Consider the following 61,587-nt stretch of genomic DNA (forward strand, 5'->3'; position numbering starts at 1 on the left):
TTCGCCCATCGACTTAGCTACTGCCTCTCAGGAAGATGAAATACCAATGTTGATGTGATAAGGTCTCCACTCGGCGTAGGTAGCGTCTTCAGTAAGGTCTGGTCTACACTACAGACCTATATCGGTATAACTATGCTGCTCAGGGGTGTGAAAAATCCAGCCCCGAGTGATGTAATTATACTGAGCTAATCTCCTTTGTACACAGCGCAACACCTCTGTGTCTTGGGGAGATGGCTTAACTATTCCAACTTAGAGTATCTTCACTAACAGTGTTTTAAGTGTAGACATTCTCTAAATGCTAGAGCGAAGCATAGACAAGCCCTTAGAGAAGCTGCACTTGCACGGAGAGCCTTTTGGGGCTTTTAAAAATGTGATATGAGCAGCCATTGCCTTAGCCATGGTCCTGCCCCTCCCATTCATCCTCTTAAAGTGCACAGGACCCTTTAGAGCAACTCCCACAACTTTCTGCCATGTGGAGCCAAAGGACCCAATTCCCCCCTTTAGGCACTTTCCTGCTGATTTCTCCCAGATTCTGGTCTCTATCTTGATCAAGTAATGTGGGAGAAAAGAGTTTTTTAAAAATTATTTTATTTAAGAATAAGAAATGTTCATAAACTGTAAAAAAGAAAAGGAATACTTGTGGTACCTTGGAGACTAACAAATTTATTTGAGCATAAGCTTTCGTGAGATACAGCTCACTTCATCGGATGCTCACGAAAGCTTATGCTCAAATAAATTTGTTAGTCTCTAAGGTGCCACAAGTATTCCTTTTCTTTTTTGTGAATACAGACTAGCACGGCTGCTACTCTGAAACCTGTTTTCATAATCTGTGGCGAACAAAACAAAAACATGCCAACTGCACCTATTGTAATACTCCTCCTGTTACACACAGCCCTCCTGCTGGAGGGAGGTTTTTAAACACTTAGATTTAAAGCAAAATAATCCCATTCCACAGATTGTCAAGGGCCTGATCCTACTCAGCTGAAGTTAGTGGCAAATATTCCATTGACTTAAATGAGAGATGGATGGGTCCCCAGGATAGCAATGAGCTAATATAATGAAAAAATGATTAATGTACTGATCCATTTTGATTTAAACACATTTTATATTGGATTAAAAAAAACAGTTCAAACAAGTTCACTTGTCTATCGATCTTCCACATTTAACAATAACCTATTGAATTTTGAACAAAACCAGATATTCCAAACAGTTCAAGATTTAACTCTGTACTCAAATCCATTCATGCTATGCAGTGAAGTCATTTCAAAACTCAAGTGAAAGCACTATATTATGTGCTGATTGCTTCAGAGAACAAGAGCGAGAGGGGCATTCTGCACTTTGCATTTCATGTCCTGAGGAAGTCTGCAGTTGCTGCTTCCTGCCTTGCATCGTGACCCAGAGCACCTTCCCTTCCCTGGTGAGTGGGACATCACTGGTAGAATACTGCTGGCCTAGAAAGCACCAGTTTCCCATGGACCTTGTGCTGGACTTGTCCCAACCTTGAAAAAGGGATAAAAATGTGTTCGGAACTACCAGGCTGCATGAAGCCCAGAGTTACTGGGTTTGCTCAACCTGGGCTTTAGTTTTTCACAATATGCAATGTTCCCTAACGTACAACATATTATAGAACACTATTCCCATGTCCCATCCTTCAGCAGGACAGAAGTCAGGCTTCAACGTAATTTACAAGGACCATGCTGGGCATTGGGTAGTGCTGACAATCTAAAGAAGAGCTTATTTCCCAAAGTATATATACCATCGAATATACAAATATAGCCAACCCCCCTTGCCTGGGTTACTAGGGGAAGTCAGCTCAGATTTCTCCCTTAGGCTTTTGTCAAGTGTCCAGCCCCACACACCACTGCTCTGAGTTCACAAAGCACTAGCAATGCCTGTATTAAGCATTAGTGCTAGGAATTTATCTTCAAAATTTATCATGTAAATTGGAAACAGAATTGAGTTTTGTTTCAATAGAAACCCCCTGCTCCAGAAAATACAGCACTATTTAAATTATTTTTTGTTTGACCTACATAGAAAGAAGTTTGCCCTTCATAAACAGAGCAAAATTAAAAGAATCTATGAACTTTATAAAAAGATCTTTACCTTTTAGAAAATAAACTAGTCACATTTTAACAGCTGACATCAGAAATTAGCGTTAATAGATCGGAGGCATACTCACCCCTTTCTCTGAAAAAAGCCAAATGACCACGACGTAATTCTCTTTCAGCATGGTCAATCTCTCCTGCACCTTCAGCTAGTTCTGCCTCAAGGATTTCTTCCTTTCGCGGCCCATGACCAAATTCTGTCAAGAACTTCAAATACCTATTTGGAATTGTTGTTATCAGCTGACCCCACAGTAATGTTCCTATCCCTAGGAAGAGTGACCATAGCCACTGTTCTACTATAAGCTCAATAAAACTAAAGCAGTTCCCACCAACCTCTAGTATAACTGTACAAGTAATGCATCCGATGAACTGAGCTGTAGGTCACGAAAGCTTATGCTCTAATAAATTTGTTAGTCTCTAAAGTGCCACAAGTACTCCTTTTCTTTGTACAAGTAATGTACAACCAGTTATAACACAAAAGATGGCATTACTAAATACTCACTCAAAGACATTCCTTTCACTATGAACCTTTGATTCATTGATTTTCATTACAAATCGACACCAACACAAAAGTATTGATGCTTGGAGGGTGGGAAATGCAGAGGCGCATTTCTTCCACTGTCAGTATCAAAAAGCTTTTCACCAGTGAAAACAAGTGTAACGATGACCACGAGCTGACAGAATGCCTGACCCAAAATGTTTTTCATCATTGTGTGGGAGAAGAGGGGTTTATTCCTTCCCTAATGCTTCTGTAGCAAGAGAGACTGTTGGTTTTTCGGTAGCTAAAGCAAGAGTAGCAAATGTGTCCATAATGAGGCTCAGACACTGCATCTGCACAATTTTCAGTGGTGAATCTTTTGTAATACATGCTCCCACAAATGCAATAATTACTGCTACTTCATTGACGGTAAGCTGGAACTGCAACAATTTGGAGATACTGTCATATACATTTCTGCCCCACATAACTGCTTTAACGATGTTTGTGAAGTTGTCATCTGTGAGAATAATAGCCGATGCTTCTTTAGCTACATCTGTTCCAGTAATGCCCATAGCAAAACCAACATCTGCTTCCTTCAATGCTAGTGCATCATTAGTACCATCGCCAGTTACTGCTACAACTTGTCTCTGTTCTGAAATGGTGCTATAAATTATACCTTTTACCAATGTTTGTTTGTCAGTGGGGGAGGATCTTGCAAGCTCCTGAAGTTTTGGCCAAATCTTGTCTAGGCGGTCTTGCTTAATCTCTCCTTTTTCATTAAGTATTATTCTGTTCAAGACTTTCCCCTCTAAGCAAAGGAAGGTCTCCCCAGGATGCAAAATACCACGTTTCAAAGCAACTGTACGTGCAGTGTTAATGTAAGTGGGAGACCCTGTAGTATGGCCAACACCAAGACTGTAACTCCAATACTGAAGAACTTCACAAAATATTTCATATAAACTGTGGTGCACTGAGCAGTCCAAATATGCTCCTGAATCAATAATATTTTAAAAAATAAACTTTAAGGACAACCACTGTGCTTGTAGACATTGCCAACCCTGCTGTGCCAATCTGAACTTCTAATCTGGTAAATTTGGACAAGCATGGGCAAATAAGGAGTAGATTTATGTAAGACTTCACTATATAGGAGTATAGGATATAGGAGTGTAATTGTCATTTAATAATTTTAAGAAAAATGTTTAAGAAAAGGGACCAGGAGGTGTGGGAGTGAGTTGCCTTGCTAAATGGTTAGTGGGACAAAGCCTGTGCCCATGGGAAGGGAAGGTTCGGTGAGGAAACGAGGATCAGGCTCAGACAAGCAGATAGGCAACAGATAAAGAGACTGGAAAACAGGTTGGGAGTCCTGAGGGTCATAGTGGCAGGAGTAGGAAAGGAGTAAGTACAGGCATGAGGAATTCAGATTTCTGGTAGACTATTGGAATGGTGATAGCTGAATTGATGAGGGTGTCATTTTGGGAGATAAACAAGTGATTTAAGGAAAGAGAGTGAGAAGTTAACTCTGGAGGGGCTGGGAGGGTATTAAGAAGTTAAACTTTGTGAAAATGTTAAAAAGGTAAAAGTGTTACAGGGAAATAATTCTTGGTTTCTTAGCAGCCAGTAATTCTGAAGGAAAAATGGGCCTTTTTCCAAAGAAATGTTTGTAAATAATCCAGGCAAAGAGACAATCTCATTTAAATAATTTGACTACGGACAATTTAGTCAAATTTGCTAACAGAACATAATGGGTTTCTATTGGAACTTAACTGTCCCCAAATGTATATAAATAATCTGTGTAAAAATTAAAGCAGTGTATAGGATGTTTAGAAAAAAAAAGTATGTTGGTTTAGGTCCTCAACACTTCACATATTTGCACAATATACTTATACACAATATTTTCTACCACACATACAGATGTGTGTGCGTGTTGAGGCCCTACATCAACACTCCTGGTTTGTAAAACTCTGTTTTGTAGGTTTTTTTGTTTTCTTTTTAAATAATACTACTAAAATGCATTTGAATCTTTCATGCAGAGTTGCAAAACTGACAGACACTTTTTGCCAGACATAGATAGCTAGTTTTGATTGGCTTTGATATTTAACATTTAACCCTGAGGTTTACCTCAGTGCTTTATAAAGTTCAATAGCTTTTTAAAAACAAAGCCATGGTTGCTGCAGGGCAGTCAAAACCAGAAGAGTTTTGGGAAGAGATTCTAGATTTGTTTTTTGGTAACAAAACAGCAGATAAGAGCTGTAGTAAAAGAACACAATTTTTTTTAAAACCCTCTGGACCATCAGCGGGGTTGAGGTGCACAATGAATTAATGTTAGAAACACTAAACCTTAAGGTCTGTCACTTTGATAAGGGTACATAAAAACTCAGTGAGCACAAAAGAAACAGTTACACCTTAGGTAAAAATTGATATGGCTAGTATAATGTTATTAAAGTTAAACTCTGAAAGGAATGTGCATTTTTCCCAGGACGAGTGCGGTATATATTGTAAAACAAATGCAAACAAAACATGCTATTTAATTAAAATCATATTAGGACCCCAAAAGGAGCCACAATAGGTTGGATTTTGTTTTTCAGATCGCTGTGTGTTTTGGAAACAGGAGTTAAAAGTAAAAAGAACTCTGGTGACAGTTGATGGTGGCTGATATGGGGCAACGACTCACCACTGCGGCACATCCTGCTGGTTGTCCAGGGAAATAGGTCTTTTCAGCCAGGAGTGCCCTCTGCCAGTCAGTCTCGTCTGCCACTGTCCCCGTCCCCTTCTAGGTTAAGGTTCTGCCCCCTGGCAATACCCCCTCACTCTGGGCCTCCCCTCTCCAGGGGAACTGCCAACCCCCATCCCTCCCTTGCCTCAGTGGTAACTGTACATCTAGCGCCCCCCCCCCCCGCTCCCTGGGGCAGAATGCAGTCTGTATCACTCACCGTCGACAAGGAGTGGGGGGGGGTTAGACCCGCTACCTCTGTCTAGAACTGGGCAGCTCCTCTGCAGCCTTAGTACCCTTTGGTGGGCCTTTACCTCAGCCTGGGGCTCTGCTAGGATCCCTGTGCCCTTCCCCAGCACTGCTCTGCACTAGGTATCCTCCTCAGCTTCCCAGGGAGCCAGGTCCTCCACCCTGCATGTAGCTAGAGAGAGTCTCCCTCCTTCTGGCCCACTGCTCTCTTATAAGGGTCAGCTGGACCCTAATTACACAGGCTACAGCTGTGACTGTTTTCCCAAAACAGCCCTCTCCCAGGATTGTTTTAAGCCGTTCGAGGCATGGGGGGGACAATGTGCCATAGTGGCCTTTTTAAGACAAAAAGAAAAGGAGTACTTCTGGCACCTTAGAGACTAACAAATTTATTTGACCATCAGCTTTCGTGAGCTACTGCTCACTTCATCGGATGCATTACTAACAAATTTATTTGAGCATAAGCTTTCGTGACCAAATCTCACTTCATCGGATGCTGTAGCTCACGAAAGCTTATGCTCAAATAAATGTGTTAGTCTCTAAGGTGCCAGAAGTACTCCTTTTCTTTTTGCGAATACAGACTAACACGGCTGCTACTCTGAAACCTTTTTTAGATAGAGTTTCTGAGCTGCTGATGGCTTTGGATCCAAAAGGAAGCGAGAAAGCATCTGTATTGATGCAAAGTACCCAAATGATAGAGAAAGGAGAAAATTGCTTATAAATGACATCACAAAGGAGCTGCAAATAAAGGACATTTCTGGTCGGCAAACAAACTACCTGAAACTAAAATGTTCAAATTATGATCCTCCAGAGGAAAGGGGAAAAAGACTCAAACCTCAGAATAAGAGAGGGACAGGTTAACGCTAAGTAGAAAAATGCAGTATGCAGTGATGAAATCTGAAAACAGGTAAAAAACAGGACTGGTGATATGCATGACACTCCTACCTTTTAATTCATCAAAACCTCAATGATATAATTCATGGTATAACAGAATTCCTTTAATAAAATTTGACGTTAATGTTATTGTTAATATTAAACACTGGGATATATTTAATGTTAATAAGTGCCCGTGTAACAATGTATAGTGTGTATGATTTTTTTAAAAAAAACCTCTAAGTTCAAATGGTAATGATGCGTCTCAGCTATTAGCTGTAAATAAAATTCAAGTTTAGCAGAACAGGAAAAAACATTACAAATCTGGTCTGCTGTAGAAAAAAGGGAAAATGAGGTACACCACCTGCACCTTACATCACGTCATGAATTTAATAATTCTATACTAGGGATTAGGTCAGCATTTCTACATCTCTCAGGAATATGGATTTACAGCCCCTAGAGACGTAGCTATGCTGATGTAAGGGGTTTGTGTGTGTTATGCTTATAAGAAGGACATGGGATCTTTTTCAGGGGAAATGGCAATATGCCACGTTTTAGAAAATACAACAATTAGCATATGCTTTCAATCATAGCACAGACTGTCCCACCAGTCAATGTTATAGTTACCAGTCCAGAGTCTGGATCAATCTAGTGTCCAGCTAGGTTGATCACGGCTGGGTAGAAGCCGGGTTTTGTCTGCAGGACGAACCCAAAGTTTCATGAAAAGGCACCCTTTTTATATAGTTATTTTTCTTCATTGGGACAAATGAGTTTTGCACCATCATGCTGCAATCAATTGCTGTTTGACGAGTGCTTGTTTTCTTAAATTATTTTTCTCATACTTTATCTTATTTCATCAAGTCTCTCTGGGAGTTATCCCATGCTGGTTTTGAACACAGATCTCTTGTCCCCATTTATAAATGCCTGTCTCATGTTTAGAGTTGTCAGTCTGCCCTCCTCTGACATTTCAATAGGGATCTGTTGCAGCCTTCTGGCGCCCTTGCATCTGTCTCTGGTTCCTCCCTACAACATCTGGTTCAGTGATAGTGTTTACAGTTATCTCTTAACACCCATTCCTCATTCACACACAAAACAGAATTAATTTAAATTTTGAATAGGAACATCAAATTGCATGCAGAAGAAAAACAATCATGGCATTCTTTTACTTATTTTAAAATACTAAGCCTACAACAAAGCATTGACCGTCAAAGGTCTGTTACTGCCTTACAATCAGTCGAGACACAAAGAAATTCTGGCTGATGCATCTCGACTCATAGCATATTAGGCCATTTCTTTCTGCTATTCAAAAAAGGATGGCTGGTAGCATATGGTGAAATCATACATCGATACGTTTAATACATGCTACATTATTATCTTATTATTCTTTAGCCTTTATTCTAATTTATACAAAATAGAGACATAAACTCCTACTATTACATATCCCCTTTTTGACCTGCTTCAAGGACAATTCTTCAATGGGTCATATTTTATGCAATTGTTTAATAGCAATATACTGAGATACAATTTGAGCTTGTGGTTGTAATTTAACAAACATTCTTTTTGTCCAACAGCACATACAACACATTCCTAGCAAGTAAACATAGGACAATATTAACGGAACTAGTAATGGGTGAAACAATATGCCCTTAGAGGTCAGAGACCAGTGTGTAAAAACACTTTACCAATGATAGTCCATCAGTTCTCTTTCAGACTTAGCAATTTTTAGCATGTCTCCATTTGTATATAATATTTGAATGACGTGTCATAACCATAGGGGTAGCCTAAATTCCTCCTTACCTGTAAGGGGTTAAGAATCTCAGGTAACCTCGTTGGCACCTGACCAAAGGAACCAATGGGGACAAGAAATACTTTTAAATCTGGTCGGGGGAAGGTTTGATATTGGGTTCTTTGTGTCTGTGGCCATTCGCTCTTGGGACTAAGAGGGACCAGACATCATTCCATGTTCTCCAAATCTTTCTGAACAAATCTCTCATATTTCAAACGTGTAAGTAACAGCCAGGCAAGGCATATTACTTTATCTTTGTTTTCTCAACTTGTGAATATTCCCTTTGCTAGAGGGAGGTTTAATCCCTGTTTTGTTGTAACTTTGAAACTAAGGCTAGAGGGGCTTCCTCTGTGCTCTTTGAATTTTCTGCTACTCTGTAAGGTTAACTACCAGCCTATGTTTACAGAAGTGATTCTTTTACCTTTTCCTCTTTAAATAAAATCCTTCTTTTAAGAACCTGATTTTTCCATCATTCTAAGACCTCAGGGTTTGGGTCTGTAGTCCCTTTGTAACCAATTGGTGAGGATATATGGTCAACCCTTCCCTAGGAAAGGAGATGTAGGCTTGGGGGATTATTTTGGGGGAACAGGACTCCAAGTGTTCCTTTCCCTAATTGTTTGTTAAATCACTCGGTTGTGGCAGCAAACCCAAGACAAGAAAGGAATCTGTGCCTTCGGGAAGTTTTACCCTAAACTGGAAAAAACTCTCCACAACTCTAGTGTCAGCTGGTGTCCTTATAGATAATTGGTGCAACCAAGATTATGATTTGCTGTTTATGATTTTCTATCTCTATGCATGTATCATTATGTATTTAAAGCTATAAGTGTTGGCTCTGTCTTGTCTGTACTTCTTATATGTGCCATGCTTCTTCCGCAATATGGCATCAATACTGTCTAGCCTGCTTGATGACTCATTAAGGACCATAAAGTATACAGTTGACCCAGTCTGCGAAGACAGTTGCATCTTGTGACTCAGGAAGGCCTACAGGCTCTCGCATATGGACAGAACTCTAAGGTTTTTTTCCCTTGCCATGTGTGGCTTGTGGAACAAAGAAAGCATAAGGCATATTAGAACAAGACTATAAAAGGCAACATCATCAGCTCCCTTTTGTCTTCAATCTTTCTTCTTACTTCTGGCGTATAAAGGAAGAGTTAAAATACAGTTAGCAGCTGAAACATGTAACGAAGAAGAAACACCTGAAGCCCAAGGACACTGACAAACTGTAAATAATAGATAAATGTATATGGTCAAATGTGCTCCCGGTAACTGAGGTCTTATACTAGAACAAAGCCTCCCTTTACAGCCCTCCGGGTATCTGTAAATACGCACCGGCATCCCACCTCTTCGCCTAAAGGGTAGTTATAGATAATCGATGTAATCAAAATAGTTTTGATGTTTGTGTTGTGTTCCATTCACTGTCACGTTAAGTGCCTTCTCTGTTTCTGAAACAATGTTCGTCTCTGTAAGAACAAGAAAAATGCAAATGTAGTGATAAGAAAAAAGTATATAATTGGTGATTTTGACTCCTATTCAGTCTTCCCGGAACCATGAATAAAGCACCGTCACTATATTCTGTGCCTGCCTTATTTTGGGGAAAGAAGTCCCTTGTTTCATAGTTGGAATCTAGCTAGAAAATGAAGCTCTGAAACTGATGAAAGCTGTGGATGTACTCCAGAGACTTGATTTGAACCTGCAATTTATTCCAGCACTGCTATAAACCTGAACCAAGAACTTTGCCATTACTGTACATAATTTATTTCATTTAACCAATTTTTAAGTCTCATCTATATTTTTCTTTTATGAATAACCCTTTAGATTTTAGATTCTAAAGGTTGGGTAACAGTGTGATTTGTAGGTAAGAGCTGATTTGTATGTTGACCTGGCTCTGAGGGTTCGTCCTTTATAATTGGGAGAACCTTTTATTATTTTTAATGGTTTTCATGACTATTTCGAAGCCATTCGTCCCCAGAACGAGTGGCACTGGTTGTGATAATGGGAACCTGGAGTGTCTAAGGGAATTGCGTGTATGACTTCTTGTTAGACCGAAGTTGAGAAGTTGAGACCGAAATCCTCTCTGTTTTGCTTTTTAGACTCTAATTGCCCTAAGCAATTTTTCATGAATTGATATCTCAGTTGTGTTCCGCCAGTTGTGCTAGTATCCAGTGAATAAGATCAATTAAGCTTTGGATCAGAACCCCACGATATCCAAATCTGAATTTTGGGATTGAGCGTTTTGTTGGTTAAAGAGGAGTGAAATGAGTGAGCAAAGAGCCTTTTTAAGCCCTGGAAGATCTGTGTTCAGAAAAGGGGATGAGCTTTAAAAAGAAAGCTACAAATCAAGAAGAGAAAAACTGTGAATAACCACTGATCAAAACTATGGTACTACATAAACTGGAGAAACAAGTGCACTGCAAAAGGCAGCAAATAAACTGCAACTTAAGCGTGAACGGACTCAAGTAGGTTTTTGATTGCTAGAAAAGCAATGAGATGAAGAAGGAGGCTGATGTGTGAGAGAGTGGGGGGGGAAGGACTCGTGGGGTGGCGTGTATTGAACTGATGGCTGCTGAGGATAGTCCCCAGATGCAACAGGCATCAGCTACGCATGTTGGAAGAGCAGAGATACACCAGTGTATATCATTGTAAATCGGACACATCATTTCTCAATTCGTCTCATGGTGGTAGGTGTTCTACTTCCCCACCACCGTGAGAAGAACTGGGAAAGGATTTGTCCCTTTTACAATGATCAGCGAATACCTCTGCTGATGATCAGACTGACTGGAAAATCCAGGGACGTATTTAATGAATTGGAGGAACGAGAAGATACGGTTTATGAGGGATTCTTTTTTAAGGCAGTTCAAGATTATTCCTGACTCTTACAGCATTAAGTTTAGAAAATTTAGAAAGTCTAATGATTGTACATTTGTGGAAGGTGCCCTTTTCATTTTCCTGGTTATGCCATTTATTTGGAGGTGATAGGTATTATCAGGAGAGGATTGCATTCCTAATTGCCCATAGTACTTTATTTCAGTGTGAGCGGTGAGGATGTGAACGTTCGTGACCTAGCTTATGGCTGCCTCTGCTGCTTAGCCAAAGGCCTTAGCCTGAGAACACAGACGCCCAACTGTGAAAGTAAGAGAACGCCCTTACACCGGCAGAGAGTGATTTTGATTCTTTCTTTTATAGTTCTGCAACTAGCTAAATTATAAGAATACACCTAAATTCTTAAAGTATAGGACTTTGCAGAAAGGCCTGAATATCTATAGCCTAAAAAAACTCAAATCCTACAGAAAATGCCAGCTCCATTATTCTGAGAACCCAAGCCACAACAGCACCACCTTGAATTCAGGTGAAAGCATGGTAGTAGCTGACAACTCCATAATCTCCTGGGTTACGGAAGGAAGTGGTGAGCTCACCATTTATGTTAGGACTGAAGAATGGCAAGGAACTGACAGAATTATTAAGGAGGCAAATGTCACTGTTGTTGAATGCATGTGGTTCTGAGATATTGACTCTTATGTGACTATAATTAAGGTAAGGCAGGGGACATGTTGTCAGGAGAGTATGTGACAGTAGTGGCATTAGCTGAGTATTCTATGAACCTGCCGATGGCTAAAATCAAGCTTGGGTTCAAAGGGGATATGAACACTGATGGCAGGGATTTATTTCTGACTGATGTTTTGGTTGGAAATAACATACTTGAGATGCCTAGGCAAGTTAATGTGGTAAACAGGACACAAAGAGATTTTTGAGTCGGAGGTAGATACCCTGAGGAAGTGAGGAGGACTGCAAACAGACGGAGAGTATCCCAGGCTGGGTCAGGCGAGGACTTGGCTGAGATATCAGAGATGGCTTTGAATTTGAATGTAAAACAAGGAATTCCGGGAGAGCAAAGACTGATGCGCTTATTCAGCTTCCAGCTAATGAAGAGGTAGAGGGAGTTTTTTCGTGCATGATGGGCTGTTGTATAAGGAGCCTCCTAGGGTAGGAACCATTCCAAAGCAGCAGTTGGCAAACAGCTTGTGGTACCTCAGAATTATTGTAATGATGTATTGAAGTTGGTTCATGATGGTCCATTTGCAGGACATATGGCTATAGGCTTAATGTATGAAAGAGACTAGAACAAAATTTCTACAGCCCTCACCTCTTTATGTCAGTGAGAGACTATTGCAGGAGCTGTGAACTGTATCAGAAGCAAAAAGGATTAAGGGGGAACCCAGCAGTATTTTCCCCAGGAATTGAAATTGGGGAAGTGTTCATATCCGTTTTCTTCCGCATTAGTCTCAACATCGCCTCATCGCGGTCACTTAATGCTTCCTTGGCTTATGCCTCTTAATTCCTCCATGAATTAAGATGTGCTCTTTCACTACAGGAGGACTATATGAGCTCAGAAAACATGTAATCGGGAGTGCGGTTTTCCCCCTTCTAAAGTGCGATGACCTCAGGGACGAAGATGAAGGGGGAGCATAGAAACATTTGCACCTGCGGGGGGATAAAAAAGGGAGAGTAAAATTTAAGACGATACATTTCTGAGAACAAAAGAGAGACTCTTTCACAGTGAATCAAGCAGATAGCACATGTGTTTTAGGTACAAGATCGCATTTTGCCTTTTATATTGAGCGCCTGCTGGTATGGTGACACATCACACACAGCTGGGCAACAGAATTCAGTCTCTAGGCAGCCATGGTAAGCCAAAGGGTACACGGGGTTGGCTTCTTCTGCCTTCATAACATGTGGGAATTGTTTCAAACTGCAGCGCCCTCCTTTCCCATAGCAAGCAATGCTGGTTGGGTTTGCCATTTAAAAGGAGGGGGCTGTGGTTTTTGGATGGATGTGCAGCACACCCCTTGTCCCATCCTATTCTCTTGGATGATCCCTTTTAGCCAAGTGCAAACAGGCCAGCATGAATGGGGTCCTTTTACTGTTCCCTTACAAAAATTCCCCTATTTCAACCAGGTGACCATGAATTATATCACTCTCCTGAGACTAACACAGAAAAATAAAGACCGAATGTTGTTTGAATGCGACCAAAACCCAGGACCATTCGCTGCCATGCTTTGTGCTGCAACGATTCCAGACTACTTGCTACTGGCTTGGTGTGGTAAAGTGTCCTATCAAGGAGGACGAAATAAGGCAGCCCTCCCCAGAAACTTTCTGCAAAGACTTTCAGAGTACCTCCAGGAGAGCTTCATGGAGATGTCCCTGGAGGATTCCGACTCCATCTCCAGACACATTAACAGACTTTTCCAGTAGCTGTACTGGCCGTGAATGCATCCCAATTCTTCAGGGCAAATCAAACATTAAACACAATTGCTTTTAAACCCTGTACTGTAGTTACAAATGTGCCAGTGCCTTCTCCAGCTTCAAGGTCCGGGAACCTGCCTTGGGAGGGTATTGGCTCCAGGGTGATTAAAAGGTCTGGCTGCTGGGGAGAACAGATTCTCCACTTGCCTGCTGTGCATTCTCCTCTCCCTCCTCCTCCTCCTCTTCCTCCTCCTCTTCTTCCTCATCCACAAAATCCTCTTCCCTGTTGCGTGAGACCCCCGACCCTTGCAGGTGTCCATGGACAGTGGTGGGATAGCGGTAGGATCCTCCCAGAAGGCCATACAGTTGATCATAGAAGCGGCACGTATGGGACTCTGACCTGGAGTGACCATTTGCCTCCTTTGTCTTTTGGTAGGCTTGCCTGAGCTCCTTAACTTTCAGATGGCTCTGCTGTTTGTCCCTGTTGTAGCTTCCCTTCACCATGCCCTGTCCAATTTTGGCATGTCTTCTTTTTGATTGGAGTTCGGCCTGCACAGATTCTTCTCCCCATACAGCAATCAGATCCAGTGTCTCCCATTCACTCCATGCTAGAGCTCGCTTGCAATACTGGGGGGACTGAATAGGCACCTGTGCTGCTGAGCTCGCCATGCTGATCAAACAGGAAATGAAATTCAAAATTTCCTGGGGCTTTTCCTGTGTACCTGGCTAGTGCACTGGAGTTCAAAGTGCTGTTTCGTGCAGTTACATTTGACCACCCTGGCATAGCTCCTGGAGGCCAATACTGTCAAATTAACCTTGCATTACCCTAAATTTGACCCAGCAAGGTTGATTTTAGCTCTACACCCTTCACCGGAGAGAAGTACAGAAGTCAATTTTAAGGTTGATGGAACGGGATTAGTTGTGTAGATGCCTTTATTTTAAAATTGATCTAACACAGCTAAATTAAACCTAACCCCATAGTGTAGAGCAGGGCTTAGTGAATTCCTTTCCGCTGAGGGTTACACCTCAATGAGGACAGGCTCAGCACAGTTCTGCTCCCCGTTATCATACAGTAAAGACAACAACATTTCACTACCTCTGCATTAAGTACTAAAGTGTACCCAACACTAGCCAAAGTTGATCACTTCAAGGAACACAGCTTCTGTCTGCTAGATACCTATGCAGAGTAGGTGTCTTCATGGAAATAGAATTTGCTCCTGAAGTCCTCCCAGGTAGCTGTCAGCAGAGAGCTCATTCAGACCCTGCTTACAATAAATAAGTAAAAAAGTTCACCTAGAAACAGAAGGTGCAGACTGCAGTTGCATTTTGCTTCAGGTGCAGCATGAAACAGCTCGTAAGAGAGGGGAAGTAGGCAAATAAAGATAGAACAAAGGAGAATGGTTCTGCAGTTACTGCCAAAGCTGTTCAAAAAAGCAGGGGAAGGGGGAGGAGCGAGAGAGAGCTTTAGCCTGTAATGAGGGTCTATAACCAGCAGAGGGAGACTGACTAAAGGAAAGGAGTGATTCTGCAGTCTGCAGCAGGCAGAGGGGATTAACTGTAGACAGTGAACAGTAAATAGAAAATATTTTTTCCTGAGTCCAGTGTTTTCAACTAGAATATATATATATGGGGGGGGTTTCGAATTTAGAGGGGGGGAGGCTCAGGGCAGATGGGGGTGAGAATGTGAGGGTGAAGGTGGGTTGTGTGGCACCATAGTAAAAACTAAAAATATTTCATGACCATTTCATTAGATTTTAAAATCATTACACAAATTAAACTTCTCTACTCAAGTCTTTTTTGAAAATCTACATAGACATCCTTCGTGATGCAATGCATTCATCTTTAGCAGCTTCTCGTGTGTCCGGTACTTCCAGTCCTTCAATTGATATGCTCATTAGTTCATTCACATGATCAGGCAGAATGCAACTTCTTTCTAAACACAAAGTTCTGTTCAATGATAAAATGAACGCGCAACTGTAGCTGTTGTGGCTGGGAGTAGCAAGAGATCAATTTCTACTTCTTTCAGCCCAGGAAACATAGCATAAAGATTGGGTCGAGCCACTAGTGATGGTTAAAAGAGCTTGATGTCAAATTTTCATTCATTCGTTGTATGATATTCTACTCTGTGTTCAAATTCTCTAGTCTGTCCTGAGCACATGGCAGCTACATTGCTGATAGTGCCTCACTCCACTCAACTGTCGGTGTTCTGTAAGACAGGGATCCGTAAAAGCTACATAGAGGTTGAGTAGAATCTAGAAGTCACAGTTACAGATTTTTTAAGAATCTAGTCTGTACTTTTTCAATAGTCTTAAAAAAACCTTCTTGTCCTCTTCACTTAAAGATTCAATATAAATGCCTTCATTAGTCAACTTCTGGACGTAAGTGTTTGCTTCTTCCTGTACTTTTTCAATGGATACCTCTCTGATCCAATTGTAGCTTCTATCGCTGCACAAAGATCTACTACTGTTTGTAGTAGATTCCTGGATGCCATTGATTAATGACTCACGCGGTTTCAACAGTAGATTTACAAGAGAGAAAATGGGTATAGACTTCTCTTAACGTAGTAACAAAAGTAATCCACCAGCCTCACTACTTAGATCCATCCCATCTTGGTATATACTTTCCAAAGCCAGTAGTAATAGCTGGAGTAATTTTAAGACAACAATGAGAAAGCCAGAGGGTTTTCCTAGGTGGACTAATTTGATCTTCAATTCCAGTGTATCTTCTATATTTTTCAAGACAGTCAGTCTTTCTGGAGTCTTGCTGAAAAAAGAATATAATGAAGTCATTAAATGTATAGCTCTTTAAATGTCTTTTGAAGAGTTTGCAGCTTGCACTAGCACTAATTGGAGTGGATGGCCTCTGCAGTGTGTATAGGCGAGACTAGGGTTACACTCTTCTTTGAGCATAGCTTATGCACCACCGTGTCCTCCAGAGAGGTGTTCAGCTCCATCTAATGAAGCAGCCCTCTGTTTGGGGAGCCTAATGACAAGCATTTAACTCTTCTAAGATGTGGCTTGACAGAAATGCAGCCAATCTGTCTTCAAAACTTGAACTTCTAGATATCCATCAACTGGCCTACCACTGACAACAAGACAACTTACACAATGACTTTATATTAGATGACCATTTGCATCGGTACATTCCTCAGCTATGTATGCATTTTTTTTCGAATGCGCTGAGAGAGTTCTGCACTTTTTCAACGGTTGTACCAGTCAGTTAGTTGAGTTTCTTACAGAAAGATTGTGAGAATTTGCTGGTCTTGTTCGGAACCAGCGTTCAACTTGAGGATGAACAAGTGACAATGCACTTAACATTGGCCTCCAGTTTGTAGTGTGGTAGCTCTTGCTTAAAGAGAAAGTATGATGTTAGAGCCATGTTTCTTTGCATAAACTGTGTTGTGTCTCCAACAGTCTTAACAACCTCATCAACACTCACAGGTGTTGTCCTTGATCAGTGGAGACAGAGTTCAGAGGTGCTTTCACATGAAGTCACCTCCCAGGTGGGGGCAAGAAAGCACCTTGCTCGTTCCTCCAGTTGCTTACTGTTCACTCTGGCCACTGTTGTTCATTGTGCCACCGTTCACTCCATCGCTCTGTTGCCAATGGCCCTGCGCCGTCACCTTCTGCCGCCACCTGACACTGTGACCTCTGCGAGTTGGTCTCTTGAGGTTCCACCCAGCTCTTAGTGATTTTCTCTGAGCTCTCAGTGGGAAAACCTCGCTGCTACTGCAGACTGGGCAGTCTCTTCCACAGAAACACTGTCCCTCAGCAGTTCTAAGCCCTTAGACCTATTTAACAGTAATTTCAGCTGTAGTGGTCACTTAACAGAACAAAAGACTCTCTATGGAAACTAATCAGCTCTGTCTTTAAACAATGGAGGGGGCAGGTCAAATAGTATTTGTGACTCAGGCAGACCATCAAGAAAAACGTGTCCCCACCCTCTGTCTTGATGACCTCAGTCAGGACGGGCTAAGTACAGTTCTAGTGCCCTTTACTCAGACAATAACAACATTTCATTACCCTATCCCCGCCCCCCGGCATTCTAGGGATTTATAACTCAGCCCCAGCCAAAACCTATCACTTGGGCAACACAGCTCTGTTTGCTGGATACTTAGGTAGATTAGGTGTGAATGGAAATACAATCTGGTCGTGAAGCCTTCCCCTGCAGCCCCAGCTCATCATTAGCTCTCAAGGAGAGCTCATTTAGACTTTGCTTACAAATCATAATTTGAAATTATTATCTTGGGCTACATCATCGAAATGAATGCGATGACATTGTCATAAACAGCTGTACAAGGAAGCTAGTCTATGTCCATACTTTTCAAATCTATTATACTTTTTCAGATGCACGTATTTTGTCATAAACTGTATATGCTTTTAAAATGTGCATTAGTGTTTCAATTTCTATTCAACTTTCCAGTCAATCACTAAATTGGCAACACTGCATGTAACTAGTTTACAAAACTGGGGGGAGGGGTTGGGGAAATTCAGGGAGGGTTTAAACACCTCCATAGCGGGAGTGTAGGGCAATCCCTGGGACCTAGCAATGTGCTCCTCCAGCCTTTTCCCATTATTGGAGTAGTTTTTGCCAGAATGTCTGTGGATATTGTGGGACCACTACAAAAACCTTCAAGGAATGGGAAGAAATACAGCCTTACATTGGTAGATTTCCGCTATCAGATATGCTGAGGCTGCAGCATTGTCTAATATTGATGCAGAGACAATGGCCTTTGTCTCTATTTTTCCTCCCCAAAGAAATATTGTCTGACCATGGGGTCTAATTTTATGTTGTGGTTTTCAAGCAGTTGTGGGAGTTATGTTGGGTGAAGCACCTGAAAGGTCCTCCTTACCACCCCCAGACTAATGGTTTGGTGGAAAGATTCAATGAGACCCTGAGGACTGTGTTGAAAATGTATGTGGATAGATGCCAGTATGACTGGGATGTTATGCTGCCATATATATTGCATGCGCATAGGTGTGTGCCCCAAGAGTCTATAGTGTTTGCTCCCTTTGAACTGCTCTATGGGAGACAGGTCTGGGGGCCTCGAGATTTGGTTTGTGACTCATGGGAAGGTAACTGCATCTGATGAAGTGAGCTGTAGCTCACGAAAGCTTATGCGCTAATAAATTTGTTAGTCTTTACGGTGCCACAAGTACTCCTTTTCTTTTTACGAATACAGACTAACACGGCTGCTACTCTGAAACATGGGAAGGTAATGTTGAGGAGGTATGGCTGAATATGTGGCTCAGTTCAAGGAGAGTTTGCAAGAGATGATGAAGTTGTTCAGCAGAATCTGAAAGAGAGCCAGGGTACTTAGAAAGCATGGCACAACAGAGATGTTCAGGAAAGTGTTTGAAATAGGGGACATGGTGTTAGAACCTGTCAGGAAAAACAAAATGAAAGATTTTTGGACTGGACCCATGGAGGTAGTGGAAAGGATTAATGAGGTTAACTATGATGGGAGGAAAACCCAGGGCGGGGAAGTGTGCAGACAGTGCATGATAACTAAATGAAGGTCTACCATGAAAAGGAGGTAAATGTGAACACTAGACTCTAGAGAAGGGGGTGTCATTTCTCAACTGCTGTCTCAGGAAAAGCCGATAGCTGTCCTTGAACAGTCACCTACAAGAGTAACCAACACAGCTCGGGAGAGAGCTCTGGCTACTATGGGATTCAACTAGGAGAGGAAGTCCTGGGGGTTCTGCAGTTTTGCAGTGTGGAGGAGAGCCAGACAAGTGGGATTGTGTCATGAGTCACAGGTGGCTTTGCCAGTGTGAAGGCGCTAGGTCACATCTTGTGTGTGTGTGTGTGTGTGTGTAACTAGGGACTAAAGGATGTTGGGCTGGTCAAAATAAAACTGCACACAAAAACCTCCCCGTTTGCTCCAGCTAAAGGTCTTACTTTGGCCCCTCTCCCTTTCAGGAAAATATCCATCTCTAACCTGCCTCTCAGAAACCTCCCTCTCTCCCACTGTTTCTTCCTTTTTATCCTGGTCTCATGGAAATGATCAAGTACATTTAAAATGAGGAAACAATCAAACAACACATTTGTATGTCCTTCCCCAGATATAGTATTATGTCTGAATTTTTTTTTTTTTTACATCAGGGCCAGGACTTGCAGCCAGCAGTTCTTGGAGCTGTGAAAAGAACTGAGCTTCACTGGCAGCAGCAAGGGACAAGGGTTGCGACTGAGCTGTCTGTGAAATATTTTAATCCTTTATATTGCATTTATTAATGCTGTCCATTAATCGCAGAAAACTCACGTGATTAACAAAAAAAATCACGATTTAAAAATATTAATCACAATTAATATCACTTATAACAATAGTATACCAACTGAAATTTATTAAATATTTTGGGATTCTTTTCTACATTTTCAATATTCATTTCAATTACAACACAAAATAAGTGCTCAGTGCTCACTTTCTAGTATTATTTTTATTACAAATATATACACTGTAAAAACGATAAACAAAGAAATAGTATTTTTCAATTTACCTCATACAAGTACTGGAGTACAATCTCTTTATTGTGACACTGCAACTTAAAAAAGTTGTTCCCTACTTCCATACAGGTAAAATCTCCCCAACTGCAATTTGAGACTATTACTACTAGTTCTGTCATCAGGTACCACTGAGAACAATCTAGATCCATCGTCTCTAGAACCCCCTTTCAGGTAATGAAAGGAGCTATGAAATCCTGCCTTGTTCTTCTCTTCTTCAGACTAAACAATCCCAGTTTCTTTAGCTACTCCTCCTAAATCATGTGGACTCTTTCCAATTTTTCCACATCCTTCCTGGAGTGTGGGGCCCAAAACTGGACACAGTACTCCAGAGGAGGCCTCACCAATATTGAATAGAGGGGAATGGTCACGTCCCTCGATCTGCTGGCAATGCTCCTACTTACGCAGCCCAAAATGCCGTTAGGCTTCTTGTCAACAAGGGCGCACTGTTGACTCATATCCAGCTTCTCATCCACTGTAACCCCTAGGTCCATTTTTTGCAGAACTGCTGCCTAGCCCCTCGGTCCTTAGTCTGTAGCAGTTCATGGGATTCTTAAGTGCAGGACTCTGCACTTGTCCTTGTTGAAACTCATCAGATTTCTTTTGGCCCAATCCTCTAATTTGTCTAAGTCCCTCTGTATCCTGTCACTACCCTGCAGCATATCTACCTCTCCTCCCAGTTTAGTGTCATCTGCAAACTTGCTGAGGGTGCAGTCCACGCCATCCTCCAGCTGATTAATGAAGCTATTGAACAAAACCGACCCCAGGACCGATCCTTGGGGTACTCCGCTTGGTACCGGCTGGCCACTAAAATGGGTCACTACCCGTTGAGCCCGACAATGTAGCCAGCTTTGTATCCACCTTGTAGTCCATTCATCCAGCCCATACTTCTTTAACTTGCTGGCAAGAATACTGTGGGAGACCGTATCAAAAGCTTTGCTAAAGTCAAGGAATAACACGTCGACTGCTTTCCCCTCATCCACAGACCCAGGTATCTCATAATAGAAGGCAATTAGATCATTCAGGCATGACTTGCCCTTGATGAATCCATGCAGACTGTTCCTGATCACTTTCCTCCCTCATGTGCTTCAAAATGGATTCTTTGATGACCTGCTCCATGATTTTTTTCCAGGGACTGAGCTGAGGCTGACTGGCGTGTAGTTCTCCGCATCCTCCTCCTTCCGTTTTTTAAAGATGGGCACTACATTAACCTTTTTCCAGTCATCTGGGACCTCCCCCAATTGCCATGAGTTTTCAAAGATAATGGCTAATGGCTCTGCAATCACATCAGCCAACTGCTCTAGCATCCTCGGATGCAATGCATCCAGCCCCATGGACTTGTGCTCATTCAGCTTTTCTAAATAATCCCGAACCACTTCTTTCTCCACAGAGGGCTGGTCACCTCCTCCCCATGCTATGCTGCCCAGTGAAGTAGTCTGGGAGCTGACCTTGTTCTTGAAGACAGAGGCAAAAAAAAATTAGTACAGTAGCTTTTTCCACATCTTCTGTCACTAGTTTGCCACCCCCATTCAGGAAGGGTCCCACACTTTCCCTTACCTTCTTGTTGCTAACATACCTGTAGAAACCCTTTTTGTTACTCTTAACATCTCTTGCTAGCTGCAACTCCAAGTGTGATTTGGCGTTCCTGATTTCACTCCTGCATGTCTGATCAGTATTTTTATAACCCTCCATCGTCATTTTTCCAATCTTCCACTTCTTGTAAGCCTCTTTTTTGTGTTTAAGATCAGCAAGGATTTTACTGTTAAGCCAAGCTGGTCGCCTGCCATATTTACTATTCTTTCTACACATCGGGATGGTTTGTCCTTGTAACCTCAATACGGAGTCTTTAAAATAAAGCCAGCTTGCCTGGACTCCTCTTCTCTTCATGTTTTTCTCCCAGTGGATCCTGCCCATCAGTTCCCTGAAGGAGTCAAAGTCTGCTTTTCTGAAATCCAGAGTCCGTTTTCTGCTGCTCATTCATATGCCCGTTCCATGCTTCTGCCACTATTCCAGAGGGCATGCTTCCATGCTGATGATGGTCGTTTAAAAAATAGTGCGTCAATTAAATTTGTGACTGTACTATGTGGGGGCGGGCGGGGGGATTGTATGTCTCCTGCTCTGTTTTACCCGCATTCTGCACTATATTTCATGTTATAGCAGTCTCGGATGATGATCCAACACATGTTCATTTTAAGAACAGTTTCACGGCAGATTTGACAAAACCCCAAAAGGGTACCGATATCAGATTTCTAAAAAATAGCTACAGCACTTGACCCAAGGTTTAAGAATCTCAAGTGCCGTCCAAAATCTGGGAGGGATGAGCTGTGGAGAATGCTGGAAGTCTTAAAAGAGCAACACTCTGGTGTAGAAACTACAGAATCCAAACCACCAAAAAAGAAAATGAACCTTCTTCTAGTCGTATCTGACTCAGATGATGAAAATGAACATGCATCAGTCCACACTGCTTTGGATTATTATCAAGCATCATCATCAGCATGGACGCATGTCCTCTGGAATGGTGGTTGACGCATGAAGGGACATATGAATCTTTAGCACAGCTGGCACGTAAATATCTTGCAACGCCGGCTACAACAGTGCCATGCGAACGCCTCTTCTCACTTTCAGGTGACATTGTAAACTAGAAGCGAGCAGCATTATATGCTGCAAATGTAAACAAACTTGTTTGTCTGAGTGACTGGCTGAACAAGAAGTAGGACTAAATGGATTTGTAGGCTCTACAATTTTACATTGTTTTATTTTTGAAATAGAATTTTTTGCTTTTTATAGTGCAAATATTTGTAGTAAAAATAAAGCAAGAACTATACAGTTTGTATTCTGTGTTGTAATTTAATTAATATATTTGAAAATGGAGTAAACATCCAAAAATATATAAAATAAATGGTAACTATTGTTTTTTAACAGTGCAATTAATTGCACGATTAATCACAATTAATAGCGATTAATTTTTTAATTGCGCAATTAATCATGATACATTTTTTAATCGCTTAACAGCCATCGTGTGCATTCATACCTTCCCACGAATCGCTGAGCATCACCAAGTCATCAGCAAAGGCGAGTGCAGTTACTTTTTGCGCACCAACTGAGAAGCCCTTGCCAGCTGTTTCTAGCGTTGAAATCAAAGCATCAAGTGCTAGGTTAAATAGCAATGGTGACATTGGGTCTCCTTGCTTAACACCAATTTCGATAGCAATGGGCGAGGTGAGCTCCTTCCCTACTTCCATACAGGTATGGACGTTCCTATAGGAGTCACTAATGATGTTGATCATGTGCTGGCCCAGGCCCCTTTCCCACAGCACCCACATGATGTGATCGTGGGATACTGAGTCAAGTGCTTTGGTGTATCTATAAATACGACGCCCAGGGGCTTTTTTTCTTTTTTGGCTTGCTTAGTGATGAGGTGGAGAACCTTTAAGTTCTCAGAGCAGCCAGGTGCCGCAATGAACCCCTTTTGCCTCGCATTCAATGGACACACTTTCTCCAACCTGTTTGTCAGTATTCTTGAAAATAGCCGCAGCATGATAGACCGGATGGTAAGAGGCCTCCAATTCCCTAGTTCCTTCAGAGCCTCTGGGTCCATCATTTTTGGGATCAGTAAGGATCTGCATTCCTTAATATCATCAGGTATGATACCTGTAACCAACCATGCGTTGAATAACCCCGCCAGTGTTTCGCCCTCTGGATCCACGCGGACCAGATCATTCAAGCTGACTTGATCAGGACCCGGAGCCATTTTCTTATTCATCTCCTTGATGCTTTTCAACATTTCCTTAGCACTTATGAACAGATCAAAAGATGAGTTATCAGCTGTAGCATGAGATTTGAATTGGCCAAGCCCTTCAAAGGGGGTTTGAGTCTTCCATTTGTCTTTGTACGCGAGGAAGACCTCTTCTAGTGGAATTTGACACTGGAGGCGTACAGTGCGGTCACGATGGAGGCGAGTTTGCACCTGTCGTTCTCAAAGAGGTGCTGGTACCATTGATAGGTACTTTTCTTAGCCGCCCTTTTTGTCATCCAGGACTTGTTCTTTCCACTTTTAGGGTTTTGGGCTTTTTTGTTCCCTTTTTTCTTTAGGCTCATTCTCAGGTGCTAGGAAGGAAGAGAGAACATCAATGGAAGTTGTTTCGACAGCCGATCTGATATTGGGGTCCCCCGCGACCCATGCGCTAAGGATCTCGGACTCAAACGTAGCAAGGCCCAGATGTTGTGGTCCTTTGCTTTGGTCAGTAGCTTAACTTCGCGCATATACATGTTCTTGAGCCCCGTGATGGTAGGCGGCTCATCAGATCGGACTTCCAGATGGTATGCGTTTGCTCCAAGTCCTGGGTCAGCACTCTCAGATTTGGTCTTACTGCTTAGGTTCAGCAGTCGACGTTTGTCGATGATTTGCTTAGCCATTTTGGTCTTCATGGCTTCAGCAATGAGTTTGTTAATGTACTTTTCGCCCGAGTACATTTTGTCAAAATCGATAAAAAACAACTCTTCCTTAGCTGACCAACAACTCGTGTTTTCCACGCTGCAAGTTTTGTTTAGGTTGACTGGCTTGGATTCTTTCTGCATTTCGTACCACGGGGTGGGTCCGTCTCTTATGTTGAGAGAGACCAGATATATGTATCTGAGGATTAAATCAAGGCAGCTTCTACTCCTTGGACTCTCCCAAGGAAATAATGTTTCTGCACAAGGTACCCAAAACTTTTAACAGTAAGAAATTAAATGAAATGGCCACACGATGGCACCAGAACCTAAGAAATGAGAAGCCATCTGCTTCTTCAATGTGAATTGTGCTGAAAAGGGATGTATTTTCTCTTTGGCTCCCAGCCCCCCCACTCTAACTCACTAATCCTCACTCCCCTCCCCCAACCAGGAATAGAACCCAGGAGGCCTGACTCTCAAGCTACACCCATGGGCTCTAACCATTGGGCCCGACTTGGCAAGGTTAGAACCTACGACTCTTAACTCAGCCCTCACCGCTTTAGCCCACTAGACCCCACTCTCTGTGACAAAGGAAGAGCTCAGAGACTCCTGTGCTATCCACCTCACCTGCCTGCCTGTATTGCACTTGAACTCCAATGGGGTTTCCTTGAGCAAAAAGAAGGATTCTGGGTGGACTCCTCCTGAAGCTCGAAATAACAGAATGGACTTCTACACAGAATGCTTCCACCGACGTGCACGGGCTGAAATTGTGGAAAAGCAGCATCACTTGCCCCATAACCTCAGCCGTGCAGAACACAATGCCATCCACAGCCTCAGAAACAACTCTGACATCATAATCAAAAAGGCTGACAAAGGAGGTGCTGTCATCATGAATAGGTCGGAATATGAACAAGAGGCTGCTAGGCAGCTCTCCAACACCACTTTCTACAAGCCTTTACCCTCTGATCCCATTGAGGATTACCAAAAGAAACTACACCATCTGCTCAAGAAACTCCTTGAAAAAGCACATGAACAAATCCGCACAGACACACCCCTAGAACCCCGCCCTGGGGTATTCTATCTGCTACCCAAGATCCATAAACCTGGAAATCCTGGATGCCCCATCATCTCAGGCATTGGCACCCTGACAGCAGGATTTTCTGGCTATGTAGACTCCCTCCTCAGGCCCTACGCTACCAGCACTCCCAGCTATCTTCGAGACACCACTGATTTCCTGAAGAAACTACAATCCATCGGTGATCTTCTTGAAAACACCATCCTGGCCACTATTGATGTAGAAGCCCTCTACACCAACATTCCACACAAAGATGGACTACAAGCCATCAGGAACAGTATCCCCGATAATGTTTCAGCTAACCTGGTGGCTGAACTTTGTGACTTTGTCCTCACCCATCACTATTTCACATTTGGGGACAATGTATACCTTCAAATCAGTGGCACTGCGATGGGTACCCGCATGGCCCCACAGTATGCCAACATTTTTATGGCTGACTTAAAACAACGCTTCCTGAGCTCTTGTCCCCTAATGCCCCTAATCTACTTGTGCTACATTCATGACATCTTCATCATCTGGACCCAGGGAAAAGAAGCCCTTGAGGAATTCCACCATGATTTCAACAATTTCCATCCCACCATCAACCTCAGCCTGGACCAGTCCACACAAGAGATCCACTTCCTGGACACTACGGTGCTAATAAGCGATGGTCACATAAACACCACCCTATATCGGAAACCTACTGACCGCTATAACTACCTACCTGCCTCTAGCTTTCATCCAGATCACACCACATGATCCATTGTCTACAGCCAAGCTCTGCGATATAACCGCATTTGCTCCAACCCCTCAGACAGAGACAAACACCTACAAGATCTCTATCATGCATTCTTACAACTACAGTACCCACCTGCTGAAGTGAAAGAAACAGATTGACAGAGCCAGAAGAGTACCCAGAAGTCACCTACTACAGAACAGGCCGAACAAAGAAAATAACAGAATGCCACTAGCCATCACCTTCAGCCCCCAACTAAAACCTCCCCAACGCATCATTAAGGATATACAACCTATCCTGAAGGACGACCCATCACTCTCACAGATCTTGGGAGACAGGCCAGTCCTTGCTTATAGACAGCCCTCCCCAACCTGAAGCCAATACTCACCAGCAACCACACACCACACAACAGAACCACTAACCCAGGAACCTAGCCTTGCAACAAAGCCCGTTGCCAACTCTGTCCACATATCTATTCAGGGGACACCATCATAGGGCTTAATCACATCAGCCACACTATCAGAGGCTCGTTCACCTGCGCATCTACCAATGTGATATATGCCATCATGTGCCAGCAATGCCCCTCTGCCATGTACATTGGTCAAACTGGACAGTCTCTATGTAAAAGAATAAATGGACACACATCAGACGTCAAGAATTATAACATTCAAAAACCAGTCGGAGAACACTTCAATCTCTCCGGTCACTCGATTACAGACCTGAGAGTGGCTATCCTTCAACAAAAACACACTTCAATCTCTCCGGTCACACGATTATAGACCTTGGAGTGGCTATCCTTCAACAAAAAAGCTTCAAAAACAGACTCCAACGAGAGACTGCTGAATTGGAATTAATTTGCAAACTGGATACAATTAATTTAGGATTGAACAGAGACTGGGAGTGGATGAGTCATTACATAAAATAAAACTATTTCCCCATGTTATTTCTCCCCCCACCCCACCCCCTACTGTTCCTCAGACGTTCTTGTTAACGGCTGGAAATGGCCCAACTTGATCATCACCACAAAAGGTTTTCCTCCTTGCCCCCCCTCCTTCCTGCTGGTAATAGCTCATCTTAAGTGATCACTCTTCTTACAGTAAGAAAAGGAGTACTTGTGGCACCTTAGAGACTAACAAACTCTAAGGTGCCACAAGTACTCCTTTTCTTTTTGCGAATACAGACTAACACGGCTGCTACTGTGAAACCTCTTCTTACAGTGTGTATTATAAAACCCATTGTTTCATGTTCTCTGTGTGTGTATATAAATCTCCCCACTGTATTTTCCACCGAATGCATCGGATGAAGTGAGCTGTAGCTCACGAAAGCTTATGCTCAAATAAATTTGTTAGTCTGTAAGGTGCCACAAGACTCCTTTTCTTTTTTGCGAATACAGACTAACACGGCTACTACTCTGAAACGGGTAATTTTAGGTGCACGTTCCAAATAGTGCAATGAACCAGACAGAAGGGAGAGCAGGGTAGGAGGCATTGCAATAAGTATAGCAACATAATTAAGGGAAACATTTATTAATGACGTGTCAATAAAAGGTCAGAATCTGATTATGTCAGTGTCTCCTTAGAGGACATTGTGATTGTTTTAAATTTGTCATCCAAACCGAGCCACCATCTACCACATATTTTAACCTCTTCTTCTCTTACCATTGCTGATCATCAGTGAAGGGGGGGGAGAGAGAGTGAGGAAAAGAGAGACCTAGAGACTGAAGCAAACATTTCTTTGCTCCTTGCTTGACTTTGTCAGTTATTTGGGGTACAAACTCACCCACCACCCAATTTCTCTCCTGGCTTCAATGGGATGGAAGACTTCAGCTGTCAGTGGAACTTGGGGTGCTCTGGACATTAGTGTGAGCTGGGACCCGACTCACTCTACCCATCCAGCTCCATCCAGTTCTATGCACTGCTGCAGTTCAAATTCCCTAAGACCATTCCCCCCCCCCACTCCCCTCTCCTACATTCCCCATCTGTACCTTCAGTGCCCCTCACACACTTTCTAAGAACATAAGAAAGGCCATATTGAGTCAGACCAATGGTCCATCTAGCCCACTGTTCTGTCTTCTGACAGTGGCCAATGATAGATGCTTCACAGGAAATGAACAGAACAGGTAATCACCAAGTGATCATCCATCCCCTGTCGCCCATTCCCAGCATGGAACTAGGGACAGACAGGGGCTAGGGACATTTCAGAGCATGGTTTTGCATCCCTGCCCATCCTGGCTAATAGCCACTAATGGACCTATCCTCCATGAATTTATCTAGTTCTTTTTTGAACCCCGTTATAGCCTTGGCCTTCACAACATCCTCTGGCAAAGAGTTCCACAGGGTGACTGCTCGTTGTGTGAAGAAATAGTTCCTTTTGTTTCTCTTAAACCTGTTGCCTATTCATTTAATTTGGTAACTCCTAGTTCTTGTGTTCTGAGAAGGAGTGAATAACAGTTCTTTATTCACTTTCTCCACAGTAGTCATCATTTTATAGACCTCTCGCATAACCCCCTTAGTCATCTCTTTTCCAAGCTGAAAAGTCCCAGTTTTATTAACCTTTCCTCATATGGAAGCTGTTCCTTACACCTCATCATTTTTGTTTCCCTTTTCTGTACCTTTTCCAATTACAATATATCTTCTTTGAGATGAGGCGACAAGAGCTTCATGCTGTATTCAAAATGTAGGCATGAAAAGTGAGGGAGCGTGGCCTATCCTCCAGATGGCTGGAGGGACAGCTGAGCTCCCTCCCAAAGCCTAACAAGCCTCCATCCAAAGCTGCCTATTTTCTTCAGCTGCCTTGCTTCTCAGGTGGCTTCTTCTGTGCAAGTGTCTTCTTCCTTGCAGGTGTCTTCCAGCTGCTTCTATCTTCAAGGTCCCTGATCCCATTACAGGATTTAACTTGTCAACTGTTGATCTTATATACTATTTGATCTCCCAAGTTCAGCCAATCAACTTCCAACTTTTCTTAGCTCCACCCTTGATAGGTAGCTCCTCCCCCTCCATAGACTTCTATAGGGCTATAATGTATATCTATGGGACTTTGCTGATGCAACCTCATTCATCTACTGCATCACCCAGAAATGGTGCAATCCTACCTCCTGATTGCATCATCTCTATACATTCCTGTGGGCTCCTATGTATTCCTATGGATTTTTTCTTAGCTGACCTTTGGATGAACCCTAGCTACTTGCTCTGACCTTTGGATGAACCATAGCCACCCGCTTGTTTGAAAGTCTCATATATTCCTGTGGGCTACAATGTATTTCTACGGAGTTTTGCCGAGTCATTCCTGACAGCATAATCCCTATACATTCTTATGGGCCTTTATGTGTTCCTATGGAGTCTTTCATTGCATCATCCTATAGCTGGATTTTCTCATTTAAACTATTATTAATTTTTCTTTAATTAAGGCTTTATTCTTAAAATTAATCACTACTCCAAGCATCCCAAAGGGACACTATCATCACTCATTTTATGTCCAATTAAACAAGTTATAATTTTGGTTAATTTAAACCCTTTCTGGAGGTTTTTCTGCAATCCTTCAATTTGGGTGCTACAAGGTAATTCCAAACAGCTAAGGAAAAATCTCTCACTACATCAGGTGGTGGTGAGGGACCGCTGCTACTCCGTTTACCACTGGGGGACCAGCCACTGCTCTGGCCACCCCAGTACTGCTGCTGGGAGCCCCCGAGCTGCGGCTGCTCCCTCTGCCCCTAGGACCACTGCTCAAGTGGTCCCCAAGGCCAGCCGCATCAGTCGCTGCTTGGGTGGCCCTAGGGTCAGCCACGCTGGCCACTGTAGAAGTCACAGAGGTCGCAGGAAGTCACAGAACCCCTAATAATGAGGCAAATCCCTCTTTGCTATGACTGCAGTTCCTGGAAGAGAAGAACAGAAAGTGAAGAGAGACGCTCCCTGTCACCTCTCTCCCCAGTTCATAGAAGATTAGGGTGGGAAGAGAGCTCAGGAGGTCATCTAGTCCAATCCCCTGCTCAAAGCAGGACCAAACACCAACTAAATCATCCCAGCTAGGGATTTGTCAAGCTGGGCCTTAAAAACCTCTAAGGATGGAAATTCCACCACCTCCCTAGGTAACCCATTCCAGTGCTTCACCACCCTCCAAGTGAAATAGTGTTTCCTAACATCCAACCTAGACCTCTCCCATTGTAACTTGAGACCATTGCTTCTTGTTCTGTCATCTGCCACCACTGAGAACAGCTGAGCTCCATCCTCTATGGAACCCCTCAATTCAGGTAGTTGAAGGCTGCTATCAAATCCTCCCTCACTCTTCTCTTCTGCAGACTCTATAATCTCATCTCACTGGGTTCCTTGTGCTGGTGTCATGGGGGTGACATTCGAATTCTGAGTTTTTTGGGGGGAGTAGGCAGAAAAGTTTCCCATTTTTGTTCCAGTAACTGGTTATGTCCTGGGTCATATGTCCTCTGACACAGAATCATGTGCAAACTAGATACCATTAACTTGGGTTTGAATAGAGACTGGGAGTGGGACAGGCTGGGTCATTACACATATTGAATCTATTTCCCAATGTTAAGTATCCTCATACCTTTTTGTCCACTGTCTAAATGGACCATCTTGATTATCACTACAAAAGTTTTTTTCTCTGGCTGCTAATAGCTCATCTTAATTTATTAGCCTCTTTCAGTTTGTATAGCAACTTCCACCTTCTCTGTCTGTGTATATATATCTTCTTACTATATGTTCCAGTCTATGCATTCAATGAAGTGGGCTGTAGCCCACAAAAGCTTATGCTCTAATAAATTTGTTAGTCTCTAAGGTGCCACAAGTACTCCTGTTCTTTTTGCGGATACAGACTAACACGGCTGTTACTCTGAGAACTGAAGAAGTGTTCTGGATTAGCCTCAAAGCTTGTCTCTTTCATCAACAGAGGTAGGTACTCTACAATCTCTTACTCTCACATGCCGTGTCTCTCTTGGACTCTGAAAAGTACTTTCTCTCAACTCCCTTTGGAGAGAAGTTAAGTTTTCCTTTTGGGAAACTATCAGGCTGAAGCAACTGCATTGATTATGACTCTAGAATGGAAGAATTATTTTATATTATAAATAAATGAGTCAAAACCTGAGTTTCTTGTTTTCAAATTGGTTTTCCCAACTCAGTTCCAAATTCTCTCCTAGAAAGGCCTCTAGGATGTCTGCCCACCCCAGCAGAAGTGGTGAGGAGAACACCTCTATGCTGCTCTTAGTCCCAGGTGGATTGTTCAGTGGCAGGGGGAGTTGATCTGTTTGTTGCTGAGAAAGCTGCAAGTGCAGGTCTCTGAGCACCAGATCTCCCTGCTTCTTCCAGCAATCCCCTGGCTTCTTCCCTGTGCCAGTCACTGCTGTAGGAGGGTTCTACATGCACTTAACCAAAGACCTTGTAATGCAGGGGTGGGCAAACTTTTTGGCCCAAGGGCCACATTGGGCAATACAAATTGTATGGCAAAATTGGTGTTAGGGTGTGGGAGGGAGTCAGGGCTCTGGGGTGGGGTTGGGGATCAGGGGTTTGGGGTGCAGGAGGGTGATGTGGGCTGGGATTGAGGCTATTGGAGAGCGGGAGGAGGATCAGGGCTGGGGCAGGGGGTTGGAGTGTGGGGAAAGGCTGAGGGGTGCAGAGTCTGAGCGGCGCTTATCTCAAGTGGCTCCTGGAAGCAGTGGCATGTCCCTTCTCCGGCTCCTACACGGAGGGACGGCCAGGTAGTTCTGCACACTGCCCCATCCGCAGGCACCGCCCCTGCAGCTCCCATTGAAGCATGTAGGAGCCGGAGCAGGGCCATGCCATGGCTTCCGAGAGCCACGTTTTGCAGCCCCTGACCCAGCATCTTGGCCAGAGTGGGGCCAAGCTGGGTAGTCTGGCCCCCAACCCAGTGCCCCATCCTGAGCAGGGCTGAGCCATGTGGTGCGGGCCCAACCCAATGCCCCGGCCGGAGTGCCGGAGCTGGGTCGAGATGCATCATGTGGCTTGCGGGCCAGCTTAAAATGGCTCACGAGCCGTATCTGGCCTGCTCACCGTAGTTTGCCCACCTCTGTTGTAATGCCTTCTTTGCCCAATTGGCAGTGCATCAGTCTCATAATTTGAAGGGCCTGAGTTTGAGCCTCACAGAAGACAGGTGGTTTTGCTCCTCGCTTCAGATTTTTCTAAAGAAAATCCCAGAGAAAAGAGAGAGGAGCAAACTAATTTCTAGACACCCTCCCACCATCTAACACACTCTCACATACAGACTTTTCTAAGACATTAACTATTCCTTTTCTTTTCTGACTCTTTAATGCAGCTGGAAATACCAGTTCCTAGAAGCCCCTTTCCACGGAGAACACTAGCACAGTGCAATGAGAAAGCTGGGGGCTTCCAGGTTGCCATGGGCGAGTAGTTAAGGGGACGCACTAAAGATCTAGCAGAGTCATCCCCTTTACTCCACGCCCAAGCAGCTTTGAATCTTGATGACTGTGATGCTGAGATTCCACTACCTCAGCATCCTTGACCCCAACTGGAGGCCAGTGTAGAGTCCTTAGATCCCTGTTCATATTTCAGAACACAGCCAGTGCAGCATCCCTGCCCAGCAACTTACCATCTGCCCCAGGCAGACAGCTTATACCGCTCCTCTCAGAGCAGCGGCAGCTGTTGGCAGCTAATCCCCACCTAAGGCTTTGGGGAAGGAGCTGGAGATCATTTGTTATTTCTTCCATACATTGAGTCTCACTGCGTTTGAACACATTTCTCTATAAAACTGATTTAAATTTACAGCCCTTCCTGCACATTTCTGCTTTGTAAGTGCCTCATTCCTGTACATAAAACATAAGAACATCCATATTGGGTCAGACCAAAGGCCCATCTAGCCTAGTGTTCTGTCTTCCAACAGTGGCCAATGCCAGGTGCCCCAGAGAGAATGAACAGAACAGGTAATTATCAAGTGATCCATCCCGTCACCCATTCCCAGCTTCTGTACAAATGTGAACATACAGAAACATTTGGGGACCACTTGCAGCTACTTCAAATCATAGAAGATTAAGGTTAGAAGAGACCTCAGGACGTCATCTAGTCCAACCCCCTGCTCAAAGCAGGACCAACCCCAACTAAATCATCCCAGCCAGAGCTTTTGTCAGGAGTCCCTCCCTACTTTGAACTCTGGGGTACAGATGTGGGGCCCCAGATAAAAGACCCCCTAAGCTTAATTCTAGCAGCTTAGGTTAAAAATTCCCCAAGGTACAAATCCTTTCCTTGTCCTTGGACAGTATTGCTGCCACCACCAAGTGATTTAGACAAAAATTCAGGAAAAGGGCCACTTGGAGTCCCTATTTTCCCAAAGTATACCCCCAAGCCCCTTCACCCCCTTTCCTGGGGAGGCTTGAGAATACTATACTAACTAATTGGTTACAATGTGAGCACAGACCAAACCCCTTGGTTTTTAGAACACTAAAAATTAATCAGGTTCTTTAAAGAATTTTATCTAAAAAAAAAAAGTAAAAGAATCTCACCTGTAAAATCAGGATGGAAGGTAACTTTACAGTGTAAATAAAATATTTAAAACACATAGGATTCCCCTGACTCTGCTTCCCAGTTACAAAACAGGAATGAAATGACCTCTTAGCATAGGGATAATTCACAAGCTAAAACAAAAGATAATCTAATGCATTTCCTTGCTCTTACCTACATTTTTTGTAATCTACAAGCTCATTTCAGGTATGTTTTCAGGAGATCTTTTTCCTGCCTGTTCTCTCTCTCTGTCCACAGAGGGAACAACAAAGAGAGTGCGCGCGCACGTGCGCGCACGCACACACCCCCACCCACACCCTGCCCAGATTTGAAAGTATCTTCTTTCCTTATTGGTCCTTTTGGTCAGGTTCCAACCAGGTTATCAGAGCTTCTTAACCCCTTACAGGCAAGGATTCAATACAGCTGCTCAAGAGGGATTTTATGCTACTCTTAGCTGTATGTTTATGACACTTTGTCAAGCCGGGCCTTAAAAACCTCTAAGGATGGAGATTCTGCCATCTCCCTAGGTAACCCATTCCAGGGTTTCACCACCCTCCTTGTTTTTCCTAATATCCAACCTAGACCTCCCCCACTGCAACTTGAGACTATTGCTCCTTGTTCTCTTATCTGCGACTCCATCGTCAGGTAGTTGAAGGCTGCTATCAAATCCCCCCTCAGGACTCTTCTCTTCTGCAGAGTAAAGCTTTCCTGAAGCTTTGTTCATTTACTAATTGCTGAATCCTACCCCCATTAAGAACAGCTGATTATATGGACAGGTGCATGGCTAAAGGGAAAATAACTGGCTAAAGTTTGTTACCATGATTCCTGGAGTAGGAATTCACAAAGGCTGGACTACTGCACAAAAGTTCCTTTGATCTAGTTTTTTTTCATTCACGTCACACAAGCTCATTAGTATTTCAGAAATATTAAAATGATCAAATACACAGGTTAAGGAAAGAGTTTCTATATATCTGGGCATATTGATTACATTATCCAAAAGTACAATAGTTGGTTTAAAAGCCATGAAATAAGCTAGTATATAACCTGCAATAGCCTGAATTAAGGTTAATAAATTGAACAATATAGTAAATACATACTAGGGAGGCAGCAGCTAAATGGGAGGGGACACATGACCTCCCCATGTGTCTCCTCCCCACCCCAGGGCTCCTGTGCTCTTCCCTCCCCATGTTACGGGGGGGCTCTGTCCTCCCGTTGTGCTGGCTCCCCCCGGCACCTTTGGCTGTTCCTGCTACTCCCGGTTGCTGCTCTGTTCAGTGTAGCCAGCTGCCTGGGAGAGAGCCTGGCTGGGAAGGGGTGGCAGTGGCAGTCCATTTCATGCCCAGGCTCGGCTTCCAGGGACAGGGGGCTGAGCATGGCGGAGGGATAGTGGGGGCCTCTGGTTTATTTGGCTGCTGTCCCTGGAAGCAGAGTCTGGGTGGGGGCAGCCCACCGTCTCTGCAGCCAGGCACTCTCCCAGGCAGCTGCAGTGCTGCACTGGGCAATGTCCCACCATGGCCAGAAGAGGCTCTAGCCCCACCCCTTCCACTTTGGCTCTGACTCCGTCCTGCCACTCCCTGCCTGGGCCAGCTACTGGGGGCACTTGACCCCACAAGCCCTCCTGATGCATTGCCTCTGCCTGGACCTACCTTAGGAGAGAGGGCTAGACTTGATGACCTGTCCAGGTCTCTTGCAGCCATACATCTCTATAATTCTATGCCATAGCAATACAATATAAAAAACAACAAAAGTGAAAACGCCACAATATAACATCTAACAATTCAGCATCAAATGACATTCCACAGCACAAAGTGACAATATGTCGGAGTGCAAAGTCTTACAATTCAGCACAATGCAAATGACACACTGCAAAAGAGCTCAGCTCAAACCAACACAATACAAAGCAGTGCAAAAACAATACAACATGAAATAATGCATCAGAATAAAAAGTGACACTATGCAAAACAGCTTAACATGGAACGACCAAGCACAAAACCACACAATAGAATCATATAGAAAAGGTATGGCACTGAGGGACGCTGAGCATCAGGACCAAATATCCCTAGGCCATCTCTGACAGGTGTTTGTGTAATGTCTTCTTAAAATCCTCCAATGAAGGAGATTCTGCAACTTCCCATTGAGACATATGCCATGCTGTCATAAATATAAAGGGAAGGGTAAACACCTTTAAAACCCTTCTGGCCAGAGGAAAAACCCTTGCACCTGTAAAGGGTTAAGAAGATAGGATGACCTCGCTGGCACTTGACCAAAATGACCAATGAGGAGACAAGATACTTTCAAAAGCTGCAGGGGGGGAGAAACAAAGGCTCTCTCTGTCTGTGTGATGCTTTAGCTGGGAACAGAACAGGAATGGAGTCATAGAACTTAGTAAGTAATCTAGCTAGATATGCATTAGATTCTGTTTTCTTTAAATGGCTGAGAAAGTAAGCTGTGCTGAATGGAATGTAGATATCTGTTTTTGTAACTTAAGGTTTTGCCTAGAGGGATTCTCTATGTTTTGAATCTAATTACCCTGTAAGGTATTTACCATCCTGATTTTACAGAGGTGATTTTTACTTCTATTAAAATTCTTCTTCTTTTAAGAACCTGATTGCTTTTTCATTGTTCTTAAGATCCAAGGGTTTGGGTCTATGTTCACCTATGCAAATTGATACAGATTTTTATCAAGCCTTCCCCAGGGAAGGGGGTGTAGGGTTTGGGGAGGATTTTGGGGGGAAAGATGTTTCCAAGCGGGCTCTTTCCTGGTTATATATCTGTTAGATGCTTGGTGGTGGCATCAATAAAGTCCAAGGGAAAAAGGAAAATAGTTTGTACCTTGAAGTTTAACCTAAGCTAGTAAAAATAAGCTTAGGAGGTTTTCATGCAGGTCCCCACATCTGTACGCTAGAGTTCAGAGTGGGGAAGGAACCTTGACGCATGCAATTAACAACGCTTGGTTTGTGGTTAAGGGCCAGGCTGATATTCAGAAAATTTGTATTCAGTTCCCCGTTTGCCCCCATTATTCTCTGTGCAAACATGGACAAATTACATCACATCTTCAGGCCTCAGTTTCCCCATCTGTAAAATGGGAACCACACTTCATCTATTTTGCCTGTGAGCTCTTGGCAAGCAAGGACTCTCTCGCTCTCTCACTGAGTTGTACAACACCTTGCAGAATCAGGGCCCCCCACCCTTGGTTGGGGTCTCTGCAGTGCCTGGCACAACGGGGCCCCAATCTGTGAGCCATATGATGATACAAAAATCTCCCCTTTAATTTATTTGTTTAAAAAGTCCATTTTTAACCTTTGAGTTCAGGTAGAAAACATGGCCCACAAATCTCAGAAAAACCAAGAAAGAAATAACATTACCCCCAAACGGTAGCATTTTTAAACATCTCATGATTTTTAAGCTGTCCTCTGATTTTTGAGTCCAGACTCCTAGTTTAGTGTTGGGAGCTGCATAAATCAGGTTTATTGTAGTAAATAACCACCTGCCTGGTTTTTGCAATGGGAGATGTTTCTCACCTGTTCTTTCCTCTAGGGTGGCGGACTGCCCAGGCCAGAAGCTGACAGAGCATGCAGAAAGCTTTGAGAGGCACCTAGGAATGAGACTCTGCTTTGCCCTGCTAAGTAGAGCTGCTTATAGTCTCTGCAACAGGGCTTCAGTCACTCAACCTAACTCCACCACTTAATGCATTGCAAACTCAATTACCCTAGAATGCAACGCTCTCTGCTTCCATTCCTGCCTTCAGGAGCCACTGCAGCCCACCAGGCATGATGGATAGTTCAGGGAGGGACCACTGAAACAGTGGGAGAGGATCTAGTGCATTAGGGTAGGGGGACTGTGTTCTCTCCCTGGCTCTGGGAGGGAAGTGGGGTCTAGTGGGTTACAGCAGCTGGGCTGGGCTTCAGGACTCTTGGGTTCTATCGCTGGCTCTGGGATGGGTGTGGAGGTCAATGAGGTTACAGCAGGAGGTGCAGGGAATTAGGATTACTGGGTTCTATGACCAGCTGGGGAGAGGAATGGGGTTTAGTGTGTTAAAGTTGGGGGAGGGTGGGGCTGGGAGCCAGGGGTTGGTTTGGCACAATGTACCTTTTGTAAAACCATGTTGTATTTTGTCCCATTTACCATTGACCTCAATGTCCTTAACTACTTTCACCTTCAAAAATTTTTCCAAGACCTTGCATGCTACAGATGTCAAACTAACAGGCCTGAAGTTACCTGGATCACTTTCTCCCCCCCCCCCTTCTTAAAAATAGGATCTATGTTAGCAATTCTCCAGTCATACAGTACAACCCCTGAGTTTAGAGTCATTAAAAATTTTTGCTAATGAGCTTGCAATTTCATGTGCCAGTTCCTTTAATGTTCTTGGATGGAAATTATCTGGGCCCCACGATTTAGTCCCATTAAGTTGTTTGAGTTTTGCTTCTACCTCGGATATGAAAATATCTACCTCCATATCCTCATTCCGATTTGTCATGCTACCATTATCCATAAGATCCTCATTAGCTTCATTAAAGACTGAGGCAAAGTATTTGTTTAGATATTGGGCCATGCCTAGATCATCCTTAACCTCCACTCCATCCTCAGTATTTAGTGGTCCCACTTTTCTTTATTTTTTCTTATTTATGTGGCTGTAAAACCTTTTACTATTGGTTTTAATTCCCTTTGCAAGGTCCAACTCTACTTGACTTTTAGCCTTTCTCACTTTATCCCTACATGCTCTAACCTCAATAAGGTAGCTTTCCTTGCTGATCCCTCCCATCTTCTACTTCCTGTATGCTTTCTGCTTTTTCTTAATCGCCTCTCTGAGATGCTTGCTCATCCAGCTTGGTCTAGAACTCCTGGGTTCTATGCCTAGCCCTGGGAAGGGAAACATTTGGGAGGAGAGGTTTCAGAGTAGCAGCCGTGTTAGTCTGTATTCGCAAATAGAAAAGGAGTACTTGTGGCACCTTAGAGACTAACAAATTTATTTGAGCATAAGCTTTCGTGAGCTACAGCTCACTGTGAGCTGTAGCTCACGAAAGCTTATGCTCAAATAAATTTGTTAGTCTCTAAGGTGCCACAAGTACTCCTTTTCTATTTGGGAGGAGAGGGAGTGATGTAGTTATGGCCTTTCTAAGCCCTTATGTTTCTTCCCAGTGCTGAGACTTTGGGCAAATCACTTACTGGTTCCATGCCACAGTTTCCCCATCAGTAACACATAACTTTCCTAACCGTTGGGAGGTGGCAGAAGTCTCTGCCCTGGTGTTTATTCTGGCCTGGTAGAAGGAATATTAAAATCTGCATAGCATAATGAAAATTAAAGGGATGAGCTAACCATCACGCTTCATGTCTCAAACTGCTCTGTGGCTGGGGGTTCATGAGGGACTGTTCCCATGTAATAATGTATGGAAAGGGTCATTGTGCAGTGGGTGGGAAAGGGGTTAAAGTTTCCTTTACTATTTCTGGCATTGGCCACTCTCACAGACTGGATATCTGCTGGGGGAGGGGAAATGGATCCGATCAGAAGAGGCAGCGGGGAGGGGGAATTTAAGCACACGCTCTCCGCCGCAGCGCCCAAATCATAGAACCATACAATTGTAAGGGACCTTGAGAGGTCATCTAGTCCAGCCCTCTGCACTCATAAATATAATCTAGATCATCCCTGACAGATGTTTGTCTAACCTGCTCTTAAAAACCTCCAGTGACAGAGGTTCCACAACCTCCTTGGGAAATTTATTCCAGTGCTTAACCACCCTGACATAGGAAATTTTTCCTAATGTCTAACCTAAATCACCCTTGCTGTAATTTAAGACCATTGCTTCTTGTCCTATCCTCAGATTAAGAATAATTTGTCTCCTTCCTCCTTGTAACAACCTTTTATATACTTGAAAACTGTTATCATGTCCCTGCTCAGTCACCTCTTCTCCAGACTAAACACACCCAATTTTTATCAATCTTCCCTCATAGCTCATGTTTTCTAGACCTTTAGTCATTTTTGTTGCTGTTCTCTGGACTGCCTCCAATTTGTCCACATCTTTACTGAAATGTGGTGCCCAGAACTGGACATAATACTCCAACTGAGGCCTAATAAGCATGGACTCCCTCTCAGGAAAGAAGAGCGGCAATTAAAAAAGCCAGGGAACACCTCAAAATATGAAAGGAATTTAAAAAAAAATCAATATTTGATAATTGAATGGGAAACAGCAAAATCTGAAATTTGATAGCTCTGTTTAATGATTAAAAAGAAAAGGATGCAAATATGAGCAATTTGAGATCCACTGTCACAAATTAGAGGAAAGTGAATATGTATGAGGAATTTTATACCAATAGTTGATATAAGATAAAGGTTAAAAACTTGAGTGGATTTCATATAAATTTTGGTGATCAAAGAGAAAAGAGGCAAAATTTGCAAGGATTTTATAGTAGTGAATTTTTTCAATAATTTGATCAAAGGGCAACATTTGAGGAGATTTGATGGGAATAGCAGATAATTAGATGGGAAAATCTCATGGGATAATAAAATCAAGCATGGATAGCTAGAGAGAAAATGGGGCAATGTTTTCAAGAAATAGATTTCAGAATTGCGGAGACAATGGGGCCAAAAATTAAATATCTGCTAATGTAAAAGCAAAACAACATTTGAGGTGATTTTTACAGTGATATTCAGTAATTCTGGGAAAAGGGGGGAAATTTTGAGATAATTATGCAGCAATAGCCAATAAACAATGGAAAATGATGAGTCCCTCTTGCCTGACCTCAGAGGGGCAGTGCTGCTTTACAGAGGAAAAGATGCGGGGACGGAGGCAGAAGGATTGCTGGCTGTGGGGAGAAGGTGGTGGTGGGGAACTGTGCCTGGCAGCTGATGGCTGGGGCACTGCTGGAGAGGAGGGGGAAGTCTCTGGGATAGGGTAACCTGGGATTCCCTTCCCCTTCTATGCCCCTTCCATGCCTTGTTGCTGGCAGAGAATGTCATAGAAACATTGGTTTAGAAAGGACTGCAAGGGTCATCTGTCCCACCCCAGAAGCAGCCACATCTCAGTTCTCTATACAGCTTTTCCTGCTAACCCCCTTCCCATTTGACAAATGACTCAGGGCACCAATTTCCCACCTAAACAAGGACAATTTGCTGCAGATAATATGGGTGGGTAAACACCCCAAAGCTGAGATTTTAGTGATGTTTGTGAATCAGAGAGACAATGGGGAAAAATCTGAGACTAGATACAGGGTCAATAATTTGAGATAAGTGGTGGTGGGGGAATCTACATGGATTTTACATCCATACTTGATAATTACAGAGAAAAGAAGAAGGAGTTTGAGAGAATTTCTTCAATATTTGAGGGAAGTGGCAAAATCAGAGACTGTCTGCACACATCCACTCCTCTCCCTGCCCTTTTCTCCTTCCCCTGGAATTTCTTGAATGCACAGAGACAGTTCAATCTACCCCATTTCACACTGTCTTTCCCCCCCTCCATTTCTGGCCTTACTTTTCATCCCTCCCCTTCCTGACGCCTCTGGACTTACCAAGGGGAAACCCCAATAGGGTTCCCATCTCTGACCAGAGCTGGAGACAGAGTGAGGACAGGGGCTTCATGCCTCTTCACTCAGCTCCCATCCTTCCTGCAGGTTCATGAACAGCAAGGAAGCAGTTTCCCAGGGGCTGCGAGAGGGGAGGACCCCTGGTGCAGAGAGTTGCTTTCCTGCCCATCCCCAGCACTTTCCCCGAGGTCTCTTTGGATTAAGTGGAGTCTCTGGCTCTGGAGTTGATGTTGGCAGAGGGGTTTCTTCTGCTGGCAGAGGGGTTTCTCCTCCTGAAATTAGCCCCTCAGGCAGCCCTGGGCTTTGTCAACAGACTAAGAGAGACTTGGGGATCCTGTGGGGGAGAGGTAGAAAAGTGACTCTGCACAAATCTCCCTGGGGAGAATCTGATCTGGCAGCTCCTTGGAATCTGCCCCCAGCCTGCAAAAGTGCCTGCAGGAGGTTTCAGAGCATCGGTGCTGGAACTAGGAGTGCAGGGGGTGTGGCTTGAACCCCTGGCTTGAAGTAGTAATAACAACCAAACACATGGGAACAGCTTTCAGCATCCCCGTGGAACCCTTCTGCCAGGCAGAGTTGACAGCAGCAAGGGCAGGGTTCAGTACATAGGGGTTCTGTTTCAAAAAGATGTAAGCAGAGTCAGGATGAGCTCTACTGTGACATCTGGTGGTGAATTATGGTGGGTTGTGGAAAAGAACTTCAGGGGCTGATCTCATTTGCATAGGCACACCCACCCTGCCTAGATGGTCACTTTGTTTGCTGTGGGATCCCCAGTTTCTCTGTTATTGGGGCCGGAAGAATAAAGTGTTATTATCCTGATTATGTGAATCAAGGGCAACGGAACTGTAACTGGCTTTTTGTTATGATGGAGGGACTCGCCATCAACTAAGTAACACTTGCTAGGCAAGGGACATGGGTTCCAAAACTTAGTGAATGGATAGAGGTTGGGGGTAGGCATTTGTACCTTGTGGTATGGGTCCCTTTTCAGGGTCCTAAATGCCAACTGCATTGCCTCTCTCTGTTGTGTAATAACAGAGCTAATTTTGATTCTGCTAGGAGTCTAGTTACAGACTGTAGAGTTGAATTCACTTTGGGCCAATAGTGCACCAGCACTTGGGTTCCCTTACTAAGAGCTGAAATCACTGAGTAGTGTGTTAAGTAGTAGGGGCCCTGAAGATATATTGGTGAGTGACTTGCAGGAGCTGCTGGGAGCCCCAGGCCCTTTAAATTGCCACTTGGGGAAGCCAGTCCGCCCTGGTACGGCGCACTGGCTTGCCGGTATGTTGTACTGGGGCTTGCTTGCACCTCTGTCGGTAACTGCCAGAGAGTCTGGGGACGGGGACCACCCAGGCCTGCAGGATTTGAAGATTCCCTCAGAAAAGACTGTCCGTCTGGAATTCCCACAGGACTGATAGGGCCTCAAGCAGAGGTCACGGTGGGGATTGAAGGGGCGGAGTGTAAAGCAGTGCTTGACACTGGATCTCAGGTGACTATTATATTTCAGTCATTCTACCAACACATGCTTAGGCACCTGCCTATACAGCCACTGACTGGCCTTGGTCTGTGTGGCCTCAGCATGAATGAATACCCCTATCAAGGGCATGTCACAGTGCACCTGGAATTCCCAGAGGAGATTGCTGGACTAAGAGAAGAGGTAGACAGAGCTGTCTTAATATGCCCTGACCCTAAAGGGACTTCTGATGTGTCTGCGCTGATAGGGACCAACTCCAGCCTCTTCAAGGTACTCGCAGACTACTGCAGATGATGGGCTGGGGACCAATGCCTGAATACCCTGATGATCCATACACTTTGTGCTGAAGCCTATAGGAAAACCGAGAGCACTAAAAAGGAGACATCTGAGCTACTGATTGGGACATGACCCCCTTAGTAGTGCATGCAAGAACGGAGCAAGAGGTGCTTGTCACGAGTACCTGGCTGAAAGGCAGTAAAGGGGCATTGGCAATGATAGAGCAGCCGATGGGAGGAGAGCTCCCTGAAGCAGTGCTGGTCCCCAGTGGAGTCATAACCCTACCTGCTGAAACCCAGAAACAATGAAACAAGTCATGATGTTGTTGTGAAGCAAGGACAAAAGATAGCAGACCTCTTTGAGCCTGAGTTGATTGTAAAACTCCAGTGTGAAACTCAAGTTCCGGCAATAGACCCAGCAAAGTTTGACTATGGAGATTCACCATCGTCTGAGGAGTGGAAAGATCGCCTGAGGAAGAAACTTTGTGAAAGATCCAAAGTGTTCTCACTGCATGAGTGGGATGTGGGATGTGCAAAAGGAGTAGAGCACAACATCAGACTACATGACTGTCGACCTTTTAGGGAGAGATCTAGGAGGATTGCCCTTTCTGAGATGGAAGATGTGCGACATCATCATCAAGAGCTGGCTGCGAATGGCATCATTACAGAGTCCCGCAGCCCATACGCCTCACCCGTTGTGGTGGTCCAGAAAAAAAATGGGAAAATCCAGATGTGTATTGACTAAACAGCCGTACTGTGGTTGACCAGTACACTATGCCTCGAGTCCAAGATGCCTTAGATTGCTTGCTGGGAAGCCAGTGGTTCTCTGTGTTGGATCTCTGGAGTGGATACTACCAGATCCCCCTGGGAGAAGAAGATAAGGAAAAGACAGCCTTCATCTGCCCATTAGGATTTTATCTGTTCAAACGAATGTCAGGGGATTTTGGGAGAGCCTGCCACATTTCAACGTCTTATGGAGAAAGTAGTGGGAGACATGAATCTACTGCAAGTGTTAGTTTATTTGGATGACCTGATTGTGTTTGGAAGAACCTTGGAGGAGCATGAGGAAAGACTTCTTAAAGTGCTTGATAGATTGGAGGACTATGGTTTGAAGCTCTCAATAGACAAATGCCAGTTCTGCCGAACCTCAGTGAAGTATGTGGGTCACATTGTGTCCCAAGAGGGTGTGAGTACTGATCCCGATAAAATAGAAGCACTCACTACCTGGCCACATCCAAGTAACTACAGAGAACTCAAGACCTGTCTTGGATTTAGTGGCTACTACCCCAGACTTGTGAAGAACTATCCTATGACTGTAAAGCCGTTGAGTGATCTTACCAGCGGATACCATCCTGGAAAAAATAAATCTAAGATCAAGAACAAGGGGAGGTCTCCAAAGCCTCCTGTGCAGGGACACTATGGCCCCTTTGAACCATTTGGACCATGGTGGGACGAGAGATGTGAGCGGGCATTTCAAGAAATAATTACTTGCCTAACTCATGCTCCAGTCCTAGTCTTTGCTGACCCCAGCAAATGTTTATCCTGCATACTGATGTCAGTTTGGAGGGTCTGGGAGCAGTCCTGTATCAGGAAGTGGAAGGCAAACGTAAACCTGTAGCCTTTGCCAGCCAAGGACTGTCTGATAGTGAAACTCACTATCCCACCCACAAGCTGGAGTTCTTGGCCTTGAAATGGGCCATCACTGAGAAATTTCAAGACTACCTGTATGGTGCTCAGTTCCAGGTTTGGACAGACAACAATCCACTGACTTGCATGTTAACAAGTGCTAAGCTGGATGCTACAGGGCAAAGATGGGTTGCTGCTTTGGCTAGGTATGACTTCAGCATTCAATATCTATCAGGGAGAAGCAATGTAGATGCGGATGCACTGTCCAGGCGTCCTCAGGCACCAGAAGTCTCTGTGATACCATGGATGGAATGAAAGCTATTTGAGTGTGAGTCGTCAAGAGCTGGAGGCCCATTAGAGCCTTCAGGGATGTATTGCAAAAGCTCTGGGCCTGCCCCCCGAATGTGTGCCTTCTGCCTCGGTGAACTTTTTAGCTTTGGACCAATCTCTATTGCCCATGCTCAATGCGGCTGATTGGCAAGAAGCCTAGCTGCAAGATATTGACATTCGTGATACACTACTTGCCAAAAGGGAGGGGCAAAGCCCAGCTGCGGTTGTCTCACCTAACCCAGAGGGTAAATTACTATTGAGAGAATGGACCAAACTAAAACTGCTACACCGAATGACCACCAACCCTTTACAAAAGCAGTGAGCACAGCTAGTGCTGCCAAAAGAGTACAGAGCCCTGGCCATTGGGGCCCTACATGATGACTTTGGACATCTAAGGATGGAGAGGACCCCGGAACTTATTCATAGTAGATCCTATTGGCCCCGGATGGCTGAAGATTATTGCAGGAAATGTGAAACCTGTGCTTGGCAGGCATATTCCACACGTGATCAGAGGGCCACCACAGTTGCTGGAGTATTGTGGGAGAAATATTTCTCAGCTTATGGATGTCAGCTTGGATACACTCTGATCGGGGCGGGATTTTGAGAGTGGCCTTCTGGAGGAGGTGCTGAGGATAGCAGGAATTAAAAAGTCTAGGGGGGGTGTGGGGTGCAGCAGGGGGGACAGAGGTCTCCAAGTGCTGCCCTTTCCTGCAGGCATCGCCCCTCACAGCTCCCATTGGCCAGGAATGGGGAACCACAGCCAATGGGCGCTTTGGAGGAGGTATCCGCAGGCGAGGGCAGCACCCGGAGCTCTCTGCCCCCTCAGGGGCCACAGGGATGTGATCCCAGCCGCTTCTGGAAGTGGCGTGGGGCCAAGGCAGGCAGGGAGTTTGACTTAGCCCCGCTGAGAGCTGCTGCCACCCTGAATCCACTCAAGGTAAGCAGTGCAGAGCTGGAGCCTGCACCCCGAACCCCTCCTGCACCCCAACGCCCTGCCCTGAGCCCCTCCTGCACCCCTCACCCCTCCTGCACCCCAACGCCTTGCCCTGAGCCCCTTCCTGCATACTATACCCCCTCCCACACCCTGAATTCCATCTCGCGCCCCAGCCCTACATTCATGGCCCTGCATGCAATTTCCCCTCTCAGATGTGCCCTCAGGCCAAAAAGTTTGCCCACCTCTGACCTAGAATGTAATTTTAGCTTGTACTAACCTTAGCAGTGCCAGTTTAAAAACCATTAGCTAAACACATAACTTTAGATACTGGGCAGATGAAGGTCACTTATTTTCAAATTGTATTTTTAGTTATATCTGTAAAATAACTTAAAATTTGCATGAAAATGAATGCAATTTCAACTATGATACCTATAGCAACAATGGAGTCAAATATTAGTGAGTCACATACATGATTGTGATTGATAAAGATAAATGCCAAAATAATTAGAAAAATTTCCTTTTTAATAAAAGAGAAACGTTAATCACATAAATTAAAATTATGTTTTTAGTGAAAACAATTTACTAAAATAAAGTAGAAAATGGCAGTAACAAATAGTGTGTCGGTTAGAGAAAGTAAGCAGATTTTTTAAAATTTTATTTATCTCTACTAAAGATAGTGTATGAAATATCAAACGTGTGTTTCTGAAATCGGTGTTTAAAACTCCAGAACTGATACCTCAAGGGTTGGGATTGGGAATATCTTGCTGTATTATCTCCTAATTGTTTTAAATTTACATATAAACTTTAAATGTGGCTTTAATTGGAGTTTGTATATATTTTTTTCTTTCTTTATATAACAATTAGATACAATGCTCCTGTCAGCTAATTCCTAAGTTATTATCTGCAAAAACCCTAGAGTTTTTATGTGTCTAAGTAGTCCCTGGAATCACAGCTAAAATTTCCTCCTGTCCCCCAATCTGAAATGGCACCCTGGGTGAGCCACGAGTGGCCAGAGGGCTGCAGGAGTGCCATAGGCTCTGGCAAGATGCACTCCCTGTGTGACAGTGCGAAGCCTGCCTTGAGCCATATGCTGAGCACCAGGCACCACAAGCAGCAAAGCAGAAGGATGGCAATACACCATATACCATGCCACCCTTACTTTTGCGCTGCTGGTGGTGTTGCCTTCAGAGCAGGGTGCCTGGCCAGTACCCGCCAGTATCAGGCCACCCCTGCCAGTGCTGAATTTCTGCCAGGTCCGAGCTCTGGCATCTCTTTCAATACAAATTAAAGACTGAGGGAGGCAGCGGGGCCCAGAGTTGATGGAACAGGGAGCCTGTGGGGGCCAGGAGTGATGGGGGAATGCCAAAATACAAGTTTGCTCAGGATGCCATTTTCCCTAAGGCTGGCCCTGGTCGTGGAAAGTCACGGAATCCATGACTTCTGTGACCTCTGTGGCAGTCATGCAGCCTTACACATGACCAGACAGCCATAGTTAAACCTGAGTGGTTAGATACAGTGTGTGGGGTTATTCACACAAAAGTTGCAGGTTTAAGCCCCCTCAGTACCTCCATGATAGGCATTATAGATGTTGGAATTGTAGCTTTTCCTTAACTTTATTTTAAGACAGCTGCTTAAAATAGGGCCACTATGGTGTCTTATGGAAACAGAGAGTATAACAAAGCGACTGGTGTTGGTGACACAAAACCTGAAGTGTTTTACCCTAGCTCATTTGGTTTTCTTCAGTCATAATATGCTAGCTGTTAACCATCTTTACCTTAATTTTAAGAATCTCTCTGAATACATTTGCTAGAGAAAGCTGCGGACTGGTGAGGGAAAGGGAAATTTTTAGTCATTGCTATGACAAAACATATTTTGGCAAAACATCTTTTTAGTTCTATTTCGTGAGCAGAACAAAATCTACTCTCTGAGGTGCAAACTCCACACCTTCATATTATGAGTCCGATATATTTTTCCCCTCATGCCTGTCTCTGTGATGTAACAGGCAGCGCTTTGCACTTTGGTTCCCTCCTGCTTCCAGCCTGTGCTCTGCAGCTCTTCCCTCATGGCTGGGCTGGGACTGGAGTTGGGCCAGGCGGCCTGCAGCCCAGGACTCCAGGCGGCTGGGGCTGGTACTCGCATCACTCAGGCTCTGGACTCTGGGGGCCGTGCCTCCGGTGCTCTGGGCACTGGGTCTGTGCTGCCCACCCAGTGCTTTGGGTGTGGGGGCCAGCGCTGGGGTCGCTGGGGACTGTGCTGTCCAACCACCAGGCGCTCTGGTCACTGGGGCTACTGGGGGGCCATGCTACCTATCTGTCTGGCACTTCAGGTGCTGGGGACCACACCGCCCACCTGCACAGTGATCCAGGTGCTGGGGCCACCAGGGGCCACACCACCTGCAGGTATTTGATAGCAACATTTGAGAATTGGGGAGGAAAAGGGAAGCACTAAATGAGAGAAGCCCCAAGATCTGAGTGGATAATTATAGAGAAATGGGAGGGGATTCTTATAGGGGACAGCCTGGCCTATTCTAGATAAGGTTCAGACCAGCCTTCTGTTTAAAGTTCAACTATTTTAAGGGCTTTAGAATAGAAACATTTACTTGAATTGCCTTGAAATTTGGTATGCCTCGTGTGGATTCCAGGTTCGGTTAGTGACTCAGATTTCAGGTCAATAGAGCAAGGGGTTCCCAAAATACACCCCCCCTGAAAACAACAGTATTTCATAAAGTTCACAAATTCTAGCTCTGTTGACATTTGAAAACCCACCCTGGTGGGACATCTGAGGATGAACTGAGCTGGGAAAAAGAAAAGGAGTACTTGTGGCACCTTAGAGACTAACAAATTTATTTGAGCATAAGCTTTAATTATTTGAGCATGAGCTGGGAAAAATCTGCCTCTGTAAAGGCTGTTTTCAGAAATGTAATCTGAGTATAATACATCAATTGGAAGGGTTTCAAGCAAATTTGAAAGTGAATTGTACCTTACTGGGAGGGGGCGATTAGCGGTGCAAGAGTGAGTGGGAATAGGGGGAGAGGAGTTTGTGTCTGCAGGTAGGGATGGGGGGTTCAATGGGGAAGGCAGAGGGCCTGAGGGGTTACATATGGGGTAGCAGAGGAATTTGGGGTGAGGGGTAGGAGGGATGTGTCAGACCTGTATTCTCCCCTTCCACATATATGCGGGGATGTGGAAGGGCCCTACCACTCTCCCTGCCCCCTATATATCCTGAGATCTGGAGAAGAGGGGTCCAAGGTAACACAAATTTAATAATCTGAAATCCAGGAAAGGAATAGTTAAGATGCATAGGTGTGTGGGGACCCAGGCAGAAATGGGAGGGAGGGGCACAGCTCAAGATGCAGTTTGGGCTACATAGTAAACGTAGCATGTGTCCTTCCAATAAGCTGGTAAATTGATAGATGTGTACAGCAGCATAGAGCTGGGGACAGAAAGTGTTAACGTCTTAGTCTTCTGCTGTAAGCACCTTGTGTGGGATCCCATGCAGAAGGTTCCTGGGTTTGACCTTGGTCAGCTCTGAACTGTATCCAAACCAACCATGGCAGATGCGGACATCTAGTGAACAAATGGAAAACGAAGGACTCCCTGGCTTGTGGATGTGGCTCCCCAGGATGTATCGATATTGGAGAGGGAAGTGGCCAAGTCAGAGGGGTTTTCATTTCCCCTTTCTCTCCCCACTGCTCTGGGATCCCTGCAATTTCCCAACTGCCCAGAAATGGTTCCATCTACTACATTTTACCAGGCCTGCTCCTCCCCTGCCCTCCCTCCTTTTCTGGCATCTTTTTCATCCCTTTCCTACCTGACAACCTACCCACCCTGCCCCAGACACACACAAGGGAAACCCCACTGGGGCCTGGTCTCTCTCCCTGCCTGAATTTTTTGCCCCAGGAGAGATCGTGGCCTGGGAGGAGGAGGGTAGCCCTTTCATTACTGTTAAGGCAGCTCTGAACCACAGGTGCCCTTGTAAATGTGATGCCAAGTAAGGGCAGGGAGAAGGGTAGTGGCCTCAACAGATGTTACTGAGCATGCTCAGTACCCCCTAGGTAGCAAATTCAGTCAGAGCATGTTTTCACACTACAGGTTGAACAAATTTTCATAGTGGGGATGCTGAAAGTTGTTCCCATGTGTTTGGTTGTTACCACACCCCCTGTATTCCTAGTTCCAGCTCTGATGCTCTGAGCTCTCCTGCAGGCACTTTCGCAGGCAGGGGGCAGATTCCCAGGGACTGCCAGATCTGATACTCCCAGGGACATTTGTGCAGAGTCACTTTCCTTCCCATCCCAACCAGGGCTCCCCAAGTCTTTCTCAGTCTGTTGGCAAAGTCCAGAGCTGTCCTCGGGGCCAGTTTCAGCAGGAGAAAGTCCCAGTGAGTGCTGCAGCCCAGAGTACTAGTGAAGTGAAGGACACACAGGAACGAACTAGGCCGGAGCAGCTGAAAGCGGTGAGTGCTGGGAGGAGTTGGGGCACAGGAATAGGGATACAGGATGGCACAGATCAGCCTTCACCCAAACCGGGGAAGCCAATGATCCAACCAGTGGACCAAATTCAGTGATGAATCCTGGTCACATGCTACCCGAGGCAGGTTGTGCATATCCTAAGAAGATAGCTGGGTCTAAGGCTCTGTGAAATACACCTGGATGCTGCCTTCATTGTGATCTGGGAGCCTGGGCTGGGCAGCTGCTGCTTCCCCAGCAGGGTCCAGTGCTGGGGAGAGCTCTTCATTAAAAGCCCTTCGGTGCCCAGCCAGGGGTGAGATATTCTCCAGGTGGAATGAGCCTCCTAGGATAGCCCTGGGCTCTGCCAACATCAACTCCAGAGCTGGAGATTCCAGGTAATCCAGAGAGACCTCAGGGAAAGTGCTGGGGATGGGCAGGAAAGTAACTCTGCACCAGGGGTCCTCCCCTCTCGCAGCCCCTGGGAAACTGCTTCCTCGCTGTTCATGAACCTGCAGGAAGGATGGGAGCTGAGTGAAGAGGCATGAAGCCCCTGTCCTCACTCTGTCTCCAGCTCTGGTCAGAGAGGGGACCCTGCGAGGTTTCCCCTTGGTTTGTCTGGAGACATCAGGAAGAAAAGGGATGGAAAAATAAGGCCAGGAATGGAGGGAAGGGAAAGACAGTGTGAAATGGGGCAGATTGAACTGTCTTTGTGCACTCAAAGAATTATAGGGGAAGGAGAGAAGGGCTAGGAGGGGAGGAGGACTGAGTGTGTGCAGACATAATCTCTGATTTTGCCACTTCCCTCTCAAATATTGATGAAATTCTCTCACACGCCTTCTTCTTTTCTCTGTAATTATCAACTATGCATGTAAAATCAATGTAGACTCTTTGCTCTCAACTTATTGACCCTTTGTCTAGTCTCAGATTTTGCCCCACTGTCTCTATGATTCTCAATTACTTTAAAAATTCCTCAAATCTGGGGCATCTGCCCACCTCTTTTAGGTGCAGCAAATTGCCCATGTTTAGGTGGGGAATTGGTGCCCTGAGTCATTTGCCAAATGGGAAGAGGGTTAGCAGGCAGAGCTGTGGAGAGAACTGAGATGCGGCTGCCTTTGGGGTGGGACAGATGACCCTTGTGGTCCCTTCTCTCCCTATGGTTCTATGACATTCACATGGCATGGAAGGGGAAGGGAGTCCCAAGTTACCCTGTCCCAGCAACTTCCCCCTCCTCTCCAGTAGTGCCCCAGCCATCAGCTGCCAGGCACAGTTCCCAGACCCTACTGCCACCTCCTCCCCAAAGTCAGCAATTCTTCTGCCTCCATCCCCCTCATCTCTTCCTCTGTAAAGCAGCACTACCCATCTGAGTATCAGGCAAGGGGGACTCATTTTCCATTGTTTATTGACTGTTGCTGTATAATCCTCTCAAACTTCCCCCTTTTCCCCAGAATTACTGAATATTGCTCTAAACTCACCTCCAATGTTCTTTTTCTTTTACATTAGCAGCTATTTAATTTTTACCCATTTTCTCTTCAATTCTAAAATATATTTCTTGAAAATGTTGCCTCATTTTCTCTCTAGTTATCTATGCTTGATTTTATTATTCTGAGATTTTCCCATCTAATTATCTGCTATTACCATCAAATCTCCTCAAATGTTGCCCTTCGATCAAGTTCTTGAAAAATCAATTGCTATTAAATCCTTGCAAATCTTGCCCCCTTTTTTCTCTTTAATCACCAAAATTTATATGAAATCCGCTCAAGTTTTTAACCTTTACCTTATATCAACTATTGGTGTAAAATTCCGCATACATATCCACTTTCCTCTAATTTGTGACAGTGGATCTCAAATTGCAGTAGAGACTCAGGCATTTAGCTTCAGAAGTCCCAGGTTCACTCCCGCCTACTGATGACCGGGGTCTGTCGGTGTTACACAACTGGAGTAGAGTTGAAGGAGCTTGTGTCTGCAGTGCCTGGGGGTACTCTGTGCCTTTCCCAGATAGGAGGTATTTGTATGTTGCCAGTTCCTGGGAAGCTTGGGTGAAGCTCAGTTTTGGAGCCTGACTTCTCAGGCCACCAAGAGGAGGAGCTTTTCCCTTCCATTTAGATCCCTTCAAACTAGATCCACAATCTCAGCTGGCCCTGACCAGGGTGAGCCAGATGAGGGCCCTGGCTATGCCTGGAAAGGACAGTAAAATGCCTAGCAAAAAGAAAAATGAGTACTTGTGGCACCTCAGAGACTAGCACATTTATTTGAGCATAAGCTTTCGTGAGCTACAGCTCACTACATCGGGTGCATGCAGTGGAAAATACAGTGGGGAGATTTTATATACACAGAGCACATGAAACAATGTGTGTTACCATACACACTGGAACGAGAGTGATCAGGTAAGGTGAACTATTATCAGCGGGGGGTGGAGGAGGAACCTTTTGTAGTGATAATCAAGGTGGGCCATTTCCAGCAGTTGACAAGAATGTGTGAGAAACAACGGGGGGGGGGGGAATAAACATGGGGAAATAGTTTTACTTTATGTAATGACACATCCACTCCCAGTCTTTATTCAAGCCTAAATTAATTGTGTCCAGTTTGCAAATTAATTCCAATTCAGCAGTCTCTCGTTGGAGTCTGTTTTTTGAAGTTTTTTTGTTGAAGAATTGCCACTTTTAGGTCTGTAATTGAGTGACCAGAGAGATTGAAGTGTTCTCTGACTGGTTTTTGAATGTTATAATTCTTGACATCTGATGTGTGTCCATTTATTCTTTTATGGAGAGACTGTCCAGTTTGGGCCAATGTACATGGCAGAGGGGCATTACTGGCACATGATGGCATATATCACATTGGTACATGTGCAGGTGAACGAGACTCTGATAGTGGGGCTGATGTGATTAGGCCCTATGGTGGTGTCCCCTGAATAGATATGTGGACACAGTTGGAAACGGGCTTTGTTGCAAGGCTAGGTTCCTGGGTTAGTGGTTCTGTTGTGTGGTGTGTGGCTGCTGGTGAGTATTTGCTTCAGGTTGGGGGGCTGTCTGTAAGCAAGGACTGGCCTGTCTCCCAAGATCTGTGAGAGTGATGGGTCATCCTTCAGGATAGGTTGTAGATCCTCGATGATGAGTTGGAGAGGTTTTAGTTGGGGGCTGAAGGCTAGTGGCGTTCTGTTATTTCCTTTGTTGGGCGTGTCCTGTAGTAGGTAATTTCTGGGTACTCTTCTGGCTCTGTCAATCTGTTTCTTCACTTCAGCAGGTGGGTATTGTAGTTGTAAGAATGCTTGATAGAGATCTTGTGGGTGTTTGTCTCTGTCCGAGGGGTTGTATCAAAGATTTTGGCTGTAGACAATGGACCATGTGGTGTGGTCTGGATGAAAGCTGGAGGCATGTAGGTAAGCATAGTGGTCAGTAGGTTTCCAGTATAGGGTGGTGTTTATGTGACCATCGCTTATTAGCACCGTAGTGTCCAGGAAGTGGATCTCTTGTGTGGACTGGTCCAGGCTGAGGTTGATGGTGGGATGGAAATTGTTGAAATCATGGTGGAATTCCTCAAGGGCTTCTTTTCCCTGGGTCCAGATGATGAAGATGTCATCAATGTAGCCCAGTAGAGTAGGAGTATTAGGGGACGAGAGCTAAGGAAACATTGTTTTAAGTCAGCCATAAAAATGTTGGCATACTGTGGGGCCATGCGGGTACCCATCGCAGTGCCACTGATTTGAAGGTATACATTGTCCCCAAATGTGAAATAGTGATGGGTGAGGACAAAGTCACAAAGTTCAGCCACCAGGTTAGCTGAGACATTATCGGGGATACTGTTCCTGATGGCTTGTAGTCCATCTTTGTGTGGAATGTTGGTATAGAGGGATTTACATCCCTAGTGGCTAGGATGGTGTTTTCAGGAAGATCACCGATGGATTGTAGCTTCCTCAGGAAGTCAGTGGTGTCTTGAAGATAGCTAGGAATGCTGGTAGCGTAGGGCCTGAGGAGGGAGTCTACATAGCGAGACAATCCTGCTGTCAGGGTACAATGCCTGAGATGATGGGGTGTCCAGGATTTCCAGGTTTATGGATCTTGGGTAGCAGATAGAATACCCCAGGGCGGGGTTCTAGGGGTGTGTCTGTGCGGATTTGTTCATGTGCTTTTTCAAGGAGTTTCTTGAGCAGATGGTGTAGTTTCTTTTGGTAATCCTCAATGGGATCAGAGGGTAAAGGCTTGTAGAAAGTGGTGTTGGAGAGCTGCCTAGCAGCCTCTTGTTCATATTCCGACCTATTCATCATGATGACAGCACCTCCTTTGTCAGCCTTTTTGATTATGATGTCAGAGTTGTTTCTGAGGCTGTGGATGGCATTGTGTTCTGCACGGCTGAGGTTATGGGGCAAGTGATGCTATTTTTCCACAATTTGAGCCCATGCACATTGGCAGAAGCACTCTATATGTAGAAGTCCAGTCCACCCACTGTTAAACCGCTCCCAATTCAGTGATCTCTCCCGCAACCACACACACTCTCTCTCTCCTAAAAAGCCTGCATGGGGAAGTTTATTTTCCCTTATACTGCCTTGAATGCTACAGGATTCAGCTGGGCCTTAAATTGCTGCCCATATCAACGGCTCCCCTGTGAAAACCAGAGGTTAAATTGAGAGGGAGCCGATGGGGCTCTGAACTGGAGAGGTGGATCTCCACCCAGATTCGCTATAGTTCCAGCTCGTGGTGCTCACTGAAAGAATTTTGACTCTATATCCCTTTGTACAGTTTATTAAAATGAACCAATACAGTCATGAATACAGCTCACTAAGGCAAAACTACTATGAACACCAGTGAGCAAACTAAAGGGGAAACAATACTGTTATCACAATAGGATCAAATCAGTGAGTTAATGATATTATATTGGAACCAGATCACCAGCTTAAGTAAATCATCAGATTAATACAGCAAAAAATCAACCCTTATAAATCCTAAAACAGAGAACTGAAACCAACCAGTGCAATCCAGACAGAGCTAATTGAATATTTCAATACTGAAAACAAATTATTGCTTCCTTTTTAAGCCATAACCTCAGAGCCAATTAAAGCCTCCGCCTCACCGCAACACAGATACAGACCTTATTGAGACTGTTATAAGCAGAAGCTTAAAAGGTCTCAATGAGCAAATTATATTCAACAGTTTAGTTTCTTTGAACCCTTTCAGATGAGGAACGTGCAATTAATGACATAATAGAGCAGCAATTTCGGGATATTTAGATTTGGGGAACTACTCTTATGTCTTCTGCATGTATTTCTCTCTCTTGCGCACGTGCGTGCACACATGCACACACAGCCACCCCCAATATATTACAAAGTCTGTGCTGTTAATGAAGACAAAAAGTAGAAAAAAGAACCTTTAATTTTCTAAAGTGACAAGGGATTGGAATTCTGCAGCCCTCTCGGTGAAGTTATTGACATGAACTGTGACCATATAGATCATTGTGGCAACCAAGGTCCTATAGTTGCATCAAATCTTGTACAAAGGAGGTCAAGTAAAGTATCTATGGAAAGGTTGTAATTTGCTGATTTATGATTATTCTGTCTGTATGTGTATCAGTTGTGGCAGAGCTCTGACCTTGGCCCCGTGGGTCCCACACTTCTAGGCAGTTTATGCTAGCTTCAGAGGCTCACCACAACTCTCCACATAGCCCTTCTCTCTCTAGGGTCAGGAATACAGTCTACTGAGCCCTTTTCATCATAAGCCAGTAATGGAGGTTGGTGAGAGAATTCCCACAGTCTCTGTTGCTCCTACAGCCTCATGCCAAAACAGGCCCTGTCAGGACAGGAGGCTAAACTATTTTCCCATCCAAGGAGATGTTTCTGTAGTGGTGTGTTCGGGGGAACCTGGGTCTGCCCTCTACTCCAGGTTCCGGCCAAGGAACCTTAATGGTAGCAGCTGTTGGCAGCCAACCTTTTACTGCCAGAGTTGCTACATTTCCCTGGGCCATTTCCCCACAGCTCTCCTACTTCTCCCTTACCATAGGACTCCCTTACTAATGACCTCAGGGTGTTTTCATTAACCAACCCTTCAGCTGCACTTCCTCTCCTCTAGCTCCTCTCTAACTGGAGTAAGCCCTTTTATATGATCAGAGGGGCCTTAATTAGAGTCAGGTGATCACATTAGCTTAATGGCCTCTTAATGGCTTAATGACTCTTTGCAGGTTAATTGAAGTCAGGTGTTCTCATTAGCCTAGAGCAGCCCCTGCTCTGGTCACTCAGGGAACAGCAACCTGTTCAACCAGTAGACCAGCCTTTGGCTCCTCTGCTGAACCCAACTGGCCTGGAGGAAGAAGGGAGATTGCTGCTCCTGCTGCTACCACTGCTCCAGCTACTTCCCTGGCTGCGCTGAGCCAGACACTATCCACCCCCTGCTTTGCTACCTGGTTGCTAACTAGCTGCTGGACTCCCCCCCCCCTTGGGTGCTGCTACTGCTCCAGCTACAGCCCCTTGGGGGGGGGCTGCTGGTCCGCTCCCCGGAGGGGGAGTGAGGGACCCCTACCCTAGCCGTCGTTACTGCTGCTGTGGACACCACCACCACCTGTGAGGGTCCTTTCCACCTGCCTGGCCACCAGGCTGCTGCTGCCTTTGCTGCCTGGGAGCTGCTGCACGCTGAAAGGGGAGGGGACAAGGCCATCTGCTGCTGGGGGAGCGCACAGGGACTCTGCAGACCACTGTGGAGGGGGCCTTCAGGCTGAGTAACTTTTGAACTGTGTTCTTGTGGTGTGGGTTTTGACTGTTTGTGGGGACACCAGGGGTGTGGCATGGAGCCTGCCCCCCAGTCCATCTGCGTGTCCCCCCCCGCAACTCCCACCACCACCACCATTGTCGTCGCTGCCCCCTCCACCACCGCCAGTGGACACTTACCATCTGCCTCAGGCTCCTGCCTCTGGGACTCCGCTGCTTGCTTGGCCGGCCGTGCCCTTTCCCCACCTTTTGGGCCTGAAGCAGTAGCCAGCCTGCACTGACTCTTTGACAGCGCACATGGGTGCACGTGCCCCCCCATCCCCTTGGACTGGACCCCTTTAGTGAGCCCCTAGGTTTGTCCCTTGTTACCTGCCCCATTTTGCCCCTTGCAGCCTTTTTGCCCTCCCTTTTAACCCAGCACCTCGCTGGCTTCAGTTTTGTTTGCCTGCCCTGCCCTTTTCCCTCTACAGCTTTTGTTTGCTTGGCCTGGCCCTGGCCTCTGAGGCTAGCTCCTCGGTTCCCTGTCCTGCCTCTGGCCTGGTTCTCCCCTGTCCCCATGGGGTACCCTTGCCCTGATTGGCCCCTTACCCAGTGCGCCCATGCCCCCGGCCATGCGCTTGTTCTCTTCCCCTGTTTGAGTTTGCCCCTATCTCACTGCACCCCTCCAATGTTGTTGTGACCTCCCTCCCCTAGTGCAGCTAGAGAAGCCAGATTCCTATCCTGAGTCGGTGACTGTCCCCTACGAGCCCTTGATGCCCCCGCTTTTGGTGCCCACTTCCCCTGCCTGCAGCCTAGCGGGGAGGAGTGGTCGACCTGCCTTCCCTTTCCCTTCCTATCTCTGGTGTTTTCCCCTCCCTCCTTGCTTATTATGGTGGGGGACACAACTGGTGGGGCCCCTCCAGCAGCCCCAGATACCCCTCCCCTGCCTGCCCCTCCGTCACCCCCCCCTCCAAGCCTCTACCTCGACTGCTGCTGCCAAACCACCTGCCACCGCCCCTGCTGGGGCGCCGGCAGCGGTGGGCACCAGGGTGACCTCCACTGCTGCCATGTTCCTCGACCCCTCGGATTCTGGCGGAGCCCCCGCAGCCAGCGGGAATGGCCAGGGGAAGAAGAAGAAGGGGAAGGGCCCTGCCAAAAAGACTGCCCCCCACTGCCACAGCCCCACCACCGGCTACAGCATCCTTACCCACTGCTCACTCCACCGGCTCTGCGGGTGTCCCTCCCTCAGCCCCCAGGGTGTACGCCCAGGTGGCGGCAGCCCCCCCGCCTGCCGCTACGTCATCTCTCCTGCCCACTGCCTCTGCTACCAGCTATAGTGGCCAGGGCCCCTTTCCCACCATGACCAGGAAGCACGGCGTCCGTTGCCTCCTGATGCCCACCTCGCCCCATGTGGAGACCTACATGCGGGCGTTGGCGAGGGAGGTGGGGCCCACGGCCATTGTGGCAGCCTCCAAAATGTACGGGAAGGTCGTCGTCTTTTTAGCATCGGAGGCCGCCGCTCAGGAGGCGGTGGAGAAGGGCCTGCCTGGGGGGGGGGCGTGTTCGTCCCCCTGGAGCCTTTGGATGACCTGGGCGTCCACCTCGTCCTCACCTGAGTCCCGCCCTTTCGACCCTGGGGAAGCCCATTTCCGTCCTGAGCCCTCGCTCACTGGGCTGCAAGGATCTCGCCCTCCGTCACGTCCTCTTGTTCTGCCGGCAACTGCAGTTTCACCTGCCGCTGGCGGCGTGTGACGGAGAGGTGCTTGAGGGGTCCTTTTTGGTCCCCTACCAGGGGGCCCATTACCGGGTACACTATTCTATGGGGGAGGCCCACTGCTACCTCTGCCAGGCGATGGGGCACGTCCGGAGGGACTGCCCCTTGGCCCAGCAAGGAGGGGCATCCAGGACCCCCGAGCCCCGGCAGGGCGCTGGCCCCATCATCGCTTGTGTCCCTGGTCGCCCGGAGCCGCCCCTCCTCCCACTCAGTCCACTACTGCTCCCACTCGGGCCCAAAGGGCGCTCCCCCCAGCACGCCTGGATGAGCGGGAGAGCCCCGCCTCTGCTGCCTGCAGTCCAGTGGGGCATCTAGAGGAGGGTGCAGCAGGGATACCACCGAGCATGGGAGAGGGCCTGCCCCAGGGAGATTTTTCCCTCCCTCATGTCACCCCACCGCTGCCTCCCACCGTCCCTGAGCCATCGCCCCGCCTCCTGACCCAACCCCTGTTAGCTGGCCCCCGATGATGCCATGGAGGGCTGGGCCCTAGTCCAGGGGAAGTGGGGCAAATGGAAGGCTCGAGCTCCGCTCCCTTCCACCAATGCGGAAGCCCCCAGGAAGACCAGAAAAGGGGGCACCGATGCTGAGCCCCCTGCCTTGCCCACGAGTGCGTTCCATCCCCCAGTGCTGGCTGGCAAAGGCGTGGCAGCACGGGAGGGCAGTACTGTCCCTCCATTGGAGTCCCTTCCCTCCAAGGCCCCCAATGGAGCCCCTCCTGCCCTGTAACCATCAGGAGTCCCTGTGAGTCCCGAGGCGAGTGTCACTTCAGGCACTGGTGGGGAGACCTCCAGGATGGTGGAAGGGGAGCTCCCCTCCATCTATGAGATCGAGGCCCTGGGTCTGACCCTGGTCACCCAGGGGGAGGACGACCCTCTGCCAGCGGGCTTCGATCTGACCTCACCCCGGCCCCTCCTTCTCCATGCTCCCCCTCCCTAATTGCTGCTTCTTCTCCCGCCCCCGAGGGTTACCTGGGCTCCTCCAGCTGCGGGTGGCACCCTGCTGTCGGCCGCCGAGCCCATTGAGGCGACGGCCGGTGCTGTGCGGCTGGGATCCGGGCCCCACGGGCTGTCCCTTGTGTGCGTGGGGAAACCGACCTTCTTCCTGGGCAGGGACCCCACTGAAGATGCTGTGGCTACTCCACCGGCCGTGGTGCTAGAGCTCAGCATCATGGAGGGCCCCTTCCCACCCCTCAGTCCCTTGAGCTGAACCAAGGGGGGCCAATTTTCAGCTGCGTGGCTCCTGGCACCCAGGATCCTGCCTTTGCCCCTCTCCCTAACTCTGCTTCTGACCCCTGTCCTGCTTCTACTCTGGATCCCTGCCCTGCCCTTGGTGTCAACCCTGTCCCTGTCCCCTCCACCTCCAGTGATATTGTCACCCCTGGGGCCACCATCTCCTCGCTTCCATCGGGCACCATGTCGGGGGTCTGCCCCTTGCCTGCCCGTCTTGGTGGGCCACGGGGCTGTGTCGGTGGTCCCTCCGGAGCAAAGCTGGGGGCTAGTGACCCCGGCCCCCCGTACGGTGCGAGAGGAGCTGCGGGAGTTCCTTGAGGATGTCCGCGGCTCCTGTAACAAGGTGCAGCTCGCTCTCCAGCGATGGGGAGACTTTCATCAAATCCTTCGGGCTGCGAGGGCCCTCATCAGGGAGGGTAAAAGGACTGGGAAGCAGGGTGCCGTGGCCTACCAGCGGGTCTGTCTCTTCCATGACTCCTTACTCACCTACAGGATAGGTCACGGACTGTTCCGCGGCCCGTCGGGAGCCACGAGCGTCCATGACGGCGAGGATCCCCTCCAGCCCTCCTCATGGCACCTCTTACCATCGCAACATTGAACACCCGCATCTGTAGGATGGGTCTCCGCAGGTCCCAGATGCTCTCCTTCCTTCGGCAGGGGGCATACTCTGGTTTTCCTGCAGGAGACCTATATGGATCTGACTGCTAAAGACAGCTGGCAGCTGGATTGGGGGGACAGGGTCTACTTTAGCCATCTCACAGTTCGTACGGCTGGAGTGGCGACCCTGTTCTCCCCCGACCTATGGCCCGAGGTGCTGGGGGTTGCCAATGCTGTGCCAGGCCACCTGCTGCACCTCCAGGTCCATATGGAGGGGCTCGTAGTCAACCTCGTTAACGTCTATGCCCCGGCAGTGAGCCCACAGCGGCTGCAATTCTATCAGCAGGCGTCCGCCTTCCTCGGCACCTTGGATCCTCGCGAGTGCCTGGTCCTGGCAGGGACTTTAACATCACCCTCGAGGAGTGGGACCGCTTGGGGACTGAGCAGAGCCAGGCCGCCTAGCAGAGGGCGCCTAGCAGAGGACGGCACCCCCCTCACGGATCCGGTGGAAATGCGCAGGAGGGCCAAGGCCTTCTATGCAAGCATTTTCTCCCCAGTCCTAACGCTTGCAGAGTGCTCTGGGAGGAGCTTCCTATGGTGTGCGTGGGAAACCAAGACTGGCTAGAGCTGCCTCTCACTCTGGCTGAGTTCTCGGAAGCCCTCTGTCGCATGCCCACCAATAAATCTCCGGGCGTGGACGGGCTGACCCTGGAGTTCTACTGCGAGTTCTGGGACATCCTTGGCCCAGACCTACTCACCATTTGGCTGAGTCTTCGCAGAGCGGAGTCCTCCCTCTTTTGTGCAGGTGAGCCATGCTCGCCTTATTGCCAAAGAAGGGGGACCTCCACGATTTACGAAATTGGCGTCCCATCTGGCTCCTCAGCATGGACTACAAGGTTGTAGCAAAAGCAATCTCACTGCAGCTAGGGTCCGTGCTGGTGGATGTGATCCACCCAGACCAGGCCTGCACCGTCCCGGGCCACAGCATCCTTGACAACCTGTATCTGATCTGGGACTTCTTGAACTTGGGTGTAGGGATGGTCTGTCATTTGACCTCCTGTCCTTGGATCAGGAGAAGGT

The 61,587-nt window shown here is 46.0% G+C and overlaps 1 pseudogene; it reads right to left on the minus strand.

Annotated features, from left to right (window-relative positions):
- Nucleotides 1-1,263: 1,263 nt before the first annotated feature.
- Nucleotides 1,264-23,266, minus strand: LOC119859965 (annotated as a pseudogene).
- Between the last annotated feature and the right edge of the window lie 38,321 nt (nucleotides 23,267-61,587).

This window comes from Dermochelys coriacea, chromosome 8, assembly GCF_009764565.3.
Source record: "Dermochelys coriacea isolate rDerCor1 chromosome 8, rDerCor1.pri.v4, whole genome shotgun sequence".
In the NCBI taxonomy this organism is placed as follows: Eukaryota; Metazoa; Chordata; order Testudines; family Dermochelyidae; genus Dermochelys; species Dermochelys coriacea.